Genomic DNA, 72,089 nt, shown 5'->3' with positions numbered 1-72,089 from the left:
CTAATATTTTTCTCTGCTGAAGAATCAAATATAGGGACAATTACAGTTCACATTCTTTCTTCAGTTGCATCCTGATGTTCTGAATATACAAAGAATTCCTTGAATTTGCAGTATCAGCTGTGATACACCAAAGCTAAGGCATAGTAACTGAGGCAAATGTGGATCAAAGAAAGAAAAAAAAGGTCGCTATTATGAGATATCCATACCAGCGACAATTAGAACGCCTGTGGCTCAGTGGTACAGCATTTGCTTTTTATGCAGAAGGTTGCTGGTTGAATCCCTGGCCTCTTCAAGTAGGAAAGGGAGAGAATCCCTGCCTGATACACTGGAGAGCATGTTGCCAGTCAGTGTAGGTCGTACTGAAGTAGATGAACCAATGGGTCTGACTCACTTTAAGGCAGCTTCCTATGTTCCTATAAGACTAACACATAAAACATGCACAGGGCCGTCTTAAGCATATCCAGCGCCGTGGTGCTAAGCTCCCTCCCCCCCTGTTTCCCAGAGTTTTTTGGGGAGGATGGCACTGCCAGCGGGGCTGGAGGAGGTGGGCAGCGGCTGGAGGGCAGCTCCTCCGGCAGGGAAGAGGTTGATGCTAGATGCAGCACCTCCCGGCTCGGCTGGCCGCTTCGTGCCATGGTGGCCACGGCAAATGGAGGCTCTGGGTGCGGTGCTGCTTCAGCATGGCATGACGGAGGCAGGCGAGGGTGGCAAGCTGATGCTGGGAGGTGCCGCGTCCAGCCTCCGCCTCTTCCCTGGCAACCTCCAGAACTCAGCACCCTGGCGCCCTGCACCACTAGCCTCTATGGGTTAGATGCCTCTGAAAAAAGATTCACACAAACACACCAGTAATCCATGCTCTGGTGGCCTAGCATTTGGATTACTGCAATGGGCTTTGTGTAATGCAATGCCCTTGAGAATGATTAGGAAGCTGGTGCAGCTAGTACAGAATGCAGCTCCCCAGTTATGAACTGGGGCAGCTGCATAGGATCATGTCACACCGATCCTAAAACCACTGCATTCATTGCCTGTGTGCTACCAGGCTCAGTTCAACATACAGTATTGGTAATGCCCTAAATGCCTCTGGTCCAAGTATCTATTTTGTTTTTATATATTTAAACATTTATAAACCATACTTTCACAGGGAAGATAACAAGACGGTATACAACTGAAAAAACACACACAACGGTTTGTCACAGAGAAACAATTCCCCAGCACATTTAACAGACTACAGTTCCCAGGATTCGTTGGGAAAGCCAAAGGTGCTAAAGTGGAATAAGAGTGCTTTAACTGTATCGCGTGGATGTAAATGAAGCCTGAATCCAACCTACTACCTTTATAAAAGAAAACCTAGTTTGAGAAACAGAGCATTGAAAACCCATCCATTGCTATGGCTCCTTTGAAGAAAACATTTCCGATTTTCCATACTATGTAACTTGGGATCACGTACTACTAAATTATTACACTAAATTATAATAAGTAACGCCGCCAAGTGACCCAACTTTTGCCCTTGTCCCAGGACATTTACAAAATACGGTACCTACTGTAACTCACACTCCGTTGAAAAGGTTTAACCCATGGATTCCTTTCTTACCTACTTTCGGAAACTCACAACATTATTCTTGTTGCGGGTACTAACGACTTTTTTTATCCACTAGTATGGCACTTTGAATCCTAGTCTTTGGGGAGTGCTGGGAGATATTTTAGCATCTAATTCTTCAAGTCACTCATTAGGGTGATGAAAAGCGCATGATGAAGGGGCAGTGCGATGTTCGAAGAGCTGGGGGTTCCTGTTGCCTTGAATTATTCACGAGTCAATATTCCAGTGGCCTGCTCCTGCCTGCCTGTCTGCAGCAGGTGGTACCTCGCCGCCTTTCACTTGGAAAAGCATCTGCTTGCTCGGAGCCTCCCAAGAGCCCGCTAGAGTCATTTGTTCGATTTAAGACAGACACTGTCATTATTCTGTGCAACACTTCACAGAAATAGTTCCTACTAAATGCCTGAACCATCTGAGCAGCACCAGGCGAGCTGCAGGCCTCATAAATAATGCATCCATGCTTATCAATAGATTTAGACAACTGGTATTTAGAAGCTTCTTCAGAAGGAGTGGTTTTTTCACACCAGTTAGCTTCATTCTGTCAGTTCCTTGATGTAGACATTACATCCAACTGAGTTCTGAAAGCCAGAGGTGCAAAAATTGTGTTTGAGCTACTCCCTGCCTTTGGAGCACTGTTTGACTGATGCAACTCTTAAGATCCTTCCTTCTGTTACACTTCTTTTCTTCTATTTTCCTTTTGGTGTGTGTGTCGGGTAGGGTGTGCGTGGAATGATAGAGATTTTTTTCTTCTGTTTATTCTTTAAAAAGGGGAACTTGGCTCTTCTTTTACTCTGAAGCTGTTGCAAGTGGGTCTCCTTTCATAAAGTTCCTGGACACATTTTAGAAGGTATACATTAAAAAGGAAGCTACGTTGCTGCTTCACTCAGTTCATCCACAGAGGAGATTTCATGCCAACCCTGCCATCACAGTAAAAATAATAATGTAGAGGTACAATCATCTGGAGTAAAAACACAAGCCTCCATTCTGTGGCAATTATACATGGGTAGGTCTTGGCAGGCAATGGGCCTTCAATCTAAGGAGAAGGGCTTTCATTGGCTAGTGTGGTAATAGGACTAGCCAATGACAATGATCTCCCTATTCTCACAATTAGATGCCTGTGACATTTGGATAATTCCCACCTATGTATATAGGGTCAATATGAAGTTCTTGAAGGGAGAGCTTCCTGTAGCAGTTAGTGAAGGGAGGAAGTCAGTGTGAGCCTTAGAGGCCTAGGAGTAAGCATGTCTGTTTGTGTTTGAGTTTACCTGAAATGCCTAAGAAAGACAGCCCTGCTGGGCAACAACAGCCCATCCTCAAAGCAAAACAGACCTGTCTTGCTGAGGAAGTGATAGCAGTTTCCCAGCAAGCAAAATGCTGTGGAATTGAAACCCTCCCATGATAGGCCTGACTGCAGAATAACAACTAACTGGATGTCACACAGCAACACAATGTCCTGCAGGAAAGCTATTATTTAGGGAAGACCCTTGAATGCTGCCTTGAATTCCATGGTGGAAGAAACGCATGTGCTATGAAACAATAATTGGCAAACTACACAGAAGGCTAGAAAGGGGCATGAATTCAGTGGGTGCACCGTGATATTTGTGTGCAATTGACCCCCAAAGATGTTGACATTTGCCCCTCTTATCTCATCCAATCCAAGACTCGCACAATAACATGGCACCTGCTTCATCGATTCATTGTGCAGAATTTGGCCTCAGCGGATAGCTCAATCTTCAAACATCTTCTGTGAGAGTAAATACCTGTAGGTGGAGACTGGAGACATAGCTGCTACTATGTCTATGCACACAGTAGAGCTTTCCTTTTCAAGTATCTGCCAGAAGCACTACACTCAGAATAACTGCAATGCCCCAAGGACAGAATTCTAACATGGGAAAGACATCTATTATTTCTGATTTTGTTAGAAAGATAAAATATTCTCTCTCAATTGTTGTATGCAAATGTATGGCATAGGTGGAAATGGCATGAAATAGTTTCATCTATGGCTTTATCCATTTTAATTTTTTAAAAACATAGAGAAATGAATGTTCTCACAATCAGAGTTGCAATATAAACAAAACGCTTTGCAAAGGCATGAATTGATGGTATTGGCTTCTTTGTATTCTTAAGAAGTAGGCTCCAAAGCAAGTGTAGCACATCTCCTGTACTCAAAAGCATTTTATGGATGCATAAGCCAAGTATCTGAGTTTAATAGATCAGAGGGGTTAGAACAGTAGTCTTCAGTATTTTGAGACCCAGGACCCCAACCTACTGTACAACATGGGACCCATTTAAAATTCCTTAAAATACATGTCACTTATCTTCCTCCCTCATGTTTTTATCAGGGCAAACCTAATTCCTTCTCCTCAGGGAACCCTGGGAACTGCAGTCTGCAGGGAGGGAGAGCTTTCTTTAACAGAAAATTATAACTGCATAATAATGCATACATTACTGAAAATACCACATAAAAGTGCATTATATCAGGAACAATTCTTGAATACGTCTCTGCACAGAAAAATATGTACATATGGCCCCTAAAATGCTGAGGAAGTTTCACAAGGTTTTTTTTTTTTTAAAGAAATCTCAAATTGTTGCAGAAATGGTGTGAACGTAATATTGTGAAAATGAGAAACTGAGACAAACCAAAATTGACAGATTCATCTATCGCTATTTACAGACTGACCTGTGCAAATAAGTTCTCAGTAACCAAACACTGCTGTTCTGAGCCAAATAAGGAGATCTTCCCTTGCTAGATCAGAAAATGTAGGCGGAAACTAGATGCATGAAGGCGTGTCCAAATGTCTCTGCTGTCTATGCACATGACATTACTTTCTTCTATGGTGCACACTGGAAAACACACCACAATCCACATTTGCTGCTACAAGTTGCAATATTTTTAAGCACAGTGGGGGATGCATCATTGGCAAAACAAAATCTACATGTAATACTACAGTGCACACAAATCATCTGGGGAATAACTTTTTCAGAAATGCTTTCCTTTATCCTCTTAGGTCCTGACTTGCTTGTCATAGCTCATGAGTCTTCTACTTGATGTGCTTTTGCACATAAGGGTGGAAGTGTGCTGACCACAATAGGGCATGCATTAGTCGGAAGCAGCATCTCTGACTTCACATTCCCCAGTGTGAAGAGCAAAGGTTAGAATCATCCGTATTGGCTAATAAGAAGCTAAGTATATCAGGTGGTTTGATTGGTAAGCTTTTCTCTCTTTTTTTGGTCATGCTGCAGCTCACCATATCCTGGGCATTTCCCAGCTTTTAATTCTTTATTGGATGCAAAAGAGGAACAGGCTTGATCCCTTGGGGTAAAGACAGACAGAATCCTGGAAGTAGTTTGAACACACATTCTCTGCTCTGAAAGGTCAGTAAATGTGTTTTCCTTCCAACCACTTTCAACACACATTATAATGCAAATGTCTTTCTCCATGCTTAGAGTCTTCCATCCGCCTTCACCCATAGTACAAGAAGCAGCTCCCATAGATACTTTCCAAACCTGGTTTCCTCTTGAGCTTGCCACTGAAATGTGCATCAGCAAATGCTGGTTCACATGTCAGTCTCATCACTCTACTATGCATCATGCAGCCTGTCCTCCCTCCCTCCCCTCTCTCTTTAAAAATAAACAAGAAATAGTCCTGTGGCACCTTGATGGCTAGCATATTTTTAACATGATAAATCTGTTTCTTATGCCAGCTCCAGTTTTGAGGGGATTCTCAGCGAAGTAGCCTTAGGTGAGCCCTCTCCAAGGTTGGTGAGCCCTGGCTGTAGGGTTACCTGTGTTGGCGACAGAGGTTTGGAAGAGAGATTCCTAGTCTTCAGTAGTAGAGTTAAGCACAATGGTGATTGCTCCAAGAACATTAAAACTCCGTTAAAATTTCGTCTGTCCTCATCTATCTTTAAACAAACATTCCCCACACAAATATTTAAGCTAGGATAAATCATAGACACTTAGTTTTCCAAATATGTGAAGATTTTACTCACAGCGTTTCCAGGAGTTACAACTTACAAGTCTCCAGCTGTTGGCAGTAAAACAAAGATTGAAGAAAGGTCCCAAACAACTTAAAAGAAAAAGTACTTGGTTTCCTACCAAAGGCTGAAAAAGCTCTCTTTTGGAAAGATTCAGTCCACTTGAAGCATTTTTCTGAGCTGGGAGCCAAGCCACATGGCTCCTTCTTCACTTGTTCCAGGAAGCACAAAAAGAAAAAGACTGAGAAGGGGGTGGGGCAGAGCCTGCTGAGAGTCTGCTAAGCCTCATCCACTTGCAACCTGAGCTCTGGGCTCAGGTTGACTCTTTTTATGCACAAAAGTGTGAGTCAGTAGCACACAATTACAACAACCTGGTAAGAGAAGCAGATAGCCATGGTGCAGGCACAACATCAGTGTGGTGCAGGCACTGCAGATTGGTTCTGCTGCTGTACTCTGCAATGCATTGACCTCCCTGCCAGCTCATCACTTTCCTCTTAGTAAGTCAGTGACCCTGTGTGGCGTTTGCCCTCCTAGGTGGGTCATAAGGAAAGGGTTAAATGAGTGTGAAGTGATTGGCCAGTGGGAACCCAAGGGGAGGAGTTAGAGTTAGAGTTGGAGTTGTTGGGAAGTCAGTTGGGAGTTGGAGAAGGAAGAGGGAGTATAAGTCTGTGGGTTGGTCTGGTTTTGATGTGAGAGAATCTGTTAGGAGGAGTCAGATAGACAGTTGGGATAATCAGTTAGAAGTTATTAGGAAGGTATAGGTCAGTAAAGAAGCTAAGATTAAGAAACTGACAAGAAAAATTATCCAAAACCATAAACTTGTTAATGCTTATAAAATAAACTTGCTTATTTGATTTAATGTTAACAACTGTCTGGACTCTGTGTGTACCCGAGAGAAACGGGTTGGTGGCAGCAGGGAAGCAATCACAGTGGTGGCACAGGGATCAATAGACCATCAAATGTCCGGGGACCCTGTGTGATCGCCACACACTGCCATTGGGAAGCCTGTTAAGCAGTACCACCCTACCCTACCTTGATGACTGCAACTGTGTCAAAATACTACTTTTTGCATTTCCTCTAAAAGACTGACCAAGCTAGCCAGTCTTGGCCCTAACATGAGACACATAGAGGCACTTGTCTCAGGTGACAGATTGGGTTGAAGAGATGAAATGAGCACATACACCTGTGACTACTTAATAATCTGTTAGAGAAAGAAGAAGGAAGGAGTAAATGGGCGGAAGTATATATGTGAAAAATTATTGTGGTATAACTGATGGCTAAGTGGTAGAATCCAACTGTGAGAGAAGACTGGATGCAAGAAGGAGCCAGAGATGGAGAGGAAGGGCTATAGCTCAGTGCTAAAGCATCTGCTGGCAGAAGGTCCCTAGTTCAGTTCCTGGTTTCTCCAGGTAGGACTGGGAGAAAGCCCTGTTTGAAATCCTGGAAAGCTGTTGCCAGTCAGGGTGGACAATGTTGAGGTAGATGGACCAATGGTTGACTTAATATAAGGCAGCTTCCTATGTTCCTAACAAAGCCAGATTTGGAGATTCACTAGAGGAAAATTTGGAGAGTATTGGACAAAACAGAAGCAAAATATCATAATGATTTTCAGAAAGCTAGGATATTCACTGGCCCTGTGAGATTCACCTCTCCTGTCTAGATATAGTGTGAAGATTCTGTCTTGGTGAAATATTTTCTTGAATACTTCATTTTACTTTCATTCTAGTCATTGCCATTCCATATTCCAAGTTTCCCTCCGTATTCAATGCAGAGCTGTGAAAACACTCTGACAAAATAAAACCAGGCTAATCATTATTTTACAGGACATACATATAATCGTATTTGATTAAATTAGCAGTGGTGTCAGAGGCCAACACATTCGGTAATCAATGCAATAGTTTAGTAAAATACCATTCTCAGCAATGAAATGGCAGGGGTGGGGGATACACTCTCTTGGAAATAATACTAGCGTAATTCATTTCTGAAAACTATGGAGACCTCCTGGATGAGGAATGTAGTTATTAAAGGTAAAAGTGCACAATATGCTGTAATGAAATGTTTGTGCTGTACACTTCATTAAATGGTTTGCAGGCCACCTGGGAAATTCCATCTCTCATGCACAAAGCAACAATGTTTATACATCGTTATCACTAGAGGGAGTGCATTGAGCAACCCTAAAAAAAGAGCACGGATTGCTTCATAAGTTAAATCTGAAGAGGAAAAAACAGCTGCAAGCAAAAATCTGTTGAAGGCTCCATTCCAGGAGAGAGGAACCGGTGTTTATTCTGCCACAAGAGGTGTGGCTCTTTATTCATGACTGAGCACTTAATGCAAACAGGAATAAGATAAATTAGGAGCTCTGAAGTTACTTTCGAATGATGGAAATTTAAAAAGCTGACATTCTGCCTGCAAGCTTATGTCCAGGTTTTTTTATTATTATTATAAAAAAGTGTCTGTCATACAAGATACCAAACAGGTTAAAAATTCAGAGAGCACGGTAGGGGGTCTTCCTGAAGAATTCAAAGATCTGATCTGATGACTGTTTTGATTTACAATATTTAAAGGTAGAAAATATAGGGAATAAAACAAAACAGAATTTCACATGAACTTCAGAGGGGGGTCCTGGACTATGGGCACGTTACCTAGAATAAATACTCATGACATTTCCATGAACATTTCATGAGCTCATCATTTGCGTAAGGAAATCTGCTTTAATATTTGAGGAAGTATCTTGAAATGGTATTGCTTGCTGTACATGTTTTACAGTTTTAATTTGCTCTCAGCTATTCTTTATGTCAGAGTTTCAGCCCGTTGCACACACTACTTTGAAGACAAAAGAATTCACCAAAGACTCAGACTGTCTCACATCATGAGAAGTTCTCTCCACACCTAATCCTTGATGTTTGCTAAGAAGCCATGCTTTCTCAAAACAAAGATGCTAGCAGGCTGTAGGTGTTAGACAGTAATGAGTATTTATAAGGGAAGATGAACATAGTTCTGTAGAAAATTAATATGGAAAATATATGAATTGCAGGAAATCTTTCGTTCTGTAGAGAGGAAAAATATGTTTATCACACAATGGAGCTTATTAACTTTAATACTTTTTTCTCCAGGCACAATACTTTCAATGAACATTTATGAATAACATTGTATGAAATAAAGTTTTGAACTCAGTTATTATCTGCCAAATAACCACTTTACCTGTTCGTTTTTAAAAAATACAGTAAGAGGTAATTGTTTTAATCCTGTTCCTTAAAGCCTTATTCTAGATAGTTACTCATTCCTTAATAATAAAATTACTGATGCCAGCAATCATTTGCTTAAGGAACACTCTCTTACGAGTGATGAACTTACACTACAACATTATTTGTGCCTACTCAGAAATGTCCCACTGAGTTTAGAAGGGAAGGGCTTGCTTCAAGGAGAATAGGATTGTAGTCAAACAGTGGTCTTGGGATCTGTGTGGACATGAGACCTGTTTGGGTTGGTAGCAGGTCTGTGGAGTTATTCCAATGACATTTTAAGAAGGCTTCGGACAACTATTTTTTCCACCCAAGGGAACTTTCTGTAGGAAGTGCAGTGTCAAGTGATGTGGGGGATAGGAATGGAGGAGAAATTTTATTCAATATACATTTAAAGCCAAATCTATCAAATCTACACTTTCCAACCCATGTTTATAAAAATACATTATATTATGAGGAATTGCTTGCAAAGAGGTATACATTGGTCAAAACTGCATATATTTTGTTTATTAGCAGAAATTGCTCATGAGTATTTTTATTTGATTGGCAGTTGCTGCAAAATGTGAACTAAATATTGAGGAAAAACTAGAAACTGGGAGAACTGACATTGACAGATCTATCTACCCAGACTTTTGATATAAAAATGAATCAAGGCTTCCAGTCAGGTCAGAAGCAGGTTTGAGATGAGTGTGCACATTGGAAGATAAAGTCACATTATGCTAGGCCTTTTAAAAGGCCTCAAAAGCACTAAAAATCACCAATGACATCATTGGCAGAGAAGCCTCTGTGGTGAATGTGGTCTACAAGAGAGGGAGCAATCCTTCCAAGCACTGTTGGCTGCTCAGGTTCCATAATGACAACATGTAGGTATGGACTTGGCTGCTTCTACCTTATCCTAGCCTTTTCTTAGAGCAGGTTCACCATCTCAATTCAAGTGACTTTTTAAAACAACAAAACCAACCCCACATTCTTTTATTTCGTATCATTTAAAAGGGAGCTCAAGAGCTCTGGATGCTAAAAAATATTAATGGGCAATTGAGCTAGACCCAAAGTGAACATAAAGGGAAATTGATTTCATTGAGGTAATGTTTTATTTTTGCAATTAAAGGTGTGCATGAGGGGATAGGAAGAGAGAAAGGTCATTTTGGGCAATTTTGGAATTATCTTTTTCATTTTATTTTTATGGGTGTTGGCTTTCTCTGGAGATAAGCTTGCTTGAGTCATATTGGGGCACTGCATGGGTTCAAAGAGCTGGCTATATAAATCAGAACACACAATGACAGGCCTATCCTTAATGAAGATATGTCTTTATTTTCAGTTCCTATAAAGTTCCTCCATTTTGTGCACATTTAACATCTTTAGGCAAAGTATGCATGTCAGGTAACTTTCAGTAATACTAAGCCCATGGGTTGTATCTAATGTTAGTCCTACTCAAAGTAGACTAACTGAAAACAATGGACATAATTAAGCTAGGTCCATTAACTTCACTGAGTCTGTTCTGTTTATAGCTTAGTTGGATAAAACATGAGACTATCCTCCACTGGGAAATGTGTAGCAGGAGGAGTCAACATAATGCCCTCTAGATATTGTTGGATTAAACTCCCATCATCCCTTATCATTGACCATGGTGGCTGGAGCTGATTGTAGTTGGAGTCCAACAACCTCTGGAAGGCTCCATGTTTGCAACCCTTGGAGTATAGCACCTTACTTAGGTTCAGCCATCCTTTTTGGTGCCAGAGAAGCACCATAAAATCAGCTTGCACAAATGCCCTTTTTTAGCCCAAATAAATATATATTGTTGCACTTCAGTCTAATCTCTGAGCAGTGCAAGATTCCCGGGGTTCCAGGGTCTGTGTTTCCTTTGGGGAATGAAACATAGTGGAGACTGTGGTGTCTTTATGCTATCTGGTTTATTTACACTTATAAACCCTGAGCCTATGGTAGAGAAGTCCATAGCATTAAAACCCCAAGAGGGTCTTGTTTCTCTCACAGCTACAGCCCTGGATTTAAACAGACATCAACCAATGTGCTCTGCCTCTGACCCTCTCACCACCCTGCAACTTTTTATCCCCCGGTTCACATCATAGCTAAACTCAACTCTAAACTCTGGCTTTGTCTTCTAACTAACTCAGAGCTGGAAGAAGCGTCCCACCCAATTACTGTCTGGCACAGAGCCCCTTATCCTTGGCTTTCTTAATGCCCCATTCACTTTCCTTTGATATCTTAATGGCTCCTCTCCCAGGTGATTACCTCATCAGGAAACTGGCTTGGCTTATATTTGAGCTCCTGGCATTTAGGGGAGTCTGGCACCCACAAACTTATAACAATATGTATATGATTAAAATGAGAAGCATGACTACTGCCGTGTGCGAAGAAAAAAGTTGGTCATTTTGAAAAGACAGTCCATAGAAATGTTGCTATGTGATTTGAAGAACGTGTTGAAATCATGTTTTCTGTTCCTGTGAACAGCTTTGGTGTTTTAATATGTGAGCATTGCTGCTTGCTAATCATCATTCTTGTTTCATAGAAACTCATCTGGTCTCTCCTTTTGCAGACACATCCTCTCTCATGCCAAAAATAATAAAACATTAAAACCAGTGGATTAAAGTATTAACATTTTAACATGCATTAGAACACAGGTTAGTATGATGTCATCATGCAGACACTGAAAATACATAAAATTCAGTGTTTCTCATGTAAGTGTTATTCTCCTACTATGATGCTCATACACTGCAATGATTTGTCCAATTTATTGCTGCTCAGCAGTGATCTAAGTACTCGGGAAGGGAACTTCTCCAAGAGAAATAAAGAAATCCTGCATGTATCTCACAGGCAGATTAACGTCTCAGACACAGATGTCTGCTGCTACTGTAGCCCATATGTATAATCAACAGGCCTCCTCACCAAGGGGCAGCCATGGGAAATGCTGAAAGCTATTGAAAATTGTAAGCTTTCAGATTGTATTAGGACTTCCATTCACCAAGGGCCTTGCTACACGTACCAGACATAATAGAAAATCCATTTTAATAGTCCTAAGGCTCACATTTCCACCTGTCAGATTAGACGATGCAATGCTGTTGGAAGAGACTGTCAAGTAATCCTATCATAATATACAAAATTATTACAGAAATGGTAGGTTCTTTGCGATCCCACAATACTCTTTATTCAGAGTCCATAACAGAGATGCTGGTAGCAAAGCTGTTGTCTGAACACCCTTTACAACAGTCAGTTTGAGAGTGCTGTTCACAGAGAGCAGGGATGCCAAGACCATCTCTCCCTCTCTCCCCCAGTTTACTGACAAGAACTGCTTCTTATGCACATATATTAACTTAACCTAGCCTACCACACTGGGCTGTTACCTTATAAACTCCAAGCCATGATCAGGGTTTCTGCCTCCATCGCCATCTTCTGGCATTTATCCACTGGGCTGTTGAAAATACAAAAGGGGGAAGGAAAACATCCACAATCTTGAGCTCCTGGGTGGAGAATCAAAATACAAATCTATGTCACACAGTTAAACTGTGGGATACACTCCCACGGGAGGCAGTGATGGCCACGGACTTGGATGACTTTAAAAGAGGGTTCGACCAATTCATGGAGGATAAGGCTATTAGCCACATGGCTGTGCTCTGCGCCTCTGTGGTTGGAGGCAGCATGCTTCTGAATAATAGCTTCTTGAAACCAGGGTCGGCAACTAGAGGGGGCTCTGGGTGCCTGAGCAGCCACAAAAATTTTGTTGTGGGTGCTCAGCACCCATACTTCAGGGCCCCCGATGCAACTTCCGAGGCATCACGAGGTCTCGCAGCCTGACTTCTGGTGCCACTGGAAGTCAGGTTCCAGCGAGGTGGGGACATGACATTGTCATGCTGCACATGACGCCATGATGTCACACACACATGACGTCATGATGTCACACACACCCTGGGCACCCATAACCTTGGGCCATTGGTTCCCCTGCTTGAAACCATAGGCAGGGATAATGCTGCTGTGCTCAGGTCCTGCTTTCAAGCTTATCATAGGCATTTGATTGGCCACTGTGAGAAACAGGATGCTGGACTAGATGGGCTACTAGCCTGATCCAACAGGGATATTCTTATGCTCTTATGCAATGTCATTCACAGAGCCTGTGGCAAAGGCCAGAAAAAGTAGTCTTCTTGCTTTATTTGTAGTGTTTCAGCAAATACGTGAACAAGCAAGCAAAAAGTTTGCCATCTGAGTCTCTGAGTGGTGAGAGAGTTCATGGGTTCCTCCTCTAACCCAGGTTTGACTTCCTTGGAATGAAGGTCACCAAAGAGCATAATGTCTTTAGGTTATGTGGTTTTATTTACACATATGCAACCTGAGCAGAGGATGGAGGGGCTCATAGCATTATCACCGCACCTCAAAAAATCTTGTTTCTTCATTGGGTTCCAGAGGAGCCCCAAAGCCCTGCTTAGGTTCAGCACAGAGCAAGGTGTGTCCCTCTGTCTGCAGCTTAGAGAACTCAGCATCCAGCTCTCTCACACAATAATGCTGGCCATTGTTCTACCTACCAGCCAAGTGAGGGGAAAGGCCCAGCCATTTGTTCTATGGTATAGAGCAACTTGTTTGGATATGCCAAATCATGTTTTTTAACTAGCCACCCAAAGCCATTACCTTGACAAAGGAAATGGTTTGGCAAACTTCTCCTTATGCATTCTACCGTTGGAGATAGACAATCACAGGTTTGGAAGGGGACCCAGGGTTTCATACAGACTGACACCCCCCCCCTCCATAACAGTATCTAGGAAAACTGTAACACCGAAAGACAGTTCTGTGTCACTTCCATGTACACAACTGGAAGTGTCTCGAAATAACTCTTTCAGGCACGAAGTTGCATGCCATTCTACCTTTCATAATGATGCTTGCCTTATTAAATCATTGTCTTTCACAAAGCACAGTGCCTAACGTTGTCTCCCAATGTCAACAATTCATGTGATGCAACTTGTAATATTTATAATCTGCATCATATATTGAACAGGCCTCCTTCAGTCATCGAGACAAAGAAGAAACTCTGCTTACCAGGTGCTTCTCTCTTTTGCTCTCACAACACACAGCAAACACATTCTACAGAGCTCGTCTATTCAGCCACCTCCCCAATCCAAATTTATGTGATCCTACCCAGAGGCCAAAGGCCAGAGGAACCTACAGGGATAGAGACAAAATAAAAATCACAGAGGGAATCAAGAGCTAAATCGTTTGGCAATGTGACATCCCCGTATCATTGTTCATTGCACAGGCCCATGGTGGACAGAGGCATGCTCTCTTGGCAAAGCATTAAAAGCCAAGAGAGTAAATTGATTTAATCACACGAACATGAGATGAAACTGAATGACTTGTGAGAGCCCCAGGACAGAGGAGAAATACACCTGGTGAATCACAATTTAGATTTCAATGAACATGAACTGCCAAGTTCTATATTTATATACTGTCTCCAGTATCTACAGTCTATTACAGGAACAGAGCTCACCGTATGCTTCTTTTAAAAATATATATCAAGTTCCTGTTGAAAGATGAAATAGCAAATCAGGTCTATAAAACTACTGAAACAGATCTGATCGTGAACATGACTTGCTCTGCTTGAATACACTCATAGTGACCTTTGGAATTTGAAGCTTTATTTAAAAAGCAGCTCTCCATGCGACTGCCCTGGTTGTAATTAGTCAGCATTTCCCACCATAATTCTGTTTTTCCCAGAGTCCATTATTCAAATATTTTAGTGTTAATTAATTTGAATCTTGGTTAACTGTATAATTTAATTTCTCTCCAGCTGACTGGGTTGCATAAATCAGTTATTTTCATTACTGTCGAAATGAAATGTGATATATTGAGTCTGACTTCGAAATAGTTTGCAATCCTCTCAAGAAGAGAAAAACAACTTTTAAGTTCATGCTAGTTGGGTTCTTTATCCATATCACTTTCTGCTTGCTTTTGGTGTTTCAACGACAAATGAATAGCTTTGCTTAAAAATATGTTGTATTCTAACTAAAAGTAACCCACAGTGCAATCCTATACATGCACCCAGAAGTAATTGCTACCAAGTTCAAAGGTGTTTACTCCCATGTAAATGGCTATAGGACTGTAGTGCAACCAGATGAATGCATAGAAGAACTGACAGCGTCTACAGAGAAGTAAGTGACTGAAGTTTGCTGCCAACATTTCACATAAAAAATTCTAGCAGCATTAATCATATCAGATAACAATGTGTGTCCTGGTATTCCATCACCATGCGAGCACATGGCTGCTGAATAGATAGCAGTGCCCAGCATGGACCACTGCCACCATTGCCTGACCCTGCACCAGGTGTTGCGATGAGCTCAGCAGCTATGTGCTTGCAAGATTTGGAGGGAGCAGCCTCCATGTCTTTACCCACACAATAAAAGTGTTAGGGTTTCCCTCCCATTCAGCAAACCCCTGTTGGGGCCACTTCTGAAATCAAGGTTTGTGAGTGCATATATGATGGAGCTGTCAGGGTCAAAGTGATTGGACTAGCCTTGACATTGATCACTTCACCATTGCTCATTGCTACTCTCTGAACCCTTCAGCTTGTTCCTATATATCTGGGATTATGAACAGGGCTTCTAGTTCAACTAGCACAGGCTTGGATTGCGGAAAAAAACCCCAACTACTATGTACTATAGCCATATATATGTCTGTTCAAATTATCATGTGATCATTTGGACATGTTATATAATCCGGCTTCTCTCCAAATGGTACTTTATTTGGTTAGATTCAAAATATTGCACAGGAACTGCAGAACAGCTGTATTATGTTAATTCTTGCTATCTCGGTTGTAAAGAATGAATCTGTTAAAGTAATATTTGGAAAGTTCTGAAACCATTTTTGGAAGTGTGTGTGCGCATGTTTTGTTGTGTTTTCCTAACGAATGCTAATCTTGTTACATGGTATAATGTCATTATAGAGGAAAAGGGATTGGGAGTGGACAGACAGATGGAGAAAATAACATTGAGTTAACCAATTTGACATCACGGTTTGTGCTGTCCATTCCCTGACAACCAAACAAAGGAAAATGAAAGCTGATATGGCTGTTCTGGTAATGTCAAAAGTTGGCATTCTTTAGTGCTCTTTAACATGAAAGGAATACTTGTTAGAATAATGATGAAGGCATGGTGGGAATGATGTTTTTAATCTGCCTGACATTTAAATCAATGATCCATACAGACACAGACACAAATCATATAGGTTTTTTCAAATATGCAGCACCAAATGGGCCAGTCTATAATTTTATTCGCTCCTGACAGTCAGGTACAACCTTCTATATGCACCCAACTCAAAGCTGAAACTTCTCTCTCAGCTGCTACAACACTGACCCCACTGAAAGGGCAGAGCTGAAGATGTTGTACAAATAAAACTATGAAATTGGTAGCCTCTCTCGGAGTGTGAGCTGACATAATGGGCCAATTTTCTTTCCCTTGGGAGCAACCACTCAGTTTGCTAGCAGGACAAGTGACCTGTAGGAGAGGAATCCAAGGCTAGATATTCCGCTTTGCTATAAATGCCAGCTCAGGTCGTAACTTCCTACTGCAAGTCATCCTGTTAATGACCACATTTTTCAATTTGAAAGGGACGGAGCACTAAATGAAGTGATGTACAGCATGTTGACAAGCATAATCTATCCTGCATACCGCTTACTGTGATGCATGGATTGGCTTTGTGTGTTTTGAAGAACTGTGTGCAAGATGGGATATGTGCCTCAAAGAGCTATGCAAGAATGGCTATTGAACCATTCATGTTATTTCAAAATGCACCACAGTCTAATTCTGTTGTCCCCCTGCCGCAACCTGCTCTTGGTAAAGGGAAGAGAACCAAACACATTAAATACAACCACACATTACATCACTACATCACAAATTATATTTTTTTGACGAATTTCCCTCTCCTCATGTGCTTTAGCTAGTTCCAGGTAGCACGTACATTCTCAGTTTCTGAAGAGAAACACATCTCCCCTGGTGTATGCCTTTCATGTGTTTGGAATACATGCAAGAAGAGTTCTTAAGATGTCACTATTGGGTAATACACAAGAATTGTGCTGCTCTTGCAAATGGCTTGAGACTAGGAATAACTCACCTTCAGTTCAGCACAGAGCACATGCTTTGAATTCCAAAGGGACCAGGCTCAGTCCCTGGCATCTCCAGGCAGGGGTAGAAAAGACCTTGTCTGGGACTGTAGGGAGCCACTGTAAGTCAATATAGACTGGGAGTCACCAATGTAGTGCCCACAGGTGCTGGTGTGCCAGTCAGTACCTGCTATGGCACCTACGAGAGGTCTCAGTAAATATTCCCTCAAACATCTGCAGTACACGAGAAACTGTTAGCACTTCTACTCAGTTCCTGTTTGCACTGGGTTGCCATCTCCTGCACTGAAGCCATGCCCCACGGCAGCCATTTTGTGTTACGCCACACTCCCACAATAGCCATGATCTGTTATGCTCACCCCACAGCAGCCATTTTGTGTCCTTCCATGCCCCTTCAGCAGTCATTTTGCGATGGGCACTCTCTCAAAATTCCAAATGGGTCCATAGACTCAATAAGGTTGGCAAGCTCTGATGTAGACAGTGCTTAGCTAGGCAGTCCAATATTCTTACTGTGCTGGTCCCAAGGGTTAATCGTGCGGCAAGGTCTGAGTCCAGTCTGAGGTCGAGAGTGCGGTATGGAGGCTGTACATCAAAGCTGAAGCTGGGTCCAAGGCATGGAGTCAGGTGAGGTCAGGAACTCTGGGAGAAGAGCAGGACAGGGTGCAGGCAGGAACAGGCTACCAACAATGTTGCTCCCACAACCTGGGACTGGGGCTGGCTGGCTTTTATCTGCCCCGAGGCATAGGGCGGCCCTGGTCCACAGGTGACTCTCCTCTCCTGGCCTGGAGGCGAGCACTCCGCCTGCGGGAACTTAGTTCCCTCCGCCTCTCTGCCCTGAGCCTCTGCAGTTGAGGAGAGGCTGGAGGGTTACTGGACCCAGAGGCAACCTCAGCTTCCCCTGACGGGGCTGAGAGTAGAGCACCTGCAGGCAATGGGTCCTCCATCACCTCAGGAGCCAGAGCAGACTCAGCTGGTGCCTGCACCTGAGGAACCAGCACAGGTGAGGACCCTTCAGGCTTAAGCCCCAGCCCCAGCTCAGCTGGTTCTGGAGGCGGGGACTCCTGTGCAGGCTGGGATTCCTCAGGTTCAGCCTCCGAGTCTGAATCCCAGGTCATCACACTTACCCAGTATTACAATGGATCCCTACATTCCTATGCATCATTTACCTCATGACCACGGAGCCAGCTGTACATGTTGCTCTGTGCACCACAACAGATTAATAGGGTGCTAGGCTATGGCGTGTTCCTTTCATGGTAAAATAGTATTTGATAAAATCCAAATCACCTTAATTCTGTACTTGATGGGTGATTATTTTCCTTCCCCAAAACATTTGTTCATCCTGATACAGCTTTTTAAAGCACAGAATTGTCTCATTTCTTCTTTTAATAGACTCAGATATATTGCATGTACTCTGAGTTGCTTGGTGAAGTAAAGAGCTACGAAGGCACTTGGCCAAGAAAACTGTCTGTCTCCTTCCTGTGCCAAGGATATTAGTCTCCTATTTACTGTGCTTTTATCTATGTTTATCCTGCGAACAAAATGAATTTAAATATCTCTCTTTCTTAGTACTTAGACTTCCTTAATTCTGTTTCATCCTATATAGCTTCCTAGAGAGGCCCATTTTCTTTTCAACAGGAGTGTCATAAATAATTGCAGATGGACAAAAATGCAACACTTGAAGTAATGTGGGCAATGCCTAATACACTGGAGTGGGAAAGGCATGGTATTTCCCAGCATGAGCAGTTATAAATTAAAATGAATATTTGTTTTCAGAAATCACTGACAACATTTTCTCACCACTTTGCACGGCTGCACTCTACACTGTTTTTGGCAAACCAACCAAATGGTCAGTTTAAAGCAGACAGATTTATCTGCCATAAGGGTTTAGAGAGACTGGTCAACAAAACAGATATCAAATGCTCCCTAAATATGAACTATTGCAGCTACGGGTGAAAGGATCTGACAATTTCAGGTCGCTCAGATTTTTATTTTCCCCATCTTAAGTTCTCTAAATTTCTGCAGCCATTTGCAGTTGTTGTTTTTTTAAACCAACCAAATCCTCATGAAAATTTTCCTAAGAAACACATTTTTGTACACAGTTTTGATAAATGATTTTGCAAGTAGATTACCCTAATATTGTGTATTTTCTCTATGTCATTTTCAGTAATATATTAATTTTATTCACACCTTCCCCTATTATATGAATCTTTGGAAACATGGTTTACAAAGAAGTACAAATAATCTGGTTCAGATAAGTGCAAGTTTTGAAGGCTGTCTGTGTGTTCAGTTCTCACATTGTTTTGGAAAGTTGATAAATTTTCCTTAAAATGCAAAATTCCTAATTGTAACATTAGGCTATGTTCAGTTTGTAGAGCTGTGACTCCAAAGTGTTCTGCTTAAAGCTGTCCCTCCTTCAGGCATGAGAATGTCTTTAAAAAGGAAATAGGTTCATGTAGTGCTCTAGGTTAGTTACCTTTCATTTCCAGAATGTAGCTCCCCTGCTATAGAACTCTCATGAAAATGAGACAATATATGAACCTTTGAGGAAAAGATGCTGAGTTTTAAAAGGAATATGCCTCTGGCAAATTAACGTCAAAATCTTGAAACAGAAATAAACACAAACCTATATGATATCTTCATCCAATGCAGTTTATCATTGCCAGTCATTTGTTTTGCCTAGAGTGATAGTTTATTTTTTAAATAATATTTATAGACCACTTAATTTAAAAAAATCTAAGCAGTTTACATAAAATAGTGTAACAAAAAAATTGTTTAACAAAATGTAACAATCACTTAGTTAAAAAAACACTAAGTGGTTTACATGAAATAGTATAAAATATTTAAGTCAACAACCTTTAAAAACAATTCTCAAAATATAGATCCCATCAACAGAATTTAAAAGCAACTATGCATAATAAAAGTACATGTTTTAAAATTCTTACTTGTATTTCTTGTTTATTTGTGGTATTCTGTGCCTACCTACTAAAATTCATCTTACGTTTGTTCATTTTTAAATACACCAACTATTTAGCTGTGCTAGAAAAAAAAATGTCAGAATTTGGTGAGTGTCAGCTATAGGAAAGCCAGGGTAGGGAAAATAAACCATCTTTGCTGTCCATCCCTGAGTGATGCATGCATTTATTTCTAAGGCAGCTATGTTTTTATGATAAAAGTTTCTTTTATTATAGTTGGTGAGAAAGTCGGACAGCACCATACCAGTTCAGCATCTTCATCGTATGGAGTAATTGCAGAATACAGGCCTCAACTGAGTGCTGGATCCTACAGCTAGTGGGGCGGTATGGAAAATGTATTTTTCTCATGCCATTCCAAGCTAAAAAATACAAATAAAAGGGAACTTTTTATTTGAGTATATTGTAAGTGACACCTGCTGAAATTCCCTTTCTACACACGTATTGAAGGTGCAGGTGCCCTGCTCTCTGTGTTGGATCTGGCCCCTCTATCTCCAGTTCATAGAATCACAGAATTGTAGAGTGGGAAGGGGACCTGAGGTCTAGTCTAGTCTAACCCCCTGCAGTGCAGCTGTCCAATACAGTGGTAAGAACTTAATTCATTCTGGAGGTCTGTTCTTAACCTGAAACTGTTCTTAACCTGAGGTACCATTTTAGCTAATGGGGGCCTCCTGCCGCCGCCGCCGTGCAATTTCTGTTCTCATCCTGAAGCAAAGTTCTTAACCCGAGGTACTATTTCTGGGTTAGCGGAGTCTGTAACCTGAAGCGTCTGTAACCCAAGGTACCACTGTATGGGGATCGAACCTGCAACCTTGGTGTTATTAGCACCACACTCTTAACCAACTGAGCTATCCAGTACATATATATGACCCTTAAGACTTGCTGTGCCAAATATATAAAACGATTGGAAGGGCGTATACCTACCAACATCTATGCCAGAACAATGTCACAAAATACATATCTTAGTGTTACAGCCAAGTTACACTGGAATTGTAACAGTGTGTTAAGGCATGGGAATGTGGAATATTAAATAATTGGGGGTGGGGGTAGATAGGCAACGGAAGCCTAATGGAAGGAGAATGTAAAGATTCTCTCTCTCTCTCTCTCTCTCTCTCTCTCTCTCTCACACACACACACACACAACCGACTGTTACTTTAAAAAATCAGGTGTAGTGGAATCAAGCGTCACTGTAATTGCTCTTCTCCAGAGTCAGCGGAAGAGAGAGTCGACTTCTTAAGCTCCATGGAATATGGATCAGTCCTTGTTAGCTTTGCATTTTGCATGAGGGCAGCGTAAGAGAAAATGTGGGTGTGTAAATTCTCCAAATGATACAGAATGCGATCACCTCTATTTCCCCCCAAAGCTCCCTGGCATCTGCTTCCGAGCATTAGGATGAATCAGTAGGTGCCACAACTTTTCCGGTAAAGTGTTCAAATGCTTCAGGTCTACCCAAGGCCAGAGTTTAGAAGTCATTAGGATTTAGAAGTAATGCATAGATGCAACTTAATTCCATTTTATTATTATTATTTTTTAAAAAGTCCAGTAAGTAGTAGTTATAACATACATGGCATTTCTCATTAAACATGGTTAAAAAATAAAAATAATTTCTCATGAACAGAAGAATCTACATTCGGGCTGTCAGGCTAAGCAGACATTCTTTTACAAGTAATTTTGACGTGGAGTTTTATTATATATAATTGTTTTAAACCTGCTAGTTTTATTTCTACTTAAATAATTTTATGTGAACTTGTTTTTAACATTTATCTGTATCTTAATGAATATTTTGTATTGCTTTATGTAAACTGTTTAGAGGGTTTTATCGATTAAGTGCTATAAAAGATTGTGTTTTACAGTGCTTTTTTTGAAAAAAGGTGGTGGTATTCACCATGAAGTTGCTACAGTAAGTGCCACACTTTTAACCTTTTTTTTTAAAATGCAAGTGCTGCTTGCGTACCCCCAGGAAAAAAAGCCCTGCTGTTTTTTATGGTTTTGTGCTATTTTTTGTGCTAGTACTGCTTTCGTATTGACTCTTTTAGCGGTTTGTTGCTTGTATTTGAATTTGAATTTGTGAGCTGCCTAGAGGATGTGATTAATTGTGTGGCATATAAATGCCAAAAATAAGTAAATAACATCTTCCCCAAGACACAGAATGAAAGTGAGGATAACACACACACACACACACACACACTGAATACAATTTTGCTTGAGTGTGGTCAGAGGCTGACAGCTCCTTACTTGTTGCGAGAAGTTGAAATCTTACCCATTTTCCACCAAGCCACTGGTGTAAAACTTTGTATTAAAACATGGGAAGCAGCTAACCCAACCTTTAGGCCAAATATCTGTGCATGATATCCAACACACTTTGCTTCTTTTGAGTTCTTTAGAATCATGGGCGAAAATTAATGGTGGGCAAAGAACTAATGTGTACCAGAAAATGATTCATCCTCTCATCCTTAATAATGAAATAATAAAAAAAAGGGTAGTCAGTGCTGCCGAGTTGTTCCAGCAAGCAGGTCTCCAGGAACTCGGGTTCCCTACAGAATTCCCCTTGATCTTAAAGCTTAACTTGAAACATTTATATGCACAGAGCACCTGACCAAAAGATGTGGTGGAAAGATACTTTTATCACATTGGCTGTATATCTTTCTTAAATAATACATCCCTGCTTTCTTCCCTACTGAGAAAATTGATTCTATTCTCTATAATTTGTGTGTGTGTGTGCGTGCACTTTTATAAAAGTTTTTAAACAGCAAGAGAGTTTGGGCTATCTTCTCCCACTGTGCCCTAATTCCTGGAAAGATGTTCAATCAGAACAAGATAACTTTAGCCAGGACAAAACCTTTAAAAGAAAGAAAGAAAAAGTATTACGGCTAGGCAAATGGCGATTTGTTCTTAAGACCATTTTGCCATCTTGACTGCATATAAACAGAAGCTGCTGCTTGTATACTGAACTAAGGGGTATCCAAATTGTTCAAGGAATCCCAATACTGTGCTAAGAAAACCAAAATTCTATGGACTGGCTAATTTATGCTGATTCAAAATGTTTTTTTGTGTTTACTTCTTTCAATAATTTTGTGTCCAATGAACATTTCCTGGCACCTCAGGTAAGTCAAATCAGATGGGTGTCCAGCTATATCACTGGGACTAGACACATCACATCATCCCTCAAGAATGTCCCCCATTGCCCGGGAATAAGGCATATTTGGGTATTACATTATTTGTGTTAAAATCAACTAGTGTAGGAAGCAGGGGTGGGGTGGGTGTCTGCAACTAGTGTCCAGGTCATAGTCCCTCTGATTGGTGATGCTGTAAAGATGGTTTCTAAGTGCAGCTGAAGCCTCCCAGGAAGCATGTGTTGTCAGCCTTCTTTCTTATTACTTGGAGACATTCATCTGAATGCATTTAGAAGCTCTCTTCAGACCTTTGCACTGCTCATGAGAAGGTTAGAAGTGAAGCCAGTGGGAACAGGGACACTGGGAGTGGGTGAGGCAGTACACATGCCCTTATCCCAGGGCATTGATCTTAACACAAATGATGCAACATCTGAATAGAGCTCTTCTAGGAATCTTCTGGGGGAGAGATCAAGCTCGGGTAATAGGTTATGACTCTGCTACCTTGCAATTTCCCTGGAGTTGATTGTAACCAAGACCAACAAGGCATTTAGTAAGTAAAGCCCATCAGAATCTATGTTGACCAGTTTAATTACCGGTAATCAGAAGTTAGGTTTGTCAACAAACACAAGGAACTGCATTCAAGGAAACAGAGGTTGTTGTTTTTTAATTACAATGTTATTTTAATTACATAATTACAGTTATGAAAATACATACAAAAACCTTACTATTAAATCATCCTATCTTTAAACCCAAATATGTATAGGATAGAAAATATGCAATAGTTGAAAATTTCAACTGTAGCAATGAGTCAGAATTATATCAATGAATATAATATATACAGTTTAAAAATACATTCATATTTCAGATTCCAGTGATTTATGAACAAGCCTATCTGCTGTACATTGTCTTTTAAATCTCTTACAATATGTAAGATTTCTTTACAATGTCACAATCCAAACTTGCTCATATCAGGATGATTTTTCAAATACTGTATGGAAAAGCTTCTAATATTTGCCTGAGTTGATAAAGAAGTACAAAGATAACTCAGATCTTACACAGTACTGGAAGATCAATAATACCAGGCAATTGATTTGTGTTTTGAAATGAAAATTCTCTACCCTCCAGAAGATGCAGAATAAAAGCCCAATTGAACCCAGTTGAAGAGCCTTAACATAATAGTTAATTGCACATTTATAGCCCACTTGTAAAATTTATGCAATGGTGTTACTGCTTCAGGTCACAATGTGGGGTGAAACAAAGATTAACCAATCGTAGCAGGACACACTTCCCCCCCTTAAAATGGAGATTAGGGTGTGGGTGAAAGAAAGGTTAACCAATCATAGCAAAATGTATTGTTGACCCTTAAGAAGGAAGCAGGGTTGGAAGAAACAAAGGCAACACAGAGCGCTACAAATTATATATAATTTCTACACTTGGTCACAGGCAGGGAAAAGCTTCTCATCTGCAGAATGCCAATGGAGAAGGCTAAGATTCCCTAGAAACTTGGGAGTCTGTGTGGGGTTTAAAAACAAACCTGTTGTTTATTTTGAAAAGCACTCATCCACTCTTAACAGGATTAACAATTAATTTTTACATAGCATTTTCCAAAAAAAAAAAAAAATCACTGCATCAAAATTTTCATACTATAAAATATATTTCGTGAAATCCAGCCGATCCTTGGACAGAATTTAATGCTTGACCAACTCATGGCATTGCTCTCTAAATTTGTTGACGAGGGTAAGATTGTTGTTGGTTGTTTTTTTTAAAAAAAGACATGTTAAGCTCTTTCCTTGCAGCAACATGCATTGTGGTGGCTCATAATTGGAAGCAGATTAATGGAAACTTGACTGAGCTATGCCCAAGTTTGGCATGGATAGAAAAATTGACAAAGTTAAAATCCAACAAAGATATATTCTGTGCAGAATGGTTGTGACCTCCAGGTATATATCAAATAAAAATAATGATGGGAGCCCTCCCCTAGCACATGCTTCTACCATATTGTCCTTTTCTTGTCTGATTACATAACATGCCCTTAATACAGCTATTTTTTGTTTATTCACCACAGCATACTGAAACATTTTTACTGAAAACCCCCCCTTCTTCCATTTTCTTAAATGAAATGATTTTCTTGGTTTCATTTTTACAAGTATATGTAAGCTCCATTTTCCTTTATTTATACATTTTCTTGTTATACCTTATATATATGCTTTATTTTGTCTTGATGTACTTATTTAATTTTAATGGCATGTTGCTGTATATGTCATTTCTTTCTGTATTGAAAATTCCGGTAAATAAATATATATTTAAAAAATATTAAAAGCATGGTGTAGAAACCTGCTTAACATGGCAAGGAAAACAAAATGTTTCAGGTTTATTTCATTTTTGTATATGAAATATTAATATTGAGTTAATAGTTCTGAGCATGCCTTTCCAGAAAGGACCTATTAGAATTGTTAAAAAGTGCAGTTATGGGTAACAAAATTGGAAAAAACTGTTGTCAGAGCACGGAGGGCAACTGTCTTTATAGATTAAACTGGCCATGTAGCCATCACTGACAATCTACTGAGGTCAGATCAACAGGTACTGTTTGCTGTTTCTTCCATGTGTCAGTTTAGATTGTGGCTGCTATTACCAGGGCTTCACTGCACAGCTTCCTTACTAGGAATAGCCCTAACATTAGGCAGAGTGGGGCATCTGCCTCAGGCGGCAGCTGATACAAAACAGCAGCAGTCCAGCCACCATTCTACCTGAGTTATCAAAGAAAGATTCAACAGCCAGTTGGGTCAGATTCTGTACAAGGAGAGAGAGAGAGAGAGAATCATCTTTTCCTTTGCTTCAGGCAGAAAAAAAGGAAGGTATCCTTAAGTTCCAAAATGTCCTGTCAGAGGAGGTTGAGAAGTCAACATCTCTGGATTTCAAAAAGGATGTAAACATGTTTATTATGTCAATAATTAGTGCTGTGATTTGTTGTTAACTGCTGCAACCTATTAGGAAAAAAAGTGTGGTGTTTAATTCGTTTATACAACAAAAATACCTCAGATTGCTGTTAACAGTTCAGAAATGAAATGAACTTGCCCCTAAAGATGCTTCTCAAAAATCTCCTTTGCCATTATTTAAAATAAAAATACTTTCCATAAGTCCACTGGGTGCTCAAATATTCTCTGAATATTAAATTTCACTATTTCAGGCATCCAATGGTTTTTTTATTTTCGGTGTTTGATATACGGCAGCTGATATTTTCTCCATACCTGGGAGTTGATCTACAACAGCGTAGCATTTCGTATTCGTCAATCTTGACAGCAGACATGCAATGGTGTACCACAGTGGTTTTCAAACTTCTCCATTTCAGGAAAATGTTCCACACTGAAGTTTGTCAAAATCAAAATAGTCAAGAAATGTCCAAACGAGTCCAAAGCAATAGAATGTATAATCCTGAGCTGAAAGCATCACATTCAAAATCCGTATTTGGCACTGAAATTTCTAATTCAAAGTTGTGAATAGCAAAGTGGGAAAATGGATGAACTTCAAGTATTTGTGGATTCTTGTGTCAGTTCCACGTGAAATGATTACTAGGATAAGACCACCCCATAGTCATCTGAATTCTAGTAAGTAGATTTCCCAGTATCCAGGTTACTTAAAGGCTCTTCAGATGTGCTGGAACCTTCTGTGGGATCCCAAGCCTCTTCCTTAGATGCCATCATGGTCTCTGTTAGACTGACTCCTGACACCCACAGTGATACCCAGTAAAGAAATCTGAACATGTTCCACATTTTAAAAGCCAGAGTTATTGCTGGCACTGTGACAGGCCAGCAGGAGCAGGCTGAAAATACCTCACCAAGTTTCAGTTAAGAATCATTTCCCATATCAGAATTTTTATCATTGCTTTAATTTTGTACTGATTGGTTCCACTTGTTTTGTAGGGTTTTTTTGTGATGCATGAAGAATAATCAGTTTATTTTCAGGTTTCGTTATGGGTTTCAGGCACTCTTATTGACAATTTAATCCCAAGAAGACAACATTACAGGAAATATTACTAGCCTGTTACCTATGTGCATGAAGCCATGTACAATAATTTTCTCAATTGCTTCACTGTTACATTAAATATAATCTAATATACTATTCTGTATTTCTCCACAGTTATTTACAAATACACATTTCGGAATATAGTAACGATACAGTAGTCAGGAAACCAGGAATAATCTTTGTTCTTCTACCATATTAAGATCTTCTGAAACTTTTACAGAATTACTTAGCAAAGACCAATAGTGACATCCAGTGGCAAGTAGGAGCACATCTACAAACTGCAAGCAAATGTTGTGCATTGTATTATAACTTGAAACAAAATAATTGCAGCGCTCAGGTGCAGAAAAAAAAGGGACATGAACACAATACCCTGTGAAAAGAGAAGGACACCCACAGTTTTGTTGCATTTGGCATAATATTTTTAAATAATCCCCAAGATACGCAGGATGGGTGCCTAAATGCTGGAAAGCAACAAAGTCACAATGAGGTTAAGAATCTTGAAATCAAAGAAATCTCCATGGGATCATGGCTTACAAGCCTTTTTAGACCAAGGAGACCACAGATTAGGGACATTGGTAAAACATGAGAAGGAAGACAATTTTATAGACATGATGAGGGGCAAATACTTAGGGTTGTATACCAGCTGAGGTGAGAAGCAGCTGAAAAATCATTGCCTTCCTTTAAAAAAGTTTTACCTTTTCCCCTATGTTTAATTTGCTCTTCCAGTTTCCAGAGCCAGAGGTGATATAGTCACACAAGGGTGTGGCAGACTATACATGAGAATAACCTTATTAATGTTTTACATTTTGTTCATTTGTACATGACTTAGAACCATAATAAACAGTTCATAACAAAACAACATCTATGACCTTGCTTGCACTAATAGGACTTTTAATGTGTGCTGTACTTGTTCTTTTTAAGGAGATGCAAACCATCTTGTCTGTGTGCAGTGTATCTTTGGACCAAACTACACAGTGCATTAATGATGTAGTTTACCCTTTAAAGCAAAGAGGAGCTGTTGTCCCCAAGGCAAATATGCAGACGTGGGGGCCCTGATCCAGATCAGGACCACAACATGGAGCGAGAGGTTAAAGCCCACAGCTTCCAAGCCGGGGTCCCAACCTGTTTGTAAAAAGAAAATATTGCACTTACATGGTTAACAGAATGTGTAGTTTGGCCCTGTGCTGTTGGATATTACCTATGAATCTCTCCTTAGGAGGACCAATGCTTCTATTGCACAGAGTGAGGCAGAGCTACATAGCAGATCTCACACTAATACTTGACTTTTTGTGTGTGACAGCACTCACAGGTATGAAGTACCACCCCCTCTTTCCCTGCTTCTTATGGCAGTCATTTTGCACTAGCACCTATGACACTTTCTGCATATAGGAGTTCCAGCATCTCGTTTTTTGTACCAATCCCCCCCAAATACATGCACACACACACACACACACACACGACACAAACAGATAGACAGACTTTAGCAAAGTTTCACAATATGTACGTGGAATCTATGCTATCACAAAACAAATTCCAATAAGCTAACAAGCTTTTCCTAACTTTATTTTACCTGTATTCTAGGAAACTGAAGGTGATTCTGCGTTCTCGTTGGCACTGCATTAACCAGCTGTTCATCCAATGCAATTATTTTGCAAGTGTTCAACATCAATTACATTCTCTGTTTTGCACACAGCTTCCCCATTTTATTTTAAAAACAAAAGTGTTAATGTGGGGGGCATGGGGTGTGTATAGCAGAGAAAGCAGAAATGCTTCTGGCATAAGTCAAGGTTTTAGCCTGCAGGCAAAACATGAAATAGCTGTTAAATGTGAGGGGACCAAAAGGAAAAAGAGAGATAGCAAAAACAACCATCCTAGGAATCTCTGCTAATGACCACCATTTGTCCTCCTGTGACAAGTTCTGCAACTAATAGCACATGACAAAGTGTGTGTTATGGGCTTTAAAACAGGAAATTGAGGGACATCCTTGTTGGAAGGCTAAGTGATTTTAGTGTATGAGTGAATTCACGATGAAATCATACAAGGGTCTAAATCAGAGATGGGGAACCTGTTTCATCACATGCCCCTAGAATACCAGGGGCCCCACGGGCCCCACAGCACCAGGGACTGCGCTCAGGAGCCCTCCTCACCTCACCATTCCACAGCGAGGCAAGAGGATCACTGAAAGGACCACCTGCTAACGTGCTATTGATGTCCAGCACTTGGACTAAAATGAAATTATATTTGTTTCTGTGTCTTTTAAAATTACTTCTAAAACAGAGCTAGCCGTTTTCTCACTGCCTGAAATTTGGAGAGGCGGGGGGGAATATTTCCTTGGCAGGATGTAGTAGAATGCTCAAAAAGGCCAATGCCCAGGAAAACAGTGAGTCACAGAAGCAGAAAAGCGACTGAGTTTTTCATTGGAATTGGTGGAAGACAACAGATTGGAACAGCAAAACAAATGAAAAGCTAATACATGAAGCAAAACGAACCTGGTTTTTAAGAACTAAAATATGAAGCAACTGAGGCTTTCAGTCTTAAAACGAATGGAAGAAATGAATGTACATTTTCCCGCATATATACCGTATTTTTCGCTCTATAAGACGCACCAGACCACAAGACGCACCTAGTTTTTGGAGGAGGAAAACAAGAAAAAAAATATTCTGAATCTCAGAAGCCAGAACAGCAAGAGGGATCGCTGCGCAGTGAAAGCAGCAATCCCTCTTGCTGTTCTGGCTTCTGGGATAGCTGCGCAGCCTGCATTCGCTCCGTAACACGCACACACATTATACCTTACTTTTTAGAAGGGAAAAAGTGAGTCTTATAGAGTATATCGTCAATTTTCTATTGCCTCTGGAGACCAAAACCTAACTTGTTTACTCACATACATTCTTAGATCTATAGATCCTATCAGCAGTAGTGGCTATAACTGTGTCTAGCATCTCAGTTTTTTTTATTATCAGCGTGATCATCCCAAATCCCATTTTGTCCTCCAGCCCATGCATAGGAAATGCTGGGGGGGGGGGGGACAACTGAGAATTTTTGGGAGTTTTACTTTTGGGGAGTTAGTCTCACAAACTACAAATCCCACCATTCTCTTGCTCTCCCTCCCTGTCTTATAAAGGGGGGTCACAAAATTGTAGTTTACTGTTCAGAGTGCTTCCTGGTTTTGTCATAATATTACTTCTGTTTTGCTCAAAGAAATTTCACAAGATCCTATTACTGTCCAATGAAAAATGTTCAGTATAGTACCACATTTATCCTGATAATCCAAAACAGAGGTTCCCAACTGTGACCACCAGTTTTCTATGAGCTTCATCCAGGTGGTCCACGATGTTTCTGTGAAGAACGGCAGGAGCAGTGGCTGTGAATGGCTGGAGTAGCACATTAAATATTCACCTTGATTATTAATTTTATATTGTAATTTTTATTATTATAATTTATTTATTTTTTATATTTTTTTTAAAAAATATTTTATTAAGGATTTTCTTGTTTTACAGAAGTAAGTGTAGTGCCTTGTATTTTTTTTTATGTAACATTTTTACAAATCCGTTTCATTTGTTGAGGCATTAGGGGGAGAAGAAAAAAAAAGGGGGGAAAGAAAGGGGGGTGGAGAGAGGGAAGATGGATGGGGGTGGGGTCGGGTGACGGTGTTTCTATTATGCTTAATGTATGTAGAGTTTGGTGTCAGCGTGCTTGTGTTGTTCACTTGTGTTCCTTTGGTGGTGAGAGAGGTTGGGGTTGGCCTAGGGTGTGATTGTTTGTTTGTGATTGGCTGTGGTGATCTTTGTTTTCGTGTGTGAGTGAGGTGGGTGGGTGTTTTGGATCAGGTTAGCCATATTGATTTGTATGCTGTTGGTGGATTATTGTCATTGTCCTGTTGGGCTGTGTATGTGATAAAGGGGAGCCATACCGGGGTGAAGGCGTCTTCTTCTGTTTGTCCCCGTGTCAGTTTCAGTTTATTAGTTAATTTTTCTAGTAGGGCTGTTTCCCATACTGTTTGGTACCATTGGTCCATGCTTACTCCTGACAGGTCTCTCCAGTGTCTGGTTATGGTGTTTCTGGCTGCTGAAAGCAGGTGGGTTATGAGTTCTTTGTGGTGTAAATGGGCATTGTTGTCTTGGAAGATGTTTAGTAGGGCCAATTCTGGGGTGATGTCTATTACTTGCTTAGTTATTTTACATATTTCTTGTATGACTGTTGTCCAGAATAGTTGGATTTTGGGACACTCCCACCACATGTGGAGGTATGTGCCTGTGGAGGTGCACCCTCTCCAGCATTTTGGTGAGGTTCCTGGGTGTATTAGCACTAGTTTCCTTGGTGTTAGGTACCACCTGTAGGTGAGTTTCAGTGTGAGTTCTTTTCTTTTCGTTGATATGGATTTAAAGGGGGGTTTGGACCACATTCTGGTCCACTGAGTGGGGTTAATCTCATAGCCTATGTCATTCTCCCATTGTTTTTTGATTGCGTCTAGGGGATTTGCGGAATTTTGGAGTAGTATTTTGTATATTGCGGATACCGTCCCTTTACCATTTCCCTTTGTTGTTAGGAGGAGGTTTTTGAAGGTTGTCAGGGGCCTAGTTGCTGCTGATTTTACTGTTGGGTTGTTTAAGAGGGCATGTAGTTGGTGTTGTGTTAACCAGGGCATTTGGGTGTCTTCTAGTTTGTCTTGTATTTCTTGTGTTGACAAGGGTTTGTTATTTTTATAAAAGTCTATTAGGCGATATAAGCCTTTGGTTCGCCAGGTTTTTATCTGGAGGTTTTGTGCTGCATGGTGGAATAATGGGTGGTACGCCAGGGGGATTAGTGGGGATGGGGTTGGGGATAGTTTGCCTATTTGTGTTTTCCATGCTTTGAGCATGGTCTGTGTGTACCTGTTAAGTGTTGTGGGAATTTTTTTTAGTTTGTTTGGGAGGAGTGGGTATGTTGTGGTGCAGGTATTTTCAATTGTGTCCCTCTCTAGGTGTACCCATTGTTTTGTCTCATCTTCTAGTATATATGGGATTATATGGCGTATTTGGTTGGCATTGTAATATGCTTCTATGTTGGGGGTTCCCCATCCTCCTTTTGAGGCGGGGAGGTGCAGGTATTTGGGGCTTATTCTTGGTTTTTTATGTGAGAAGATGAAAGAGTGTAGTTTTCTCTGCCAACTGCGAAGTTGGGTTGAGGTGATCCAGATTGGGAGGGTTTGGAATAGGTAGGTTAGTTTTGGGAGTGTGATCATTTTGATCATGGCTATTTTGTCTGAGAGAGTGAAATTCATGTTATTCCATCTCTTTAGGTCTTTGTTAATTTGTCGCCACAGGGGCTTGTAGTTGTGGAGGTACAATTTATTCAGGTTTCTGGTTATTTGTACCCCTAGGTATCTGAACTTGGTGTGGCAAAGTTTTATTTTGGTGACCTTCGTGAGTTCTTTTTGGGTGTGAGGAGGGGTGTTGAAGCACATAGCTTCTGACTTTGTAAAATTTACCTGTAGGCCCGACACCATTGCAAATGTGTTGAGTTCTCTGATTAGGGAGGTTGCTGTGCTTATGGGGTCTGGTGTTGTGACCATTAGGTCATCTGCAAAGAGCCCTAATTTATAGGTTCTGCCTTTTATTTCCACTCCCTTGATGTCTGTGGCTGCTCGGATGCGGATTGCTAAGGGTTCCAGAGCCAGGATAAATAAGAAGGGAGACAGTGGGCATCCTTGTTTCGTGCCTCTTTGGATAGCTATAGTATTAGAGTCCATATTGTTAGTTCTGCATTTTGCTGAGGCTTGGGAGTATATTTGTTTGAGGATTTGTAGGAAGTTGGGGCCAAATTTCATGTTAGTTAGTACTGCTAATATGTATTTCCACTCTAAGCAATCAAAGGCTTTGAGGATGTCTAGGGACATAATTGTCAATGGGAGTTTGGTTGCCTTGCTGTGTTCGATCAGGTTCAGTAGTTTCCTGATGGGGTCTGTTATATTGCGGCCAGGGACAAAGCCAGTCTGGTCTGGGGCTATTAACTTGTGTAGGAAGATTTTTAGGCGGTTGGCCAAGATTGATGTGAATATCTTGTAATCTTGATTTATTAATGAGATTGGGCGGTATGATTCTACTTTGAGGCTGTCTTTTAGTGGTTTTGGGATGGAGACTATTTTGGAGTGGGTCCAGGTTTTGGGGATGGGGGCCCCTTTTATGATGTCGTTGAATAGGCGGGTCATGTAGGGCTTCAAGGGTTATTTGAATTTCCTATAGAATTCTGCTGTGAAGCCGTCTGGGCCTGGGGCTTTGTGTGGTTTCAGTTTTTTGAGGACTGCATCTATTTCCTCTGGGGTGATAGGGCTGTCCATGAATTCCTGTTCCTCATCAGTTAGGGTAGGCATGGTCAGTCCTGCTAGAAATGTTCTGATTTCCTTCTTTGGTGGGTTATGGGAGGTGTATAGGTTGGAGTAGAATTCTGCAAATTCTGAGGTTATTTCTTCGGGGGAGAATGTTATGTTGCCGTCTTTTTTGGTGATGCAGTGTATTTTTGTTTTGAGTGCTTTTTTCCTACATCTATTTGCTAGTAATCTGGAGTTTTTCCCTCCATATTCGTAGAAACGTTGTTTAGAGTATAGAATGTTGATCATTGTTTTGTTAATTTCTAGGGAGTCTAGTTCTCTCCTTTTTTGTTCTATAAGTTTGAGGAGTTTTTTAGATCCTGTTTGTTTGTAGCGTGATGAGAGGACTGTGATGTCTTGTTCTATTTTGCTAATTTTTGAGGAGGTTTGTTTTTTAAGGAAAGTTTTCTCTTTTATGCAAGCTCCTCTGGTGACCACTTTCATTGCGTCCCATAGGAGGGGGGTTGTTATATTGCTTACATCATTTTCCTTGAAGTAGTTTTGGAGGGTTTTTGTGAGACTCTCTCTAATTTGTTTGTTTGTAGTTAGGATGGGACTGAAGGACCATGATGGGGTGGTTTGTGTTCCTTCTCCTATTTTAACGATGACTTCTACTGGGGCGTGATCTGTGATTTTAATGTAACCTATGTTTGTTGATTCTACTGAGGGGATCAGACCCTGTGTGAGTAGAATGCTGTCCAGTCTGGACACTGTATCATGGCGTCCCGATTGGAATGTATGGCTGATGTCTCCCGGGTTTTGCTCACCCCAAATGTTGTAGAGACCCCTGTTTTTTAGCATTTTTAGTAACTTGTAAGAGTTCCTAATTGTTGGGGGTTTCCTTCGGAGGAAGGTTGCCCATGGGGTTGTAGGGTGGATATCTTTCAGGGATATACCTTTCATATTTAGATTGAGGTCCCCTCCTAGGATTGCTTCCCCTTCAGAGAAGGAGAGGAATTTGTTTAGTGTCTTCTGGAAGAATTCTAATTGTTTCGTGTTTGGGGCATATATGGAGCCGATTGTCAGTTTGATTTTGCCATCTAGTGTCCCTTTAGCGAAAATGAATCTGCCTTTTTTGTCCTTGAGGACTGTTGTGGCAGTGAAGTTCAGGTCTCTACTGAGTATTATGGCTACACCACGAGCTTTCCCTGAGCCTCGTGCGACCCACTGTTGACTGAAGCGGGGGTCGCTCAGGAGTTTGCTGCCTTTGGGTGGGTTGTGTATTTCTTGTAGGAAGGTGATGTGTGGTTTCATGGTGTTTATGTATGAGGTGATGCGTTTTCTTTTGATGGGGTTTTGCAGCCCCCTCACGTTTAATGTAATTGCTTTTAGGTTAGCCATCTTGCTTATCTATTATGTGGGGCGATTCCCTGCCAACCTGTTCGGGTTGTCTTGTGTCTCTCTCTTCGTGTTGTTTAAAGAACCAGTGGGGTTGCGCTGACCTAGGGTGTGGTGGGTGGGGGGCTAATGGGATTAGAGTAAGATTTGGGTTAAAGGGTAGGGGGTAAGTTGTAGAGAGTTTCCTATATGTAGTCATATAGGTGTTTGTTTGGGGTATTTTAGGCCATCTGGCATTTAGCCGGTTGGTCCTAGGTCTCAGCTGGTGTGGAAGGCCGTGTTCAAGGACAGGCCATCCCCCCTGTTGTTTGCGATAGGGGGAGATCAGTGAGACAGTGTGAAGTGACTTTGTAACGTCGCTGTCAGGTATAAGGTTCATAAGCAATGTTGCCAATGCTATGGGCAACATTGTTGGTGTGTTGGGTGGGGATGTGGGTGCTGGTACGCTCTGGTGCCACCATAGTGCTGGTTGGGTATCAGATTTTAGCCTGATTGTGGGTTGTGTTATTAAGGTTGGAGGAGTTGTTTTTCCTTAGTGTGGAGTATGGGGATGTTGAAGGTGTGGGTGATGGGGAATGTGGTTGAGGTCGTCTGGACTGGTGTTGGGGTGGGGATTTCTGTGGGGGTGCGGGGCTGGGGGGGATGTTGATGGTGTTAACTAAATCTATGTTTTGGGGGGGTGAGAGGGGGAACGGGGGGGGGGGGGAATCACCAGTCCTTCAGTTTGTGGTTTTTTTCTGGTTGCTTCATTCAGCTGCGGTTGTTGTTGTTGTAGGGTTGTCCATCTGCGATGAATTGGTTTGGTTAATCTTGGTCTGGTTTCTTGTGTCGTATGGCCTGCGGGACGGTTCTGAGCGTGATGCTTCTCTGTATTGGTTTGCATTGTTGTGCCGCTTCTGTTGTTTCTTTTTCTTCTGAACCATCGTCCAGTTGTTTGCTGTTGTTTCATAGAATCATAGAATCATAGAATCATAGAATCATAGAGTTGGAAGAGACCACAAGGGCCATCGAATCCAACCCCCTGCCAAGCAGGAAACACCATCAGAGCACTCCTGACATATGGTTGTCAAGCCTCTGCTTAAAGACCTCCAAAGAAGGAGACTCCACCACACTCCTTGGCAGCAAATTCCACTGTCGAACAGCTCTTACTGTCAGGAAGTTCTTCCTAATGTTTAGGTGGAATCTTCTTTCTTGTAGTTTGGATCCATTGCTCCGTGTCCGCTTCTCTGGAGCAGCAGAAAACAACCTTTCTCCCTCCTCTATGTGACATCCTTTTATATATTTGAACATGGCTATCATATCACCCCTTAACCTCCTCTTCTCCAGGCTAAACATGCCCAGCTCCCTTAGCCGTCCCTCATAAGGCATCGTTTCCAGGCCTTTGACCATTTTGGTTGCCCTCCTCTGGACACGTTCCAGTTTGTCAATGTCCTTCTTGAACTGTGGTGCCCAGAACTGGACACAGTACTCCAGGTGAGGTCTGACCAGAGCAGAATACAGTGGCACTATTACTTCCCTTGATCTAGATGCTATACTCCTATTGATGCAGCCCAGAATTGCATTGGCTTTTTTAGCTGCCGCGTCACACTGTTGGCTCATGTCAAGTTTGTGGTCAACCAAGACTCCTAGATCCTTTTCACATGTAGTGCTCTCAAGCCAGGTGTCACCCATCTTGTATTTGTGCCTCTCATTTTTTTTGCCCAAGTGCAATACTTTACATTTCTCCCTGTTAAAATTCATCTTGTTTGTTTTGGCCCAGTTCTCTAATCTGTCAAGGTCGTTTTGAAGTGTGATCCTGTCCTCTGGGGTGTTAGCCACCCCTCCCAGTTTGGTGTCATCTGCAAATTTGATCAGGATGCCCTTGAGTCCATCATCCAAGTCGTTGATAAAGATGTTGAATAAGACCGGGCCCAAGACAGAACCCTGTGGCACCCCACTAGTCACTCTTCTCCAGGATGAAGAGGAACCATTGATGAGCACCCTTTGGGTTCGGTCAGTCAGCCAGTTACAAATCCACTGAGTGGTAGCATAGTCAAGACCGCATTTTACCAGCTTTTTTACAAGAATATCATGGGGCACCTTGTCAAATGCCTTGCTGAAATCAAGGTAGGCTACATCCACTGCATTCCCTTCATCTACCAGGCTTGTAATTCTGTCAAAAAACGAGATCAGGTTAGTCTGACATGACTTATTTTTCAGAAATCCATGCTGACTATTGGTGATCACAGCATTCCTTTCTAGGTGCTCACAGACTGTTTGCTTAATGATCTGCTCCAGAATCTTCCCTGGTATTGATGTCAGACTGACTGGGCGGTAATTATTTGGGTCCTCTCTTTTCCCCTTTTTGAAAATAGGGACAACATTTGCCCTCCTCCAGTCTGCCGGGACTTCGCCTGTTCTCCAGGAATTCTCAAAGATGACTGCCAGTGGTTCTGAGATCACATCTGCCACATCTTTCCTCGTGGTTGGGGCTGTCACTTGGTGGGTTTGTCGGTTGCCATTCCGGTGGGAGGTCGAGTTCAAGGTTCTTTAGTAGTTGCAGGGCCTCAGGTATGTTGGTAGCCGTGTGTTGTGTTGTATTGGTTGTTACAATGAGGCGGAAGGGGAAGCCCCATCGGTATTTGATCCCTGCTTGTTGGAGACGCTGGGTGCATGGGCGCAGGCTTTTCCTCCGGTTTAGGGTATCCTGAGATAGGTCCTGTAAGGCCAGAATGGGGGTTTCCTTGTGAGTAGGGGAGGCGCTCTTGGTGCTCTGCCGAACCCCACGTTCCCAGGCTTCTCCGCCTGGGATTTCTAGTGGGTCCCCGCCTTCGCCGCGGCGGGAGGACCCAGTTTCCACGGAGCCCGTTCCTCCGGTCGGAGGAACTCCGCCATTCGCCGATGGCGCTAACCCGGAAGTCCTGGAGGTTACATTGTTGATTAGTACCTGCATGGGAGCCATTGTGGCCTTCAGTGTTTCTTCTAATCGTGCTTCTAATCTTGCTTCCATTTCCCTCAGATCTCGTTTCGTTATTCGGTGGTCATCATCTTGAAGGGGAGTTACCATCTTAGCATTGTTTGTCATCTCCCTGGTTGGTGTCATCTCAGTCTCCCTGATGGTTTTGGTTTGAGGTTGGCTTGGCGTCCTCTTGGGGTAGGGCGTGTGGTGGTTAGGAGTTGTGGCAGTGGTGATTCCTGGGTATTGTTGGGTTGCTGAGCTGATCAGGCTTTGTTGGCTGGTGGCTTTTACAGAGCGTTTGGATTAGGTGGTCATTTGTGTCACTTCTAGTCTGTGTTTTAAGAACTTCTCTAGGGTTTCTGTAGTTGCCTCAGCGGTGCCGCCAAAGCCGGGGGGGGGGCAGGTAAGCAGAGATGGGTAGACTAACGGACAGGCAGTTCATATAAAGGGAGGGGGGTTAGCAGGTAGAGATGCAAGAGATTAGAGGGATGGGGCCAGGGGAAATATGTGTTTAGGAGGGGGTTGTATATACCCAAAAGGGGTACTGGGGTCCAGTTAAGGTGGAAGTTGGGGTTGGGAGTGCCCTCAGAAACAGAGACAGACAAATAGGCTATATGTAAAGGGTGGAGGGAGAAAAAAGGGAAGAAGAAGAAGAAGAAAGAAAGAAGAAGGGGGGAGGCGGGGGGGAGAGGGGAGATTGGAGTAAAAGAGAAGTGAGAGAGACAAAAAGAGAGTTGAAAGAGAGAGGAGAGATAGTACAGTAATATCAGCGGTATTAGATTGCAGCAGTAGTTTTAGCTATAGTATGAGGGGGGCAAATTATGATAGGGTGATATGAATGTGTGTATGTGTTTCCTTTAGGGGAAGCGGGGGGATGGAGAGAGGGAAGAGGGAGAGAAAAGGAGAGGAGGAGGGGGAAGGGTGGGAAAAGGAAGGAGAAGAAAAGAGAGGGGGAGAGGGTAGGGGGGAGGGAGGGAGGGTGAGCTGCAGCAATGGTATGGGGGAAAGTTTTATTTTAAAAGAGGGGGTGGGGGGGAAAGGGCTCCCCCCTCAAAAACAAACTAACGAACAGGCTAAAAAAGGGGGGGTTGATTTTAAAAAATAAAAGGGATAGAAAACAAAATTGGGGATGGAAAATGAAAGGTGGGATAAAAGGAAAAAATGAGGAGGGGTGAAGAGAGAGAGAGGAGAGAGCAAAAAGGGAGAGAAAAATAAAGGGGGGAGTTGAGGGGGAGAGTATCAATAGCAATAGCAGTGATATGGAGGAAATTTTTGTTTTAAAAGAGCGTGGTGGTCGTAGCTGGGGGCGAAAGATTCCCCCCTCAAGAACAAGCCAACAAATAGAAAAGAAAGGGCTTTAAAAACAGAAAGAAAGAAAATTGTGTGGTTTTTTTAAATAATAATAATAATAATAATAATAATAATAATAATAATAATAATAATATTTTCCCCTAATTATTGTTATTATTTTCCGTTTGTAAAAAAGTAATTAAAAATGTACGGGTAAAAGATAAAAATGAGAATTAAAGGTAAAAAAAAGGGGGGTTGTCTTAACATAGATAGATAGATAGATAGAGCTTTTTATTTTTTAAAAAATGAGTAAAGTATAGGTAAAAGAGAGTGGAAAGTCTGGGGCGAAGTGGCAGTCCCAGGAAGTGGCCTGTGATGGTTCAGGGCTGTTTTCTGGGTACTGCCATTTTAATTCTTAAGAGGGGGGTTTGAGGTGAAAATAAAATGAGGTTTAAATTGAGGGTGTGTGTGTGTGGAAAAGTGTGTCTTTAAATAGTGTGTAGAAAAGGTAGAAATAAAAATAAAAATTCAAATAAAGGGTGGCTGCAGCAGCAGTGGCCCCTCTTTTAAAAAGAGAAGTGATAAAAGTAGGTATATGGGGGGGGAATAAAAAAGAATTATTATTTTTTTTAAAAAAGGGAGAGGGGGAGGAAGGGGTTAAAAAAGGATATTTTTTTTAAAAAGGGGGGGGGAAAGAAGGGGGTAGTTTCTTCCTTTCTGCGATCTCCTTTGTCATGCGGCTTTCCTCTGTTTTTCTTGCCGCTGGAGGGGTAGGCTGCGGTCGGCTCAGCCACGTGTTTTTTCCGGAGCCTCTTTTGCCTTCCTGTGCTCACCTACCTCTCCTCTTTTTCCCGTCGGCAGAGATGGGGGCAGCAGCGGTAAAGTTGGGGCTCCTTTTTCTTTCTTTCTTTTTCTTCTTCTTTCCACCTTTTCTTTTTCTCCCTCTCTGCGTTAGCTCCACTGTCCTCCTGGTTTTGGAGCTCCTCTCGGCTGTTGGGGGGGTGGTCGGGTGCCTTTCCGGCTTAATCAAGGTTGTGGGGGGTGTTTTGGCTCACTTGATAGACGCCCCGGGCACCCCCAATTCCTCTCCGCTGGCAGTGCTGGCGGCAGCAGTCCTGGGAGTCCGGGAGTCGGCCAGACAGAGCCTTTTACTCTGGCTGGCTTCAGGCAGTGGCGTAGCGTGGGTTGTCAGCACCCAGGGCAAGGCAAGTAATTTGCGCCCCCTAACCCGTGGATTTGCGCCCCCTAACCCATGGATTTGCGCCCCCTAACCCATGGATTTGCCCTAACCCCAGATGTTGCGCCCGGTGCGGCCGGCCCCCCCTGCACCCCCCACGCTACGCCACTGGCTTCAGGAGCTCTTTTCTGCTGTTGCAGCCGCCATGCTGCCTCGCCGCCAAAGCTCTATTATTATAATTTATATATAAATTCAAGTTGTAAGACAATAGAATACAATGCAAGAAAGAAAAGAAGCAAGGAAAATACAACAAAAAACCATGCAGCATTTAGCACCAAGTGGTCCATCATGAACATCAAGAATTTTTCAATGGTCCATAGGGAAAGAAAGTTTGGGAAATTGCTGGTCTAATATACAGGCAGTGACCAAATTGTGTGGAGTGGGAGGGTTATGTTCTGGAGGTTCTCCATGCAATCACAGGGGCAGGAGGGCCCAGAGCTACTGCAGTTGCCATTCCTGAAATCACATAGCTTCACCCTGGCCCACCCTGACATCCAGGTCTGCTAACCAAAAACCTACACGTAGGCTCCTCTCAGAGTAGGAACGTTCACATATAATGCATAAAGGCAGCTACTGACTTCATGCTATAGTTCATTTTGGAATTCGCTTCCTGTTGCATCCTCTTTATCAAGAGCATTTTAAGCTGATTGAGTGAAAGTGTCTCCCTTTTTAAAATGATTTGTTTACTACCATTTGCCAGGCAAGAGTTTCCCACAATCTCTCACTTTCTCTTCATGCAATTTCGCCATCATTCCAGATATAATATAAGGGGTTGACAAAAACAAACAGCCATACAAAAACTAGGCGCTTAGCCAGACATTTTAAACTTTGAACTCTGCTAAAAGGGTAAATGTTTCACACAGCATAGCTTCTCCCTTCTTCCTCTTTTCCTCAAGCTACACAGAGTTTTGTCAAGAAACGGACTAATTAATGTCCTGGATGGAACAATTTCAGCAATAAATGGTATTCCTGGAAAGCTTGGGTTAGAATAACTCTGATTTGTATCTTACTTCTAATTAAAAACAACAACAACCCAAAGTTTCTACTCCAGAATTAGCCAACACAAGCTGCACTAACATGATACAGTCAGCTCCATGGGGGCGGGGAGTGATCAGAGGCATCCATTAAATTCTGAGCCAGCCCCACCGCTGTCGTGTGATGGCATGAAGGCAGGGCCAAGGATGTGTCAATGGAACCACCACTTTGTTAAAGTCCTGTTGGGCAGTGGCTGGGGTCAGGATTGCATCCTAAACCTTGCCCTGCATGGATATTACAGTCAAAAATTTCAGCCCCATTTTTCTTACTTTTGACATTTTAAATCTTTAATGAGCTTGCTTACCCAACTGGTAAAATCTGTAAGTCAAGTAAGTATTTTTCAGATGTATACGCAGCTATTTATTTATTTAATGAATTTCTACCTGGCCTTTTTGAGAAAGCTTCTCCACAAAGAGAATTGGCACAATCTCCACAAAGAGATGGCAATTGACTTAGAATCTCAGTTGATAATACGTGTACATTATAATGGACAATAATGGCAAATTCTGTATGTCTGAGCCTTTGAATACTCAGCAACTACACGGGGACAGGTTAAATACATTGTGTAAATAAGATACAAATGGCATGTAATTCTTTATTACTGTTGCAACAGCGAAGTGGATTTGTGTCACTTTTTCAAAAAGAGAAGCACTTGGAATTGTAGACACAGATGGTGATTCTTCGCCTGTAAATTGTTTCTTTTAGGAAGCACAAAAGAAGAAACTTGTTTCAACAACATTCCTCCAGGAACTGAACATTCTAATGCCACATTTTTGCAGAAGAACAAAGACGTTTGCCCTGTGCAAAGACACTTGCCCCCGAGTGCTTCATTCTGCATTGTTTGGGCTGCATAAATGCTTGCTGTTTTTTCTAAAAGGCTTTACTACCTGTTTGAATCTCATATGCTTCAAATGGGTTGTGGTTACCCTACAAAAATGCTGGAAGGCTGAGCAGTGGTGCTAAGGAGTGTCATTCAGCCAACCGACACTTTTCCTTCCTGGGTTCTCTACGAGAGCAAAACTGAGATCAAGGAGGAGAAAGCAGACAGCCTGAAGTCCTGGACCACCCCTTGAAGTTGTTTTAAGTAAGAAGACAGGAGGAATCAAGCCAGGTTGGTGTCCTATTTGCCCACTGGACCAGCCCTCATTGGTTCTAGGCACCCCACAATATTATGTGTGTTTCCATCAGCATCTCCACAATCAGAGCCAGGTGATACAGGGAACAAAGTAGGCAACATCAGGCACCAGCTCCGATCGAGTGAATCACATTTACAAAGTAAACAGCAGCCACAAAAGTAGACTTTCCTTCTAATGCAAATAGAAGATGGGGGACAATTCAGATTTATACCACGGGTGGTGGTGGTGAAGGGTTAAAGTGCCCCTTTCATGTATCACGCCAGGTCCCAATCCAAAGCAGGGCCTCTTGAGCCTGCTTTTAACTTTAAAAGGAGCCACGCAAATCTAGTTCAATCCTAGCTTGAGTGTTCTAGTGGGTTTTGTTTTGATGTCCTTCCAAGAGATAAAGACTCATAACTTTCACAGCCTTTCCTTCTGAAATATCAAAAGAGCCATGCAAGCTCAAAGCAGATCAAAGTTGTCTTGTCTTCCAATATAATCCAAAGGCATTTTCAACAGGAGGGATTCATCAAGTTTCCTTTATGTTTAAGGAAGACTGAACACAGGAAAAACAGAAATGGCATGATTACATGCTGATAGATCATATCCACCAACAAACAGGAGGCACAATACTTGTGAGCCAACTTAGCAGAGTTATATAGCTGTAGTAAGTACATAGAGTGATGACAGCAGAACAGCATGTGCTTAAAATCAGCCACATATATTCTTTCAGCAGGACCAGCCTGAAATATTTTGCTGCCTGAGGACGAAGGGCAAAATCCTTTCCCCCCCATTCCAGATGAATCTTATTTCACCACTGGCAACAGACCAGCATCTTCTGCTATGCACGAGGGTAGCAGTTTACTTAGGATATGTAGAGCAGATCACCGAGAACACCCAGTCCCGCATCCCATCTCCCAGCATCTACCACCTGAGATAGCTGCCTCACTCTGTCAAACAGTAGGGGTGGCCCTGTCTAAGTTTATGCCTGGGCAAACCGTTTTTCACTTGATTTATGCCACTTATGTGCTTCACACTTTGAACACAATGTACCTTGCTCCTCTCCTCTGCCACAGGACAGTCTAGATCTGAATCAGGGGAGAGCATAGCTATTTTTTAAAAAAAAATTGTAAAGAGAAACAACAAGGAAGGGAAGTCAGATGCTGATTAAAGTTGCATCTGGTTTGGCAAAAAAATAAGCTTCCAAGGGGACATGGGTGGTGAATGGGACGCAGGTTGCGCTGTGGGTTAAACCACAGAGCCTAGGACTTGCCAATCAGAAGGTCTGCGGTTCGAATCCCCACGACGGGGTGAGATCCCATTGCTCAGTCCCTGCTCCTGCCAACCTAGCAGTTCAAAAGCACCTCATAGTGCAAATACATAAATAGGTACTGCTCCGGCAGGAAGGTAAACGGCATTTCCATGCGCTGCTCTGGTTCTCCAGAAGCGGCTTAGTCATTTTGGCCACATGACCTGGAAACTGTACACTGGCTCCCTCGGCTAATAAAGCGAGATGTGCGCCGCAACCCCAGAGTTGGTCACGACTGGATCTAATGGTCAGGGGTCCATTTACCTTTACCTTCCAAGAGACAGGCATTGCATTTATAGGCAACTTCCCATTTACGCACGTTTCAGGCATGCACCACCGCACATGTGCTCATTGCCACGAACCGAATAGTGGCGTGAAAGGGGCAAAAACAGCCCTTAAAAAATGTGAAATTAGCAAAAATGGCACCAAAATAGTGTCTAGCAATCCCACAAGCCTTTGCAAGTGCAATCCCAGGAGCTTTTGCACTGACCTTTGAGGCCTGTGGACAATTGGAGTTTGAGCAAGGAGGTTTGGAGGGAGAGATTGTGGTGGAATTTGGTGTTTTTTTAAAAGGGTTTTCCAAGGGTTTCCAGAGGTTTAGAGTGTGCTTGCAGGCATTTTCAAAGGTGTTCCCAAGATACGCAGTTTCATTTAAATGCTCGGTGCCTTGAAACATAACCCCTGCATAAATGGGAAGTTGCCTGTAAACTGCTGAGGAGGAGAATGAATGTCTGTGGGAGAATGAAGAAAGCTATCTATCACACAAGGAGGCACGCAGTTAAAATTCCAGTAAAGAACTCTGCCATGGTGTAGGATACATATATAGCCTGATATACATAATCAGATGAACTGGCTGGGGTTGATGGGAGTTGTAGTCCAAAATATGTGAAGGGCACCAGGTTGTCAAAGACTGTTAGAGAGTGAAGTTCTATATGAGATGTTGCCATTTGTGTGAAACTGGAGATTATGTATATTTCCCACAAATGACTCTACTTAATATAGAACAGACAGCCTTCACCACCCTGGTGCCTTCAACATGCTTTGGAATACAACTCCCATGAACCCCAGCCAGCTGGAGGATGGTGAAGGCTGAAGTATAAATACCTCAGAAATGTCCATTGTTTCTGTGCTGGATGTCATCTATAAAGCTCTGGAAAGCTTCACAGATCTGACATAAACACTTTGCGGGATGCCTAAGTATTTATCATGTTCTTTAAATTTTTATATTCCAGCCTTAAGGAGCAAACCAGTGAGGAGCCTTGGCTAGGCTACATCACACTTTCCAATTAATATGGACCAGGTATGTGAAAGGTGAGCCACTTGGGATGCTACGATCCCTGAATAGCCCCGGGAAGTCTAGAATATGCCAGAGGGGAAAGATACCTATATACGGATGACCTAAGGAAACCTGTAGAAATGTCTTACTGAGAAATAGGTATGTACATTTATTTTGGATTATAATATCTGACTGTATAAATGCACTTAAATCATGTGTTGACTCTTTCCTATGCATCTATAAAGACCTTGTTCTTTTTGACAAGCTCACCACAAATTTGGGTTCTCTTGATGGCTCCTCTGCCATGCAGTTTCCTGGACAGGGAAAGCTGAGTCCAGCTATTTAAAGCCTAACTTTCCGTTTAACGTTCCAAGCATTGATTAATTCTCACTTTTATTGGACCCTGTAATTTAAGGAGATCTGCCCCATCCCAAATTAATAACATCATCATGGCTGATGCAGCTCAGTGATATACAGAGGCAGAGCTGTCCCTCTTGGTGTAAGTTGAAGGCTGGAAAACCTGTCTCTGCATTTTTGGTCAGTGTTTTTCCTCTTTCATTGCAGCATGTCATAATCCAGCGATTAGGCCATGATGAAATTCAGCAGCCATCAGACAAAATGATTCTGTGGGTAGCAGATCCTTTGGGGAGAACTGATTTTGGCTGATAAATATAAAGAACTCCAGCTCAGTCTCTGGGCAAAATGAGATTGATAAATGAAACGTCTGTAGTGCACAGTGCTCACTTCCTGTCAGAGAAACACCACACTCCCCATTGCTTGTATTGTGATATGTCTGACTATGTTTAGCAGCGTTTGCCAGCAGGCTGCCTATCAGAAGGACCAAATCTGCCATTTAACACATTGGGTGTTCTGTCAGCACAAAATGCTGAAGCAGTTAATTGGCCTAGCCCAGACTGCTAATGTTCGAATCAAACATAAATCTAAGTAACTTAAATGAATTCAGACTGTCATGTCTACTAGACTTGCAAAAAAAACAGTGGTTATTTTAAAAAAAATAAAAAGGAGTTCAAATGACTCCAAACTAAACCACCACAAGTATAACCCTCTTCTTAGAGTTTTCTTTCATGATGTGTATTTACCATATATTGAGATTCATTTCTAAAACATATCAAACTGATAACAGATTTCGTTATGATATAATTATGAAGTCCACTGATGAACCACATAAACCAAATTTTGCTCACATTTTGAAAATACAGCATTTTTACAAAAATTAGCAAAAGATGACCAGCTAATGATAATAGGATCCCACTTTTGTCTTTTGTCTTATATAATTTGTTGATTTGGAAGTCCTATTCTTTTTTAACCAATCTTTCATTTGGGAGATGACACTTTCTCCAATAGCATTGTTATTTTAAACCCTTTTGGGATTTGCGGACAGTATATGAATGTATGTCAAGGGTCTCCCCCCCCACACTCTGTTGTTTTTGGACTCAGAATCAGTTCAACAGGGTAAAACTAAGCAAAACAGAGCACCACATAACTTAATGAGCCTTTAAGATATATCCACATATACATACTACACCACATAATTTAGAATGTTGTACTAATTATCCATCCTGTTCAAGTCTTCTGAGGACAATCTAACCATTATCTAAGAGAAGGGAAACATTTCAATGAAAAGTTTCTACATCTAAGCTGACACAAATGATCTGGCCTGGCACTGATCATGATCACCAATAAATTATTTCAGTGGTTGGAAGGAACTCTTTAGTCGTTGGTGAAGCTATAACAAATAGACAGACAATGTGGCACCATTTGTATAAAGGGCAGAAGTTAGGACTGCATTCATAGCTACAGTGATAAAACTCCCACAATCCTTTATAGTATCTTTCCCCCCCTGCTACAAAAATGTGTGTGTAGCTAATGCTAATTGAATCTTGGTGAATGCAAGCTAATGGAGAAGAATGAGCTTTTAACCATATTAAGACAATACTTTTTTGAGTTATTATTTGCATTTACTATTTATTAAGTTTGCATACCTTCACCCGAAGATCACAGGGCACTTCACAGAATAAAAATGCAAAATGACAACATAAAATGCACAATAAAACAAAAATAAACTAATAACCTCACTCCTACAAACATATTTAAAGGGCCATAGAATGTTTAATCAGCCCAAGGCCTGGTAGCAGAGAAACGTTTTTGCCTGGCACCTAAAGATATGTAATGATGGTACTAGGCAAGCTTCTCTGGGGAGAGCATTCCACAAATGGGGAGCCATCTCAGAAAAGGCCCAGTCTGGTGATACCACCCTCCAGGCCTCTTGTGCAGAGGGCACACAAAGGACCTCAGATTATGAGAGCTGGATTCAGGTTGGTTCATATGGGGAGAGACAGTCCTTGAGTTAAAGAGCAATGCATCTTTACTTGTGTAAAGTTCCTTCCCACATAGAAGTCTTCTTTTGATCGGGAAGGCTGCCTTATCAAACTTCCTGATCCCAAGGAGGCTGAATGGATTTAGAAGTCCCCTTCAGATCTTCCTTCTTAATGCAAAAGACTTTGCTTCAGACAGCCATACTCACAGAGAATGATAGGCCCTTCTTAAAGCTTGCTTGCATGAGCAGCACCAAGTCCACAATAAGCTGCTGTGTAGAAGCATCCACAGACATGGCCACGGTGCATATAATATGCAAAATAATGATAGTGAATTGTGTTCTTAAGCCTCTAGTAATATTTCATTAAACTTCCTTTTTCTGAGGTCGTGCCCAGAATGCTATAGTGTAGCGCTGAAGAAGGGCCATGGCTCAGTGGTACAGAATCTGCCTTGCATTCAAAAGGTTGCGGGTTCAATTCCCAGCATCTCCAGACTCCCACCTAAAACCCTGGACAGCTGTAGCCAATCAGGGTAGACAATACTGAGCTAGATGGATCAATGGTCTGACTCAGTATAAGGCCACTTCCTATGTTCATCCTAAAATTTACCTTACATTTCTTATATTAATAGGGAAAGAGAACACCACATTTCAGAGATTCTCTAAGACTACAAATGACCAGAAAATTATACCAACAAATGGAACACTGAAGAGCACATCTCCAAAGCATGCAGGGTCAACTAAATACATTTTGCTATCTGAGGCAGAGCAACAAGTTACGCCCTGTCCCTTTTCCAAGTCAAGGGTGCATAAAACCTAAGGCTAGCCAAGTTTTTTGGCACCAAAGGCAGAAAATTCCACAAGTGTCTGTCCCCATTTCCTGGCAGTAGCAATATAACAACAACAAATTAAACCATTAGCAATTTTTTGCCCTTCCCTGATGCCCCAAATCTGTTGTCTGAGGCCACTGTTTCACTCTGTCTCATGGCAGGGATGGCCCCGAAAAAGTGCATTCTTAGCTAGTTAGGGAAATCTGGGTGCATTTTTTCAGAAAGCGTCCGTTCACAATTTCTTTTGTTATTATTACTGTTTTCATTTAAACTGCAGTGGATTCATTTCCACAGTGTGATGATTGCAGAAGACAAATAAAAGTGGAACTGTAAGCAGGTTAAGTTACTGGCTTCAGATTACTGAAATAGCAAGCAAGTTTACTGCAAAAGAGACATCACCGCCTCATTTAAAAGGAAAAAAGAAGAAGAAGAAAACCCAGATGGCTCCCTGTCCCATATTTAAAGTTTTGAAAGAGCTTGGCAGAGGCTTCCTGAGACTGTAGACTCCTTATTTGGAAATAAAATGGTTCACAGAAAGCAAAGGGGGGAAGGGGGAGGGAACATCTTCCGAGAAGACTCAGACCTTGATAAGTTTGAGTTGTCCAGTGTCCTAGCTAGAGGGGAACATGGTGATATGAGTGCTGATGCTACAGTGAAGAAGTCAGAAGTTATTGAATGTTTGGTCCTGGGTGTTTGCTTCTTATGAAGTTAAGAGGACTCGCCATTTTATAAGTGCCTGCAGCTCCCCAGTCCCATTTACTGGGACTGCATGGAGCAGGTGAAAATTGTAACGGGAGCAATTTTTCATAGTTTTCTCAGTAACAAACTATTAAACAATGACCCTGTATTTTGTTCTTTCAAGGTAGTTTTTAGTTCCACAAAAATGGGGAAGGTACGATCTGTGTAGGAGTGCTGGTAAGGAAGAGCAGTAAGCCACACAAATGCAGCTCAAGCTGCTAAACATGCTCGTTCATTGAGATAATTCACAAAGATTCCATAGCTGCTGAACCATCTAGAAGACTTACTGCTGGCTTTCTGTGACTTTGTGGGTGTTTTTAAAATATAGTGCAAATACAAATTCTCAATAGCCTTATATCAAGCATAGCAACAGCAACATTGCATCATAATTACGGTAACTTACGAATTTGCCCAGACCCACACAGATAATAGTGGCACAAAAGCTACATATTTAGAATTGTGTCCAGTTAGATTTGAAGGTGCCCAAAGACCCTTTCTTCACATCCAGTTAGATGTTATGATAGGCATCCTTATAGGATGACTGTGATTCCTATTTTGGCAGTAAAAGGGTTTTGTAATGTTTGTGCATTAATCAAGGTACCACCTGCTTGTCCATTCAAACAAACACACTAGCCCTATTCAGATGACAGTTAGGTAAAACCAATGGGGAAAAGTGGCAAATGTGTCTTACAATTTGTATGCATGTAAGACTCTTTACAGTGACGCGGGTGGTGCTGTGGGTTAAACCACAGAGCAAAGTGCAAGTAGATAAATAGGTACCATTCTGGCGGGAAGGTAAATGGCGTTTCCGTGCCCTGCTCTGGTTCGTCAGAAGTGGCTTAGTCATGCTGGCCACATGACCCGGAAGCTATACGTCGTCTCCCTCGGCCAATAAAGCGAGATGAGCGCCACAACCCCAGAGTCAGTCACGACTGGACCTAATGGTCAGGGGTCCCTTTAAGACTCTTTACAGACTGGGGACCAACACCTGAAGCCAGTGGTGTAATCCCATATCCTTCCCCATACAGTGGTACATCCGGTTACAGACACTTCAGGTTACAGACTCCGCTAACCCAGAAATAGTACCTTGGGTTAAGAACTTTGCTTCAGGGTGAGAACAGAAATTGTGTGGCGGCGGCGCAGCAGCAGCAGTGGGAGGCCCCATTAGCTAAAGTGGTACCTCAGGTTAAGAACAGTTTCAGGTTAAGAACGGACCTTCAGAACGAATTAAGTTCTTAACCAGAGGTACCACTGTACCCATCTTGCTTTTATCTGAACTGCTGTCTAAAATAAGACTAATAAGCAACCAGAAGGTTCATGAACTTTGCTCAGTGTTTTTCATTAGACACTTTTGTTATACAGTTGTGTGATTTAGTGGAAGTAAAGACCAGTGAAGAAGCCAACATTATTACTAAACTAGACTGGCAGTTGAATCATACCCCAACACTGGTTGACAGGCCAGCTTCCTCCACTGTATCTGAGGGCAACAGGATAATCTAGGGGGCACAGGGCAGGCCATACTGCAGATATAGTCCTGTTCTCCAACACCAGACTGCCATTCCTCAATACTCCAACATCTGCCACCCAAGGCAGCTGTCTCACTCTACCCAGTGGTAGGGCCAGCCCTGTTGAAATTTGAGTAAGGGCAAGTCTAGAACCCCGGTAGTTGTTCATTGGGTTATTCTAAATAAACGATCTTTTGTGATGAGGCTATACAATATTTCCTAGGGTTGTGTCATTAAACCAAACAGGCGTTAATCCAAAATACTATGAAAGAATGCAATAAAAACAAACTAATTGCATCATGTGTTGCTCGTTGTTGTTTGTGATCTCAAATGGTGTCTAAAAAAGGACAGCCTCTCTTCCATTCTGCCCAGGGTTATTCTGGGTTATTATTATTAATCACTGCATAGGATAAAATAGCAACTATAAAAGCAAAATAAATCACAAAAGACAAGTGCAAGGAGTCCACAAAGAAGATATGAGGCTCCAGTCCTCTCAAACTGCGGAGTTGTAATTAAATCCCTAGATACACCGAAAAGAGTAAGAAATGTGGACTTTAATTGCAGAGGCTTTTAAAGCAGAGTTTTTACTTTTAGAAAGTCACAGCATGGTACAGCGGAAGATCTTAATAGAAGGAAAGATGAAAGGTAGAGGAGTTTCAGTTTTATAACTTCTGCTATATAAGATGCTGTGCATTAACTGTCAGCCTCCACAACTGTACCTTTTTTTTGTTCTGTTTTTCTTTTTGGATTAGGGTTTTTTTTAAAAGAAAGATGGACATACCACAGTTATGCTAATCATGAGTGGAAAATATGCAGTGAAATGACAGGATAGGATTAATTTAATTTCTTTATTATATTTCAGACCCTGCCCCATGTTATCGTCACCACAACCTGAGGTAGGTTAGGCTGAGAAATGGCACCTGACCTACAGTCACCCAGAGAGCATCATCATTATTAATTAAATTTATATACCGCTCTTCATCTGTATATCTCTGGGTGGTTCACAACATACAAGATAAAAACACTACCTCAACTTATAATCCATTGGCCCAACTTTTGCAACAAGAAATGGATGGAACAGAATCTGAAATCAGGGCTACCTGTGCTTTGTTGTTTGTAACAGATTCAGTTATAAAAAGGGAAAGTCTCTTCTTCGCAAATTAACACCACACAGAGCAGCTAACACAAGTTGTAAACTGTCCTACTTAGGTGGTCACAATGAAATATATCAGAAGTTTGTATGTTAGAAACATAAAGGGGAGCAATGACTAAATCATTGAAGGAGTTAAGTATTTCAGCACTTTGCAGGAAAACCAACACCAATAAGGAACCCAGATCAAAATGTGCTGCCTGTCTGCTAAAAGTATTGTGTAAAAAAAGTCTCCCAAAATATAAGAGAACCATACAAACACGGATCTCCAGTTCCACTAGGCATGACTTCAGTTTCTTCCCGAAAACAACAGAATCCTTTCCATGTTCTCATTGAAACAATATGCCAGCATAAAGGGGCCTCTTCTCACCAAAGCCATCGCTTGGAGCAAAATGCTAATTAAAAGCAAGCCTACCTTTCTTCTCCATCTGCCCAGCTTTGCTCTTGAAACAAACCACTTATATTTACTTGTTGTGTAAAGTGTTTTGTTTATACTGTTCAGTGTGGTTGTGTGGTGCTTTTTATCCTCTTTCTTTTACTTTGAAAGCTTAGGTAATGTTTTGGGGACATATGTATCAAAATGGTTAAGACGCGAGTCCAAATGCCAAAAAGAAAAATATTTAGCTGCATATGAAAATCAGAAAGTTATGTTTTTCATCTCTTCCAGAGACAGGAAAAAAGAAGTCTGGCTTCACTCGCTGACAGTAAGTGGGTGCAAATCCCAAAAAAAATTAGACTCGCTTGAAATCCTACTAAGCAGAAATCTGGCATTGAGAAAGTCATATGTGATTTCAAATATGAAATGGAAATGCACCTAACTTTCTATCCACAGGGGGCCCTGATCCAAAAGTTTCTTGGGTTCCATATTCCATATGGCCCCCAGAGTCCCACATCAATAGAAATTGCTTCGTTTATTTAGGCAACTTCCATACCATACATTTAAAGTTCTCTTATACCATTTTAAGCAGTCATGGCTCGCTCCCAAAGAATCCTGCAGTTTTAAGGACGCTGAAGAATGACTAGGAGACCCCTCACAATTCCCAGCACCTTTAGCCGACAATAGTTCCTAGGATTCCTTGTGGCAAGCCATGACTGTTATGAGTGCTTTAAATGTAGTGTCAATGAATACTCTCCATGCCTAACCCCATTGTGTAAGATGAGCATTCCTCACCTGTGAGGTTCAGGAGGAGGTTACTGCTCAACATGGTGTCAGGATCAGGAAGGAATTCAGCCCACTTCATCAAAGGCATGAATTGTTCTCCTGAATTAGAGGTTTGCAATGCAGGATAACCCTTGAATGTTCTGATGAAGTAGACTGTAGTTCACAAAAGGTTTATGTATTAATAAATTTGTTAGATTTTAAGGTCTACAAGACTGTTTGCCGTATTTCCTGCAGCAACTCCTTCTTGGTTACCCCCTGGAAATAGTTGAAAATGGTTTTTATCATTTTTGAAAATGTAAAACATAACAAAATAGGGTCATTCTCTTTTCAACTTATATAAAGTACCAGCAGCCTCATTCCTTGGGTTACTAAGAAGCCTCCAAATCAGTGCAGTTTTGAAATGTGGCTAAAATCAGTGCAATCTGAAATGTCCAATTTGACATCTGGATCCAAAATAGCATTCAATTGCATCTATACATAAATGAAAACCTGCTCCAAGCATAGATGAGAACCTGCTCCTTCATCTCAGGAGCCATCATACAAAACGGGGAACAAACAACCAAGTTTCCAAAATATATAATAGATGGAGTTTTGGCTGGCTTTCTCTCTTTTATTTCCAGTTAAGAGAAATCTTATACAGCCAGGAGTGGAAATCCGAGTCACACCACGGAAACATTTTCTTTCTGCTCCCTAAATTACTTTGTCCTCCCTTCATTTTCCAAACAGATAAGTTCTGACCACCAAAAAATTGGCAGCAGAGCAAATCACGAACGGGAAACAAACCACTTTCACAGAGAAATGAAGGAAAACTGAACTGTTGCCCTTTTGCAGTATATTTAATCTTTACTAGATATTACAAACATTTAGTCAGAGAATCCTGGTGTTTAGCTGAACTGCCCATCCAAGAAAAATTAGGAGACAGTAATAGCTATGTGGTTTAATCCCACTCTATGTACTTAGCACTTAAAAAGAATTTAAAGTATTCATCATTGCACAGGAGGGGAAGGCAAGCAGGTGGGTATCTATCCATGTGTGTGTGTTTGTGTGTTCACAAAAAGGCATCTCCCAGCCATATAAAACTGCTTGTTTGATTGCAGTTACTCTGGAGATGAAAAAGAAAGAGTGCACTGCTAGGACTAAGGGAGAGAAGTGGGGGACACAAACATGCAACTTGCTGCAATGCCAGTTCCCAGGAAAGTTGTGCTGAGCTATTGGATTCTCAGGTGCTACCCTAAAACCAGACAGCATGAAGACTGATTGTTATGGACTTGTGTTGGCAAGCAGACACTGCTCATTTATAAATAAGAACATGGTGGTCCCTCTGGCAGAACAAAACTAAAGGGAATGACAGGATGTTACTAAGGGAAAGTGGCTGGAAATAGCTACATTTTGTGAGGTTCTTGGAGCTGCTGTTTATATTTTGTAAGGGGCCTTTTTTAAAAAGCCAAAAGACAGGAAGGATGTACATCATATATACAGCATGGTGAAAACTCCTCCTGTCTAGAGTAAGAGGTTCAGAGACACCCAACATCTAGCTTAGGTGTGGGTCACATTTGCACCATACATTTAAAGCGCTAATTCCCCACTCTAGTCATGGCTCCCTGTATTCCCCTCACACCCTATTCACCTTCCCTGAGTGGTTTAACAACCAATCCCTCTTGGAATAGTAACTCTGTGAGGGGAATAAGGATCTCCTAACATTTCTCAGCATCCTTAGCCAACTCCGGTTCCCAGAATCCTTTGGGGGAAGTCATGACTAAAGTGGTATCATAGTGCTTTAAATGTATAGTGCAGATGGGGACCACACCTAGTCTAGATGCTGGGTGAGTTGTGGGGTGCCTCCTCACCTCTAATACGGTCATGGCCTGTGTCGGAATTCACAGTGCCCTGAAGGCTGACAACATTGCACAGAAAGTGGAACAGAAAGATTCAAGTGACACCATTTTCAACTCCCCCCTCTGCAAATTGTGGTGACAAAGTGTGTCCATTGTTTACTATAGGAAATGGGCTCACATCACCAGCTATTGCAACACCAACAAAAGCAATGGTGACTTTCATTTCTATCTTTTTTTAAAAAAACCCCAAACCTTCACATTGTGATATCTTGAATCCCCTTTCCCTTGATAAACTGGTGGCAGGAACTTGGCCAGCCCAGATTCTTCAGAGATGCCAACAGAACAGCCATTTCTCAGCAGTGGGTGCTTTCAAACACTGAACTTTTGCGGATGGGGAGAGGGCATGGGAGGATGGATGCTGATGTTCTGGCCCATATTCAGACTTACAATACCACTGGCCTGAAACGGCATCTTGTAAAAGAATTCAATAGCTTCTAAATCAGACAGATGCATATTCTGTACCTATGTACCCTACAGACACTTTTCTTTAAAAGTGTGTTTGTGCTGGATGTTGTGGGAGCTCCAAAGTCCACTTCTAAGCCACCAGGCTTATTGCCAATCCCAATGGATTCCTCATCCATAAACAGCACTCTCGAGCTACTGGGATATTTTCTTCTTCATAAAAGTGTTCAGGTCTGTAAACAGATTGTGTCCTGCAATTCAGGCCTATGTAGCCTTGGGCTACATAGCGTGAGGTAATGGCTTTTTCTACCTGCCTTGCTCCACCGTCCGGCCCTAGGAGCCTTCATAAGGGAGCTGTTTCCAGAGGAAGAACTGTGAGGAGAGGGAGACTCTGTTTGCCATCAGCAGCTGGTTGGTTCCATCTTTGCTGCCGCACCTCCAGTCAGAGGAACCTTCAGAAGGGAGTTGCTATCATGAGCATTATGTGGATGTGTATTTCAATAAACTGAATAGAGTGGAGGTTATAAGTCATGGGGTGTGGAGAGAGTTTGTGTATGAACTTAACAGTGCTTAGTTTATTTTTGGGTTTCTATTTTGTTAGTGTTGTTAATATTGTTTTATAGATTGCAAATGCTGCATTGATTTGTTAATCACATGATATGACTTTTGCTTTAACTGTAATGTTTAGCTTATTGTTTAGCTGCTGCTTTGTTAACAGTGTTTAAAGACTGTAATTGTTTCACTGATTGTTAATTATTCAATATGTTTTATGCCGTATTTGTGATGTTCTATCATGTTCTATCATGTTATTGTTTGTAAGCTGCTTTGGGATTCATTTGAATGAAAAGCAGCATAGAAATATAAAAAATCAAATCAATAGTGAGCCTCACGGCTGAAGAGGAGATATGAATCTAGATCCTGCACTGGCAAATTACAGGGCCCTTGTCCCCTAGCATTAGACACACTGCAACAATAATTTTGTACACATAGAGTTAGGCAATTTTTAAAAGCTGGATCATTGTAAACTAATTAGAATTCCTACAATTATTTTTAAAGGTAGTGTTTTTAAAGGACTTTAAAAAAATTAAACTCAGCTACCTGGCATATAGTTATTTTTTGCTACCATTACCCAAAGAGCCACGATATTTTAAAAAGTTGTACATCAGTGCTATAGACAATTGTCCTTCATTGCTTTGAGAAAGGTCTGTGGTGCTTTTAATCATCTAATATGCTCCACTGCAGGAGAACACCCTGGAAATGGGGAAATGCATATATATATGCCTTTCCCCATTTCTAGGGCGTATATATATATATATATGTTGCTGCATGTGCTGTGTGCGTATGCATTGGGTGTCAACTGAGTTACATTTCTCCCCAAGGTGTCATGGGTACTTGTCTTACCAAATTTGATAGAACTGACAAGTGTTTTCATGTAAGAGTGGGAAAAGGGGAGGGCAATGTATAACTCCCCATCACCTTGTCAAGCTGAGTGAAGGCAAACTCCAGCGTATTCCTTCACAAGTGATGAGGTGTTCCAGAGTCATTAAAAGTCATAAAGTTAGACTGCAACTATGCGCCATGCATACGAGATGAAGTCAGCCAGGGCTGTCCTCCTTGTAACAGGTGAAGGCTCCTCTTCCGTACCCTTTCAACTCTCAGACTGAACCACGGGATCCGGCTGAGTTGGAGCACTTTCTTTGCAATGTACTTCGGAGATTTCACGAGAGCTGTAAGTGTAACTTTGGCCTGGCTTTCTGCCACCTGTCTCATTAGGCAGGTATCTAAGGGCTTTTTCACACACACACACACACACATTCCCCAAATATCTGACACTGCTTGCCTACTGTCATTTATTCCTGCTGCTTCTCCCTTCATAATAACATTAAGTTTCTAACTAACAGTGATAAATATCTATGGAGAAAAACTGGTTTCCTCTTGCTTGTGATGGCCTTCTCCTGCTTGTGATGGCCTTCTCTTCTCATTTCTCCAAGGTAAGGAGCATAGTTTTGTTTTTGCAGTGATGAAAGGGGCTAACAAAGGCACAGCATAACTTTCAGAGTGCTCAGGCATTAGTGGGCCATACTAATGTAGACTTATATGAAGAACAATGCAATCCAGCTCATGTCTGTTCAGAAGTAATAATAATAATAATATAATAATAATTTATTATTTGTACCCGGCCCATCTGGCTGGGTTTCCCCAGCCACTCTAGGTGGCTTCCAACAAAGATTAAAAATACATCAAAATAAGTAAGTTGAGTGGGATTTACTCTCAGTTAAGCAGGTGTAGGGTTGCAGTCAAAATGTATCTAGAGTTTGACTTTATGTATTAACTTCACACTGCATGCTTAAAAGCTACGCCTATTTAACTGATAGCTTCCTATCCAATATTGCTTGGGAATTCTAGGATACAAACAAACAAAATCAGGGCAGTTTTTAAATCAGGGCAGTTTTGAAAGGTTTATTCTGCCATCTTGTTTTAAAACAGTGTCCGGTTGCATCCAAACACAGGAAAACCTGTTCCTTGATCTCAGGAACCATCATGAAAAGTCTAGTTACAGTATCTTAAAAGGTTTCCAAATGCCAAACAAACAGGTAAACAACCTTCCTAAAATATATATTAGATTTTTGTACAATGTATTTTTGGCACTTTCTTTCTTTCTTTTGGCACTTTCTCTTTAGCAACAGCAATGATGATGGTGATATAGCCATGGATTCAAGAATATGCAACCCACTGATGTACTAAGGGACATAAGAGATGCGTCCTGTTTCACTGCATGAGGCGAGATGGGAAGTGGAACCCTGCTCTTACATGCCATCTGCTGTGCCATCACTGGCACTGCTGCCACATCTCTCGCCATGCAACTTCCGCTGCTGGGGGAGAAGCAGCACAGGCATCAGTGCCAATTTATGATCTTGCTGAAATCTAGTGAAATCTCTTGTGCTCTGTGAAATTTCTCCGGAAATAGGTGGCAGAAGTGGCACTCACAGGGGCACCACCTCGGGGGCTTCTGCCAACTGAGATGGCTTCTTGAGTGGGCTGGCTCTGCTAAGGGCTGTTTCACTTGACATTTGCAATTGCAAGAGACTAATGACTTCTAACTTGTGGCTACCAAGTCGCATGCGTTTAGAGCTAAGGTAGAGAGAAAGCAGTGCACTGCTTTAGAAATCACAATTTTTTTATCTGTCTGCCTGCTTAATTTGCATTAGTAGGGTTTTTTAAAGCCCTTTTTGTTTAGTTTTACAAATTATTAATTTTGTGTCGTGTTAAGGCTGAAAGCAGCAATTCACTGAGTAGATTAAATCAACGTGGTAGTCTTTTGTGCAGCAGTTTTAACATTTGGAATCAATAAACCACACCATTTGGCACAGTCCTCGGGGCTTTTGGTGCCAGTGTGGAGATTTTCCCTGCATTTTGGAACAACCATGTGAATTCCAGCTGTTTTCCATCACCTCAGTCATATGGAAGTTATTTGCAGCAGGTTCCCTGTGGTGGCAGAATTGTATGGAGCCTTTAGTCCTTGGAACAAGTAAGAAACCTGCTGGATCAAATAGAAGACAAATATAGCCCTACATCCTGTTCTCAGAGTGGCCAAGCAGATGCCCATGGGAAGGTTGCAAGCTGGACTTGAGCGCAAACTGCATTCTCCCACCTTCTGGTTCCCAGGGTCTGGTATTCAGAAGCATACTTCTTTTGACAGTGGAGGTGTAACACAGCTATGTATATTATGGATAGTATCCACTGATAGCTTTCTCTTACATGAATTTGTCTAATCCTCTTTTAAAGCCATCCAAGTTAGTGGTCATTATGCTATCCCAAAGGAGCAAATTATTCCGTAGTTTAACTACGTGCTATTTGAAGTACTTTCCTTTGTCTGTACTGAGTCATCCGACATTCAGCTTCATTGGACGACCCTGAGAATGAGAGCATAATGAAGGATGGTTATTTAATTGAATGTCTGTCTCTGGTAGCTTATCCTGCATCATCATCATGCCTGGGTGAGTTTCCAACCTCTTGATGATATCTTAGATCAAGGAAAAACATGCGACAAGCATTGACCAAAAAAAACAAAAAACCTTGGCTATGATGGATTGAAAATACTGTGTGAAAAATTGTGTGAAATGTGTGATAGACAACATTGGCACTCTTCTAGAAAAATAGCTTCATTTCCACTGTTGCCTTTTGAGGCATATGGCACATGTGCATGGTGTCATCATGCATAAACAGGAAATTAAAATAGTAACGCCAGCACAAGTTGTGAATAAGTCAGAACACATTTAAAAGAAAGTCCCATTTATTCCAGCATGTCTTCCTCCAGTAAGTGTGATTGGGATCATGGTTCAAATCCATGAATTATGATTCAAAATTAATAGCATGTATAGTCCCTCTGGCAGAGGGTTCAACATCACTGCAAGCTACTTTGTGTTTGCACAAAGTCGGTCCTCGGTCCCCATATCTGGTGTGAGGAGGGAGGTGCATGTTGTGTTTCTTGGCAATCCTCACTCCTGAGACAGAGCTGCTTTTATTTATAGGAGGTGCAAAGCCACTGCTTCCCTTGATGCTCTATTGAAAAATCCAGGCAGCCGTTTATTTTAAGCCACATCCAAGATAACAAAGTGACATTATCAACAGTGCCACCACAGGGCAGCTGCATTTATTTATTTATTCAATGGGCGAAAGTGTTACAGAGATGCAGTGAACCCTCTTGAAAAGCTAGCAGTGCATAAGTGGCCCAATAATAGAATTACATGCAACTGTCTTCTTTGCTTCAGTGGTTGGTGTGAGTTTCACAACTGTCAGCCGTGTTATCAAGCTGAAGCAGGAAACCGGATTGGTTTCTCCTAAACGTAAAGGAAAGTGTGGCCGTAAGAAGAAAACAACTCCTAGAGATGACACTTTCTTGCTTTGACAAAGCAAAAAGGATCCCTGCAAGATGAGTGACACATTGAATATGGATTTGAAGGAGAAAGGAATCCAAATCAGTTCCTCTACAGTTTGCAGACTCCTTATTGCGGTCAGATGAAAAGCCAGAAGACCTGTCAATAAACAGCTTTTAACCAAAAAAATGAAAGAAAAGCGGTATAAATGGGCAAAAAAGTACAAGGCATAGACGAAAGACCAGTGGAGAAAAGAATTTGTGGGCTACATGCAAAAGTTGCCTCTGTGCAGCTATGGAGAAGCTCATTCAGGCACTGATTCCAGTGTGGTACAGGGATCCAAAAATCAACAGTGAATGTTCGAAATTAGTAGACTCCATGCCAAACCATGTTCAAATGCTGTTTAAAAATAGCGGAGGTCATATCCACTACTAATGTACGTATATGTGAGTTTTGTACATGTACATGTTAGTTTTGTACAATAAACTACTAAATTCATTGTTTGTTTCAATTAATTCGCACAAGGCTGTATATGCACCTCTTTCTGTCCTCCATCCAGACAAGCAGAGTTCAAGGACGCATTCCAGCCAGGCAAAAATATTTGAGGTGTGAGGCAGGACCAGTGAGAAGTGTGGCTTGGGAATACTACTGACCAGATACAGAGGCCTAGAAGGCCACATTCAGCCCCTGAGTCTGAGGCTAGACATACTGTGGTACCAATTTGGAATTTTAGATCACTTTAAGCAGCAGTGTTGTACTGCACATTTCCAAATCTGTCTTCTACCATTCTGTGGGACATTGCAAGCGTTCCTAGTGTTACACCTAAGAAGAGATCGCATGCTGCTCCTATAGCACCCCTAAAAATATTAGTACCCCATGAGGCAACTTCAGTGATGTGTATTAGGCCACCCACATTGGTATTAATACAAATATTTGCTTCTGGTGATTCACTTAACTTCATCCAATATTTACCCCTAAGGAATGTTTTCCAGCTTAGACTATGAGCCTTTGCTGTTGATTTAGGAACCAGATTCAATTAGGAGCCCTGCTTAAAAGCAGTCAAGCAGCAGCAGCAAAGCAATAAAGGGGGGAAAGGCTGTAAAGAACGCTTCTGAGAAAAGTGTAAAAAAATACTGTAGAATCACAAGAACAAAATGTATGACATGTAGGCAAGTTGGATGTGAAAGTTTAAAAGCCACCCAAAGTCCTTTCTCTTCATGACACTAAAATTGCAAAAGCCATCTGGTCTCGAATTACATTGACCACATAAGGACAGAAGAACCACATAAGGACAGTTTATTTATTTTTGCTGCAGACTAATTGTACAACTGAGGGCTCTTCCACACTTCTATTTGTGCCATGATTCTAAGCACAGGTCCGTGATTACTAGGCATGGGTCTGAAAGTGGGGTGGGGTTGTTTTTTGTTTTTTTTTTGTCCCACCACTTTCCCCGGGAAAAACTGCTGTTTAATCCTGATCCGATTCATCACAATGGGAAAGAAAATGGTATTTTAAATGGCTGTATCCATTTGTCTGTGGTGGCCCAGGATATAGATCCTACCAAGGAAAATTCATGGTTCTCATTAAAACATACCTCCGACATTTCTCCAATGAAAAATAGGGATGTCCTACCATACCTTCCAACAGTTCTCTGATGAAAATAGGGACGTCCAAAGTGGGACATTCCACTTGAGAACCAGCCTCTCTTTACCTATCAAACTTATTTTGGATAATATACATATTCTCGTCGCTCCCATCCAGGAATACCAGCAAGATTTCCTGGGCCCAGAACACTGTATGTGAGCTGACATCCAGCAGCATCAAGACAGCCTCAGGTCTCCCATCCATGGCTTACAGTGTCTGTAACTGTTGTGATTTCACCCAGTTTGAACACTAAAGAACATATGAACTGAGATGATTAAATGGAGAGCTCATCTCTACTCTATTTCTTATTTAAATAGAAGACTGCTTTCCTGCACCACCATTTTCCCATTTTCCTTTGGTAAAAGGAGCCTGAAGAAGCATCGCTTTGCGAGTTGCACTCTTCAACAGTGGTGAATGGTGAATTATATCTGAAAACAAAGTTTATCATAATTGGGGCACTTGCAAAGTCTTTTGCTACTGCTGAATGCTATATGGGCCCAAGGGGTATTGCATGTAGTACAAGAGTAGCAACTCGTAGTCATTAGCAGTGTTGGAGGGGGCTGATAGCTATCCTGTCATTAAAAGAATTATTGTAATTTTAGCTGCAGCGTGACAGTCTTTTTAAAAAAAAATTAAAAACTTGTCATTGAATGATGAGCAAATCCCATCATGTTTCATTACTGTAAGGGCTGGTGTTCAAAACACTGGACCTTACTGTAGTCTGGTTCATCCTTATCACAGAAGATAGCCAATCCAGGCAACCTATCAAACCCTGCCATAGATTATTGGATTGGTTCCTTTGTTCTTCAAGGTTTTCCTTTAATCCCTGCAATCTGAAGACTCTGTGGTTTTCTTTTCCTTTTTTTTTTTTTTGGAACATGGTCTTTTGGAAATTTCACCTGTCTTCAGAAAGTAGCTTCCTAAAGACATTGAGGCTATCTACCCTTTCCCTCTTTCAAGGATCTCTTCAGCCAACTAGCCCTCATGCAGGACCGACCCAAGACCTTTTGCTGCCTGAGGCAAACCAGAAAATGGCGTCTCCTGCCGTGCCCTGCCATGTCTCACTCCTACAAAACAGCAACAACAGACATTTGCCTAGCTGGGAGGTTCTTTCATAGCTCTTTGCAGAAGCCTGAGAGGTTTTGGAAGATGGAGGTGCTAAGCGACATCCACAAATGTGGCTACTTCAACGCTCCCCTCTAGTTTCCCACAGAATCTGAACAAGGGGAACAGCATTGTACCCCTCCCCCCCCAATAATAATAGATAAAGGGCTGGTAGGTGGCTGGACTTCACAGCTCAGATAAAAAATGTTCCACTCTATTACAAACTGAACAGTGCCTATGCCCGCAGGGAAGAAGGAGAAGCAGCCATGAGAGAGGTGGCTGATGGGTTTGCGTGCCTGTTCAGTGGGCTGCAGCTTCCTCTTTGGCGCATCGTGGGTGTTTTTTAAAACAATTTCATGTAATTGCTTAATAGATAATTTCACTTGAATGTTTTAACTTAATCTTATAGTCTTTTTAAAAACAAAACAAAACCTTAAAGTTAAATGAGTATCAGCAGGAACGAATCTGGCATTTCCATCAAGCAAGGAAGTCAGCCAGCCAAATTCTTTTAAAAACACAGTGGCAAGAATAGATCTTGATACCTCTTTGAAGTGGGGATAGTCATTATTCTTCTTCCCCATTGTTCATCAGCGCTGACCAGATTTCAAGCTGCTTGGGATGTTAAATGGTTTCAATATATGGGTCTGTATCACCTGTAAAGTTGAACACAAGAAAAACGCTTGACAGATATTCATAATGATTGCAATTAAAAGGAAAGCAACCCAGTTTCTGATTAACTGGGAAACCAGGAAAAAGATCTGCATATCATGATAAAAAGGTCATAGCAGGAAGGATTGCGGTGACTGGGTTGAAATGAATAGTTTAATCTACAAGCAGTTTGTAGCAGATTTTAGAAAGAACAGAATGTCCCTTGAAAAGGTTTGTGTAGCAAATGGAGTTCCGTTCTGAAGTTCAAGGTACAGCAAACTAAAATGGCCTCTGTAAGAATAGTTTCTTTTGGAGGACAGAAAAAACATCACAGATGTATTGTGTTTTTACAAAAGAAGAAGAAGAAGAAGAAGAAGGCTGTATATGAACTCAAGTTATCATCATGTTGATCCCAACCTAAACAAGTATCTATGCATACAAGAATCCAATACTGCTCCAACAAATCTCTTACTTATCATTGCAGTTACTGAGTCAGAAGAACCAAATATCTTCACTTCCCATCCTTTCAGCTGAAGACAGGTGTGAGTTTAAGCCTCCTAACTGGTTGATTTTCAGCATTTGTATGCCATCCCATAACACAAAGTTTTCTGGGTGGCTTCCAACACATGGATATACATGGCTCCAGACTGAAGAAATTCCATTGAATGGTCTGGGAGGAATCCTGGAGTTTCTGGGGATCCCAGCAACACCCCCCCCCATACTTTTGCTTCCTCTCACAACAATAATGCCTGAATACAACTGATGGCCTGAATCCAGAGGTCTCCTACTGTATATCAATTTGAATTTCTTCAATCCTAGGTGCTCAAAAGTTCAACAAGAAAATGCTATCTACTTAAGCTCTTTCCCCCCTCTTTAAATAATTTTGAAATGATCAGCAAGTGTTGTATTCATGTTTACAGAGGACAACACAGGGAATGCTTGCTATGTAATGAGACACATTCAAAATTGCCAAGTTATCCTCAGCCTGCCAAAGTACATGGCTGTGCTAGCGTGGAGATAGTCCAAGGGTAGACATCTAGGAGTAAAAGTTTAATGGCCTACATGGCAGAGGCAGGTTGCAATGAAGGGAACTTTCCCTCCCTGAGCATTGTTCTCCAAATCCTGATCCAGAGACTTACAGCTGATATTTACATAAAACCAGACATATTAATTGCAATCACACCATTGTTTTGTTTGAGTATGGCAGCATTTTATCTACCAGTCTTTTTACAACTAGTTAAAAGAAAAATGGACATTTCATTCATTTTCCTTATTCTATATTAGCTTTCTTCCCCTCTCCTCCAATGTCCTACTTCTCAGTCATCTGTGTCTCCTCTGTTGTTGTTGGGAGCAAGAAGAGCACAAGGTGGCCAATTTTCCAGTTCAGGAAGGATCATAATTGGTGTCTTGTGCAACTTGTTAGACAACCAGTGCTTTGACATAACAGCTGCTTCTATGGAAGACAATTCTCTGCTTGTGTGAGTGAGATGTTTGCAGTTGTTTTCCAGGAAACCAACCAGCAGTTTTCACAGCCTGTTTTAAAGTGTTCTATATTCACATTTCTTAATACTTTTTCTTTTCTACAAAGCTCTTGTAGAATCTTATTTTCATAGCAGGTTTTCAGCTTAAACCAGTTTCCTAAGTAGCAGAACAACTGACCCAGACCCTCCACTATACAACCCCATGGGCTGGAAACCGCCATCACAAACAAACAACAGCAGCAACAACAACAACTTCATTTACATGCCACTTAAATCCCAAAATAGGCTTTTTGACTTCCAGGAAATGAAATCATGTTACTGATGCACTGTTGTTAAATTCAAAAGCCTTTCAAGTTGCTTCCATTCTGTTTGCTTGTACAATGATTCTTTGCATTGTCTTACGTTGTATTTTAATTGTATGTATATGGTGAGCTACCCAGAGAACTTATATTGTGGGGCAGCTATATAAATTCAGAAAATAAAGCAAGAATTGAAATGAACAAGAATCTCACGCCCTTCTGCAAAAAGTGACATGTGTTAAGAAAGAATGAGAGGCAACTTAATATTAAGAAAGGTGAGCTGATACAAAAATTTCTGAACCTGTTTAGGATTTTGTGTAGGGTAGTGTAGGGTAAAAGAAGACCTGGATAATTATATATTAGTAGTAACCTACTGTTATTTTCAGTTCACCTATATTGTGGCTATTTGAAACAACCTACATGTGATGTTAAATGTTTTGTGTTATGCTAAATGCTGAAAGCTATGTTTGTCCTTGCATACCTGTTTTACTTTTTAAATTTAGCTCTAAAATTGCACCACCCAAAGGTGCCAATGGCAGCTTCCCTCTCATGCCTAACAGCCACATCCAGTTGAGAAATGTGGCTAGTGATTGACTTTTGTTGCAATACAATCAAATTGCAGCCTATTCATCCTACTGTAGAATAAAATGGCCTTTGTGAAGGATCTTCTGGTTTAATTTTCAAAACAGTGGGGCATATTAGACGCACACTTTCTTGGAATATTATACAACAAATATTGTACAACAGAGCTGCTGTTGGAATATTTTTCAATACTGAAAGTTAATGATGGATTTCCTCCCCCTATTATTGGTACAGTATAATTAGTAACTGGAGTCAGAGAGAAGAAAAGGGATTTAATGTCAAGAATGCTGGTGCCAACTGATTTATAATAGTCCAGAGCCTGGCATGTTGCATTAGTTTCTACTTTTAATGATGCCCAGCAAAGTTTGTAGAACTATTGAGTAGATTCTTATAAGCACCCGAAACAGGCTCCCCCCCCAACCCTTCCCCACCCTCAAAGAACAATTGAAATTGTTGCAACATGAGAAAAGCCATAACGGATTTAAATGATGTCTCGAGGCAATTGTACCATACAACTTTAAAAGAAGAATTGGCTAATTTGCCTATTAGTTCCAATGAAGAATGTCCTTTATGAGTACCTGTCTCTGTACGTCTTGTTCTTTCTCAAGCCCTTGCTGGCAAATTTGATTGGGTGTCTATGCCCACAGACTTTAAATTAAAGGACTTCTGGATCTGCCTCTGCAGCTGTCGCAGCGGTTCCTTTCATTGCCAATGGAAACTGCTGAATTCCTCGAAGGAGCACCGAGAGCAGCCCCAGAGTGACCACACACATTTCTTGACCAAAAATGGTCACTGCAGGAATGTTCTTCGTTCATTGATTGTTTTCACTCTCTGTGTGTTGCAACAGGCATTCTGATAGGAACACTATATGCAGGGTAAGTGGGATACAACATAATAAAATGCTGAGGTCCGATATACATATAGAGGTTCCTGCCATGTCAATGGCACAGACATTCAGATCACTGTCAGCCTTGCAGATCTGCAATAGAAGTGGGGTACCCTTCTCAGCTTTAGGACAACATTTCCTTCTGGCCAACCTTCCAGGGTTCAGATGCCAGTGGTGGGTGGGACTAGGAACAAAAGCGGGTGGAGCAATGAAAGTCAAGTTTACCTTCGTACAGTAGGCTAGTTTCAACACACACACACACACACACACACACACACACACACACACCTCTGCATGCTCCATCCAGGGAAGTAAGATGCAACCTTGCCAGGTGAAATATACTCGGAGTCGAATGTGGATTTCATGCTCTTTATTCAGCTCATAGTAGTGAGGAATGAAAGTTCCCCCAAAATATCTGCTTTATATACATTATTTACACAATGGGCCGCACGTGATTGGCTAATTCCGGGATTCTCCTGTAGGCCAATCATGTTGTGGGTTCACTTCCACCTGGAGCTGGATTGGGTGGCTCCTGCGGACCAATCAGACTGCTGCATCATTCTAGGACCAATCAGACTGCTGCATTTTGGATCCTATTCAACTCAGTACATAACACCAGGCAAAAGTACCCAAGGTTATTGTGATGCAGGGCCAATATGGGGTTTGGCTGGGAAGGAGATGGGACCAGGGGAAGGTCCCAAGGGCCAAACTGAGAGGCTTGGAAGGTCACCTTTGGCCCCTAATCCTGAGGTTCCCCACCCTTGGTCTATGAATCAATGCATGTTGAAGCACACCACATGTCTGGAATGTGGAGGGCAACACCATGATCACATTCAGTTGATCATATTAGCTCGAAAAGCCAAGATATGAGCAGGTCTTTTGACCATACATGCAACTTTTCTTCTCTTCTCCATTCACACGAGCAAACCAAACCAAGAAATATCCCATTCAGTCCAGTTTCCTGTTTTGTCCAAACCAGGAAACTATTCTTAATGACTCCAGAACAAGCCAGAATATGAAGCCATGGTTTTGTACACATTTCATGGCTGGAGAATTGCATTGCAAAATTCAGAGACGTGCAAATTTCAAAGGATGGCTGTGTTTCGGTTTGTGTATTGTTTCAGAAAGTGTAAATTAAGTAGGTTTGCTTTTTAATATGAGCCGAATCGAATTTCTGCCCCATTCCTATGAGGCAGTGTAAGACTAATCTGCCACTTAATTTTTATTTATTTTTTAAAACACTCCACACAAACCCTTTGACAAGACATAGTCCGTGATATTTATTGTTCTTTTTCTGCAGCACCATCCTTCCCTGACTGTTTGGAATAATATGAAAAGTTGAGTGATTCCTGCCCTAACACTTACAGGCACCAGCAACTTAATTATTTAACAATTCCTGGATTGCTAATATTTCCAGCATGCGGACAGACATGGCTGCAAGTTCCAACCTGGGGAGTCGTATTACTGAGAACAGATTATTAAATAATGAAATACAAGCTCTGAAGAGCCTCCAAGATGTTTACCTTTAGGAATAAGACCAGCATTAAGAGATTTCTAATGAAATATTGAATGAATTAAGGGACTTCCTGTTTCTGTACACCGAGGTTACATTTAAATCCCCTTGCTTCATTGCAGCCTTAGGCAACACAACTTTCCTTGACGTTCTGTTGCCTTGAAAATATAAAGTAAGTTGGGTTCGCTTTTTTCTTTTTTACATGAAAGAAAAGCAGGTCTCTTCTTTCCCCTCCTAACTCTTTCTCTGTGCTCCCTTGTTGAGTTCGGCTGTGATGATTGAACTGAGAGCCCTGGGAAGGTATTTGCTTGACTTCTCTTGCTTTGTGTTCAGGCACTTGTTTCCCTCGATTGACGCTGAAGTGAACTTTTGTTTGTGTAGCCCACACCGGATGCAGCCCAAAGCAGAATTGGGTCAGGGAGAGCTTCGGGAATGCCAAAGGTCCTGACCACAAGGAAGCACAAAGAAAGCCTTGAAGCCTGGGAAGGATGATTAAGCAATCCAGACAACACTGAGAAAAATCGGAGGTGGGTGGGAGAATATGCCATGGGACAGTATGGATGTGTACACACACACACACGGTTGGAATATGGGAAGAATTGTGAAATTTATTATCTCCCCCAACACAACTGAAAACTTTCAAAAATATGAAAGCTTGCAGAGGTAAGGTCAACATGATAAAATGAGTGTTAAGTGGAAAATGACTATTCTGCTCATGTGTCTAAAAGAGTTCATCTGTAGTATTGCAGACTGGGTAGTTTTTAATAACTGCAGAAAATACCCCACTGCATAGTAGATGTTTACACAATTATTTGAATTGGTTTTGAGTGGAGCACTATGATTTCACAAACTTCTGGCACATTCATAAGGAACTGTGTTCTGTAGTGGTTAGAGCAGGGGTTTCCCCAACTGTGGCTTGCAGACCAGTGCTTCATTCAGTTCAAAATCGTATAGCATCTAACACAGCGCATTGCAATTGCTACAACAGTAAAAATAATAATAATAATCCATCAGTATCTTTAGTAATTTTCAAATGGTCCATAAGGGGAAAGGTTTGGGAGCCACTGAGTTGGGAGTACTAGACAAGGACCTGGAAGATTTGGGTTCAAATCCCCCTTCAGCCACAAGGCTCTCTGGATTACCTTGGGCCAATCACTATCTCACATGGGTTATTATGAGGATCAAATTATGAGGATGATGGAAGACACTGCCTTGAGTTCCTTGGAGAAATGGCAAAATATAAGTGGAAAATGGATAAAACCAATAGCAGTTTATGCTTATAACAACTCATTCATGCTATCCACCATACTATTTTCCAAGATGAGAAATAATGGGCAAATTCATTAATCAGAACAGAATGGCTTCATACATCCAAGATGTGCCCTCTTCTATCACTACTTTATGGCCACATCATTATAACATAAATCATTCTTGTGGTTAAGAACAGCCCTGCTAGATCAGACCGAAGGCTTATCCAATTCCGTGTCACATTTCCCACAGTGGTTAATCAGATGCCTCTGGGAAGCCTGCAAGCAGGACATCAGGGCAATAGCCCTCTTTTACTGTTGTTGCCTGGTTACTGCTTGGTATTCAGAGGCATGTTGCTTCTTATTCTGTAGGTAATATGCAGTCATCACAATTAGTTATCATTCTTTCCCCCTGGTTTGGGTTTCTTTTAGGGGAGTCACAAAATGTGATAACCCACTTAATCACATTATTTATCTATAACTCAGATACAGATTTTATTATACTATATGTGGGCAATCTGCATTTTGTCCTCATAATATATGTTTATTATTATGTTGCATTTTATTAATTAAAAAAATGCATGCCCTATTTTTCTTTTACATTTCCTAAGATGGCCTTTTCAGATAATTTGTGTGCGGATCAAACTCTCCATAGGCCCAATATGCAAGGCAACTTTTAAAGCAGTAAGACAGACATTGATTTATTAGGGATACTTTTAGTCTACCTACCAAGGGATTGCAGGGTAGTGTACATAATAATAATATACAGTGGTACCTCGGGTTAAGTACTTAATTCGTTCCGGAGGTCTGTACTTAACCTGAAACTGTTCTTAACCTGAAGCACCACTTTAGCTAATGGGGCCTCCTGCTGCTGCTGCGCCGCTGGAGAATGATTTCTGTTCTCATCCTGAAGCAAAGTTCTTAACCTGAAGCACTATTTCTGGGTTAGCGGAGTCTGTAGCCTGAAGCATATGTAACCTGAAGTGTATGTAACCCGAGGTACCACTGTATACAGTATTATAAAACCCCATTAAAACTATGAGAGGAATTCAAGGTTGTACTAAGGCAAAACATTCCATCTCTGGCACTTGGGGCCCAGTGATTGGGAGTGCCTTTTACCAGCTTTGGTTGGTTGTGCAATTTTTTTTGTAGTTTTCTTCTTATCGTGAAACTGTTATGAGATATTTTATGGGAAGCAATTCATAAATGGAACTGAATGGATAGAAAGATAGATGTGTTCTGTAAAATGAACACTGCTGCAGATAAGCCTGTCTCTCTCTCTCTCTCTCCTCTGGTCACCATTTAACTATTCTCCTCTTGAAAGTGGTACCCAGAAGCGAAGAGCCTCCTTGGAAGATCTCAGAGCACAGGCAGACTGTGACAATGAGAGAAGCTCTTCTTCAGGCATTTGGGTCACAAGCCCTTTCAGGCTTTAAAAGTTCAACACATTTTCAACAGTGTCCCCTTTAGAGTTCAGGAAATCCATTTTTTTAATACAGTTCCATGCTTCTTAACATCACTTTCCCCCTACGAGTATAAAAATAATGTCACATTTCCTCCCTAATGATTGGTGGCTTAGGATTTATTAATATTTTATTCATTAAATAGGCGGCTGCTTTGTGAATTAGGTTTGAGTAATAGCTTCCATTTCATCCACACAAATGTTTTTTGATGTGAGCTTCCCTGCCCCTTTTCAAGTTCTTAAGGGTGACTAATGAATCATGCTTGGAAAACAGGAGTTGGAGCAGAATGATAATTTTCTGTAGCCAGCCTCCCTCTAATTTCATTCTGCGCAGTCCATTCATCCCCATCCCTACATACAAACCCGGGTTACAGCTCTTGGTTAATCTGGGGAGAGCTAAACCATGAGCCCAGGTCCAGGCAGCCCCTCAAGCCAAGTCATGGGTCAACTCAGCGGAAGCATCCTCTTCCCAGGCCCCTGTGGGGCAGTGTGAGGAAGCATCTCTCTTTGGGGCAGTGGTGGCAGCTTAGAGACCAGGGGCGGCACAACTCTGCAGGCAAGGGGTGACATAACTGGGTTCATGAGCCCCAGGGGGTGCCGCAAAAAGAATGTAGTTGGTCAAGGGAGCTGTGGACTCAAAAAGGTTGAAAACCTCTGTATTAGGTGATTCACAGTGTTACCACAAACCCCCGAAGCCCTATCCTGATAGTCCTTTTCCTTCTCTTCTTCCAAACTTACCTGGTGTCAGGGCCAGGGTAGCAACTGTGGCAGCAAGCTCTCTCATCATAGGCCTCTGTCTCTTTGTTGCTCTCTCCCTCTCTCTACGGTGCTTAGAATGCCACAACAGCAATGCTCCAAGGACAAGGAACCATGGGAAATGTAGTTTTTCAGGCTCATAAGACTCAGGCTGGATCTAGACACACCAAAGAAGTGTTTCAGTTAAACACTTTGCAAACTTTGTACGATAAATCGGGTTGGCAAAAACGGAACTCCACAGCGCCATCTGGTGTCACAGTGTTAGAATGCATAAACAACGCATATAAAGCGCTTTTTCTTTGCCAATGTAGCTGAGTCCCTGGTGAATGGTATGTTAGATTAGACCAGAACATCTATGTCCATGGACAGCTCTCCACCATACATGGCTAATTTCTGGAATGCATGATCTTCTCAAACATGAGGAAGCTGAATGCATTTTATAAGTGCTTCAAATGGAGCATAATTATGTGACTGCAACATAATGAACGCTCACTGATCAAGATCATTATCATTACACAATATGAAGAGCTGGTAACGTTATTCTGGGATCATCCAACAAAAATGTCTGCCCAGGATAAGATAAAGGCAGGACAGGAATGGCAATGAGAATCACTACCTGATTCTCACCAATCACTACCTGAGAGTACATTTAAGGCC

The 72,089-nt window shown here is 41.5% G+C and overlaps 1 long non-coding RNA gene across 1 annotated transcript; it reads right to left on the bottom strand.

Annotated features, from left to right (window-relative positions):
- Positions 1–24,662: 24,662 nt before the first annotated feature.
- Positions 24,663–66,272, bottom strand: LOC310770541. Its single transcript, XR_014552251.1, has 4 exons — positions 66,147–66,272; positions 63,101–63,211; positions 27,186–27,310; positions 24,663–25,993 (listed from the first exon to the last, which is right to left on the bottom strand). It is a non-coding gene; the product is annotated as an uncharacterized lncRNA (long non-coding RNA).
- Positions 66,273–72,089: the final 5,817 nt, after the last annotated feature.

Source organism: Podarcis filfolensis (genome assembly GCF_964270895.1).
Source record: "Podarcis filfolensis genome assembly, chromosome: 9".
Taxonomy (NCBI): domain Eukaryota; kingdom Metazoa; phylum Chordata; class Lepidosauria; order Squamata; family Lacertidae; genus Podarcis; species Podarcis filfolensis.
This window is presented reverse-complemented; position numbering and strand designations above follow the sequence as displayed.